At 46.2% G+C, this 72,089-nt stretch overlaps 1 protein-coding gene across 1 annotated transcript; it reads left to right on the top strand.

The window, feature by feature from the left end:
* The first annotated feature begins 24,762 nt into the window (after nt 1-24,762).
* On the top strand, nt 24,763-64,010 carry LOC122939246 (myosin light chain 3-like). The gene is made up of 7 exons (XM_044295286.1): nt 24,763-24,958; nt 43,178-43,205; nt 57,145-57,294; nt 59,864-60,037; nt 60,132-60,209; nt 63,636-63,668; nt 63,789-64,010. Exons 1-6 carry the CDS (start codon nt 24,839-24,841, stop codon nt 63,662-63,664), a joined length of 579 nt encoding a protein of 192 aa, XP_044151221.1. The 5' UTR covers nt 24,763-24,838; the 3' UTR covers nt 63,665-63,668; nt 63,789-64,010.
* The last annotated feature ends 8,079 nt before the right edge of the window (nt 64,011-72,089 follow it).

The raw sequence follows: 72,089 nt of genomic DNA, 5'->3' as shown, positions 1-72,089 counted from the left end.
AGACTGCAACACAATCCTAATACTACACACCGACTGCGACACAATCCTAATACTACACACCGACTGCGTCACAATCCTAATACTACACACCAACTGCAACACAATCCTCATACTACACACCGACTGCGACACAATCCTAATACTACACACCGACTGCGACACAATCCTCATACTACACACCGACTGCGACACAATCCTAATACTACACACCGACTGCAACACAATCTTAATACTACACACCGACTGCAACACAACCCTAATACTACACACCGACTGCAACACAGTCCTAATACTACACATCAACTGCAACACAATCCTAATACTACACACCGACTGCGACACAATCCTAATACTACACACTGACTGCAACACAATCCTAATACTACACACCGACTGCGACACAATCCTAATACTACACACTGACTGCGACACAATCCTAATACTACAAACCGACTGCGACACAATCCTAATATTACAAACCGACTGCGACACAATCCTAATATTACAAACCGACTGCGACACAATCCTAATACTACACACCGACTGCAACACAGTCCTAATACTACACACAGACTGCAACACAATCCTAATACTACACACCGACTGCGACACAATCCTAATACTACACACCGACTGCAACACAATCTTAATACTACACACCGACTGCAACACAACCCTAATACTACACACCGACTGCAACACAATCCTAATACTACACACCAACTGCAACACAATCCTAATACTACACACCGACTGCGACACAATCCTCATACTACACACCGACTGCGACACAATCCTAATACTACACACCGACTGCAACACAATCTTAATACTACACACCGACTGCAACACAACCCTAATACTACACACCGACTGCAACACAGTCCTAATACTACACACTAACTGCAACACAATCCTAATACTACACACCGACTGCGACACAATCCTAATACTACACACTGACTGCAACACAATCCTAATACTACACACCGACTGCGACACAATCCTAATACTACACACTGACTGCAACACAATCCTAATACTACACACCGACTGCGACACAATCCTAATACTACACACTGACTGCGACACAATCCTAATACTACAAACCGACTGCGACACAATCCTAATATTACAAACCGACTGCGACACAATCCTAATACTACACACCGACTGCAACACAGTCCTAATACTACACACTGACTGCAACACAATCCTAATACTACACACCGACTGCGACACAATCCTAATACTACACACCGACTGCAACACAATCTTAATACTACACACCAACTGCAACACAATCTTAATACTACACACCGACTGCAACACAACCCTAATACTACACACCGACTGCAACACAGTCCTAATACTACACACTAACTGCAACACAATCCTAATACTACACACCGACTGCGACACAATCCTAATACTACACACTGACTGCAACACAATCCTAATACTACACACCGACTGCGACACAATCCTAATACTACACACTGACTGCGACACAATCCTAATACTACAAACCGACTGCGACACAATCCTAATACTACACACCGACTGCAACACAATACTAATACTACACACTGACTGCGACACAATCTTAATACTACACACCGACTGCAACACAATCCTAATACTACACACCGACTGCAACACAATCCTAATACTACACACCAACTGCAACACAATCCTAATACTACACACCGACTGCAACACAATCTTAATACTACACACCGACTGCAACACAATCCTAATACTACACACTGACTGCAACACAATCCTAATACTACACACCGACTGCGACACAATCCTAATACTACACACTGACTGCGACACAATCCTAATACTACAAACCGACTGCAACACAATCCTAATACTACACACCGACTGCAACACAATCCTAATACTACACACCGACTGCAACACAATCTTAATACTACACACCGACTGCAACACAATCCTAATACTACACACCGACTGCAATACAATCCTAATACTACACACCGACTGCAACACAATCCTAATACTACACACCGACTGCAACACAATCCTAATACTAAACACCAACTGCAACACAATCCTAATACTACACACCGACTGCAACACAATCCTAATACTACACACCGACTGCAACACAATCCTAATACTACACACCGACTGCAACACAATCCTAATACTACACACCAACTGCGACACAATCCTAATACTACACACCGACTGCGACACAATCTTAATACTACACACCGACTGCAACACAATCCTAATACTACACACCGACTGCAACACAATCCTAATACTACACACCGACTGCAACACAATCCTAATACTATACACCGACTGCGACACAATCTTAATACTACACACTGACTGCGACACAATCCTAATACTACACACCGACTGCAACACAATCCTAATACTACACACCAACTGCAACACAATCCTAATACTACACACCGACTGCGACACAATCTTAATACTACACACCGACTGCAACACAATCCTAATACTACACACCAACTGCAACACAATCCTAATACTACACACCGACTGCGACACAATCCTAATACTACACACTGACTGCAACACAATCCTAATACTACACACCGACTGCGACACAATCCTAATACTACACACCGACTGCGACACAATCCTAATACTACACACCGACTGCAACACAATCCAAATACTACACACAGACTGCCACACAATCCTAATACTACACACTGACTGCGACACAATCCTAATACTACACACCGACTGCAACACAGTCCTAATACTACACACTGACTGCAACACAATCCTAATACTACACAACAACTGCGACACAATCCTAATACTACACACCGACTGCAACACAATCTTAATACTACACACCGACTGCAACACAACCCTAATACTACACACCGACTGCAACACAATCCTAATACTACACACAGACTGCAACACAATCCTAATACTACACACTGACTGCAACACAATCCTAATACTACACACCGACTGCGACACAATCCTAATACTACACACCGACTGCGTCACAATCCTAATACTACACACCAACTGCAACACAATCCTCATACTACACACCGACTGCGACACAATCCTAATACTAAACACCGACTGCGACACAATCCTCATACTACACACCGACTGCGACACAATCCTAATACTACACACCGACTGCAACACAATCTTAATACTACACACCGACTGCAACACAACCCTAATACTACACACCGACTGCGACACAATCCTAATACTACACACCAACTGCAACACAATCTTAATACTACACACTGACTGCAACACAACCCTAATACTACACACCGACTGCAACACAATCCTAATACTACACACAGACTGCAACACAATCCTAATACTACACACCGACTGCGACACAATCCTAATACTACACACCGACTGCGTCACAATCCTAATACTACACACCAACTGCAACACAATCCTCATACTACACACCGACTGCGACACAATCCTAATACTACACACCGACTGCGACACAATCCTCATACTACACACCGACTGCGACACAATCCTAATACTACACACTGACTGCAACACAATCTTAATACTACACACCGACTGCAACACAACCCTAATACTACACACCGACTGCAACACAGTCCTAATACTACACATCAACTGCAACACAATCCTAATACTACACACCGACTGCGACACAATCCTAATACTACACACTGACTGCAACACAATCCTAATACTACACACCGACTGCGACACAATCCTAATACTACACACTGACTGCGACACAATCCTAATACTACAAACCGACTGCGACACAATCCTAATATTACAAACCGACTGCGACACAATCCTAATATTACAAACCGACTGCGACACAATCCTAATACTACACACCGACTGCAACACAGTCCTAATACTACACACTGACTGCAACACAATCCTAATACTACACACCGACTGCGACACAATCCTAATACTACACACCGACTGCAACACAATCTTAATACTACACACCGACTGCAACACAACCCTAATACTACACACCGACTGCAACACAATCCTAATACTACACACCAACTGCAACACAATCCTAATACTACACACCGACTGCGACACAATCCTCATACTACACACCGACTGCGACACAATCCTAATACTACACACCGACTGCAACACAATCTTAATACTACACACCGACTGCAACACAACCCTAATACTACACACCGACTGCAACACAGTCCTAATACTACACACTAACTGCAACACAATCCTAATACTACACACCGACTGCGACACAATCCTAATACTACACACTGACTGCAACACAATCCTAATACTACACACCGACTGCGACACAATCCTAATACTACACACTGACTGCAACACAATCCTAATACTACACACCGACTGCGACACAATCCTAATACTACACACTGACTGCGACACAATCCTAATACTACAAACCGACTGCGACACAATCCTAATATTACAAACCGACTGCGACACAATCCTAATACTACACACCGACTGCAACACAGTCCTAATACTACACACTGACTGCAACACAATCCTAATACTACACACCGACTGCGACACAATCCTAATACTACACACCGACTGCAACACAATCTTAATACTACACACCAACTGCAACACAATCTTAATACTACACACCGACTGCAACACAACCCTAATACTACACACCGACTGCAACACAGTCCTAATACTACACACTAACTGCAACACAATCCTAATACTACACACCGACTGCGACACAATCCTAATACTACACACTGACTGCAACACAATCCTAATACTACACACCGACTGCGACACAATCCTAATACTACACACTGACTGCGACACAATCCTAATACTACAAACCGACTGCGACACAATCCTAATACTACACACCGACTGCAACACAATACTAATACTACACACTGACTGCGACACAATCTTAATACTACACACCGACTGCAACACAATCCTAATACTACACACCGACTGCAACACAATCCTAATACTACACACCAACTGCAACACAATCCTAATACTACACACCGACTGCAACACAATCTTAATACTACACACCGACTGCAACACAATCCTAATACTACACACTGACTGCAACACAATCCTAATACTACACACCGACTGCGACACAATCCTAATACTACACACTGACTGCGACACAATCCTAATACTACAAACCGACTGCAACACAATCCTAATACTACACACCGACTGCAACACAATCCTAATACTACACACCGACTGCAACACAATCTTAATACTACACACCGACTGCAACACAATCCTAATACTACACACCGACTGCAATACAATCCTAATACTACACACCGACTGCAACACAATCCTAATACTACACACCGACTGCAACACAATCCTAATACTAAACACCAACTGCAACACAATCCTAATACTACACACCGACTGCAACACAATCCTAATACTACACACCGACTGCAACACAATCCTAATACTACACACCGACTGCAACACAATCCTAATACTACACACCAACTGCGACACAATCCTAATACTACACACCGACTGCGACACAATCTTAATACTACACACCGACTGCAACACAATCCTAATACTACACACCGACTGCAACACAATCCTAATACTACACACCGACTGCAACACAATCCTAATACTATACACCGACTGCGACACAATCTTAATACTACACACTGACTGCGACACAATCCTAATACTACACACCGACTGCAACACAATCCTAATACTACACACCAACTGCAACACAATCCTAATACTACACACCGACTGCGACACAATCTTAATACTACACACCGACTGCAACACAATCCTAATACTACACACCAACTGCAACACAATCCTAATACTACACACCGACTGCGACACAATCCTAATACTACACACTGACTGCAACACAATCCTAATACTACACACCGACTGCGACACAATCCTAATACTACACACCGACTGCGACACAATCCTAATACTACACACCGACTGCAACACAATCCAAATACTACACACAGACTGCCACACAATCCTAATACTACACACTGACTGCGACACAATCCTAATACTACACACCGACTGCAACACAATCCTAATACTACACCCCGACTGCAACACAATCCTAATACTACACACCGACTGCAACACAATCCTAATACTACACACCTACCAATAGAGATGGCCTTGCTTTTTGCCCAGTATTTTTTTTTGCTGCAAACTTTGCGCGTATGCGATTCGCAGAACATGTGAACATATGGCAATATTCGCGCCGCCATATTCTTATACAGTGTGAAGAACTTTGACCCATGACACATCCATCAGGTGGGACAGGACAGCCAATCGAGACGTTTCGGCACATGGACTTCCCCTACCTTATATATAAACCTGATCTGGACACCATTTTACATTCAGTGTTTTGCCAGTGTAGGGAGAGGTTGCTGTGTGGAGCAGGGACAGGCTGTTAGGGACACAAATCGCTAGCTAATAGGGCCACAAAAGTCCTTCTAAGGACTTGTATAGGAGTGCTATCGATAGGTGTGACATACTGAGGGGTGCGATATACTTATAATATACTTTCTATGTTAGACAGTATATTATAGTGCATTTGTATTGTGCGGCAGTTGTGTGCGGTTCTGCTGCGATACTGCAGCTACACAGAGGGACAACCGCTATTGGAACAAATAATTTCAACTGGTGTGATATACCTGTTGTCCCTATCAAAAAACTGATTGAGGCAGGGGTGTGATATACCTATAATATACGTTCTGTATAGTGCATTTAGGAAGTGCAGCATTGGTTTGTGGTTTTGTTGCGTTACGGCATCTACAGAGTGAAAAACACTATTGGAACCAATCATTTCTACTGGTCCGAAAGGACGTTCAGCGCAGCAAGGGGGGTCGTGATAAGCGCACTTGGACTACCTCACAGTTCTAAAAATGAATGAGGCATGGATCTCGGAGGAATTTAACACCTGTGATGACCACGTGTAACTGAATTTCCTCATGCCAGCCCACACATATCCGCCACCACCCAGAACAAATCATGGTCCCTGTCTTAGGTAAATACAGCGCCATAGAAGGCCTTTTATGTCCGCTGAATGCCTAATTTTTGGGGCCTGCACTGGACGACAGTTACATATTCATCCTGTGACCGCCTAATGTCCCTCCAGCTCCAGAATCCCACAAAGTTCTTTGCTGTCAGGTGAACGCCTGTTGGCTCATTTTTGGGGCCTGTACTGGCAAGTTCTCACAACAATACTTAGTGCACCAATCACTAATATCTCATGAGACCTTATAAAATGTGAAGTTGTGCGTACCGCGAAAAAAAAAATCGCATCATTAAGGATTTCGCAAATTCGAATAATTCATCTGGTGTCACTGTCCATGTTTTGTGCACTTCTAGTAATTATTTGGTGGCTGCAAATATGAGCTGAATGTATTCCAGGTTCGCCTGCCATTCAAGTCTATTTGGCTCGCTGCGAACATTTGAGTGCTAACGCGCATTCGTGTTCGCAAACCGTCCCGGCCAATGTTCGTCCATCACTACCTACCAACAGAGAAGTGAATCTGCAACATTATATAATTTAGTCTCATTCATCAACTGGTTTTATCTTTATTTTTGGAGTAAACTGTGACTGTTCCGCAGTTTTTTCGGATGACACATTCCTCAGTAGTCTGTGTCAGGCCGGGGTCATTTTCTGCTCCGGATAAGGCAGTTTCAGACATCCAGCTGTGGGCGTTCCTGTGGAGCATGTTGGGTTTGGCTCTCCACTCCTGACCTGCCACAGCTGTGAAATTACCTCAGGATGTGATTGTTTGACTGCGCTAATTTTAACGAGTGCAGTGTGCAGGTTTCCACCTGACTGGTAAACCACCGACACAGCCCATGTTTGTGGTAGTATTTTTTTGTGTACCAGTACTGCTTAGTAGTCCCATGCTTTCAGTCTGGCTGACTCCATATATGAATCCAGTCTCTACTTTAAAATTGTCTCTGTCTGGTTGTAGATCCAGGACCTTCTGCACTGGAGGCAGACACTGTAGTTCAGGGGTGTCAAACTCAAATTCATCGGGGGCCGCATCAGCAGTTTGCTCACCCTCAAAGGGCCGGTTGTATCTGTAGGATGTATACGGTTGTATACTGTATGGGGGCAGGGGCCACAGGGTGACGTTATACTGTATGGGGGCAGCCACAAGGAGATGTTATACTGTATGGGGGCCACAAGGAGACGTTATACTGTATGGGGGCAACAGGGAGACATTATACTGTATGGGGGCAACAGGGAGACATTATAGTTTATCAAGTGCCACGTGCAGTGCAGATTGCAGGCAGGGCCAGAGCCTCAGAAGACAGACAGCACAACCTTTATTTCTGACACCCCTGCAGATGAGCGTTCCTCCCGGAGCCTGTCCACATCGCAGCTCCCGGCCTGACCTGCAAGCGCTGACTGGGGTCACATAGCATTATACTGATTTATGATGCTATGTAACCCTTACAGTTCTGGAATGTGTTGGATAACACTGACATAATGTGTCAGCCATAGTGCCCCCATATCAGTGCCAGCTTTAGTGCCCCCATATCAGTGCCAGCTTTAGTGCCCCCATATCAGTGTCAGCTATAGTGCCCCCATATCAGTGTCAGCTATAGTGCCCTATATCAGTGCCAGCCATAGTGCCCCATATCAGTGCCAGCCATAGTGCCCCATATCAGTGTCAGCCATAGTGCCCCATATCAGTGCCAGCCATAGTGCCCTATATCAGTGCCAGCCATAGTGCCCCATATCAGTGCCAGCCATAGTGCCCCATATCAGTGTCAGCCATAGTGCCCCATAACAGTGCCAGCCATAGTGCCCCATATCAGTGCCAGCCATAGTGCCCCATATCAGTGGCCGCCATAGTGCCCCATATCAGTGTCAGCCATAGTGCCCCATATCAGTGCCAGCCATAGTGCCCCATATCAGTGTCAGACATAGTGCCCCATATCAGTGCCAGCCATAGTGCCCCATATCAGTGCCAGCCATAGTGCCCCATATCAGTGTCAGCCATAGTGCCCCATATCAGTGTCAGCCATAGTGCCCCTATATCAGTGTCACCCATAGTGCCCCCATATCAGTGTCAGCTCTAGTGCCCCCATATCAGTGTCAGCTATAGTACCCTATATAGGTGCCACCCATAGTGCCCCATATCAGTGCCAGCCATAGTGCCCCATACGCCTAGAGTAGTTCAAATCTTATTGGTCCTGGGCGCAGGCGCAGTAGGAGCCGAAGGTAGCAGAAAATTCCGGCTTCGTGCATGCGCAGTAGACCGGAATCTTCTGGTACCTTCTGCTTGCTAAACAAGACGGTTCGGCGCAGGCGCAGTAGGAGCCGGAGGTAGCAGAAAACTCCGGCCCACTGCGCATGCGCGAAGCCGGAATTTTCTGCTACGTTCGGCCGTCTTTTTCGCGCATGCGCAGTGGCCCGGAATTTTCTGCTACCTTCGGCGCGTTCACGCTACGGCTGAATCCTCTGCGCCTGCGCCACCAAACCCCCGGCAGAGCCAATGAGGAGCCGAGGTGAGTGACACACCTCCCACGTCACTACCGGAAGTGACGTGGGTAGCAAAATATTCTGGGTAGCATAAAATTCCGGAACACCGGTGGCGGCTACGCGGGCCACATGATGAGGTCTGGCGGGCCGGATTCAGCCCGCGGGTCTTGTGTTTGACACCCGTGCTGTAGTTGGTGAGCCACAGAGCCTACTGTTATCAATAAGAGGATTCTTACCATGAAAAATGTATTCACATGCATAATCTCTCCCTCTATATATACAGTGTATATATATGTACAGGGTGGGCCAAAAGTCTCAGGACACCCTTTTATTTCCGAAACAAAAAGAAAAATTCAATATCTGAGCACCCCAGCAAGTTTTGTTTGAAGAGGCCTATCTTTTAGGCTATGTCTGGAACATGGCTGCCATCTTGAAAGCCGCCATATTGGATCAAGGGCAAATTTTTCCAGTTGGGAGGGGGTCATGTATCATATCAAAGAATATCTCTTGTGGTTCAAAAGTTATCAACACAAAAAGTTCAAAACTTTTGTTCGTTACAGGTGACTGAAGATGGAATCTGTGTTCCGCACCACGGACAACGCGTTGAACACGTCGAGTAGCCGTACATCACAGGGAACGTTGCAGGTTGTTATTGCAACTTTCTGTGTTGATAACCAGGAGATATTAGTGGCACCAAACACTCAGACATCAGTTCCGTCTCCATGTTACACCGTCCTCCTGTCCATCAGAACAGACATTTTCCCCGACTGTCACCAGAAACCATCGTCTTCTATTAAAAACCAATATGGCAAACTGGGCCCCTGCATAGGGCCTCATGGTCCACGCAGTTTAATATGTAGATGGGGTGGATTTTCCTGTCTTTGTGGTTATACTTCTCCAAAGAGCTCATTCATGATGTGTTCACACACAAGGCCGGGGCAGCATTCTTGGCTGGTTGGTATTTTTTGGTTTGGGAAGGTGGTGATCCCAGCTATGCGGCGCTTACATATATGTTACACAATTAGACAAATGTGAAGACAAACTTGTGCTTTGATCATAAATCGGGGCCTTAATGTTTCACTTAGAAGCCCAGCAGATCTCACGATTTCGGGCACGGCTGACTCCACGACTGGGGTGGGGACAGTTCTACACAATGTGGCCTGTGGGGCTCAGGAGTAATGCTGTGGAGCACAGCTACTTCTACAGTGACGCATAGTACACAGTGACACAGATAATACGTATTGAGGTTTTCACTACCCATGTAGATGCCCCCACATTTAGCCTCTAGTGCCCCCTGAGTGCCAGCCATAGCTGCCTCCATACACAGGTGTGTGCTGTATCTCCAGGGCACAACCTGCCCTCAGCTTGGGCCCCCCAGACACCCGAGTGTGATTGCTGCCAGTACGTCTGCCCCATGCATTGCTCCAGCCTAAAATGCACATCATAGTGCCCACCAAAGATGCCCAAATACACATCCTCAGTCGCAGGTGCCCCCCTGAGTGCAAGTCAGCGGCTACGGTCTCTTGCTGCAGCCACAGAGATTACACAGCCCTGCTGGGGGGCACATCTGGATCCCCTGCTGCAGGGAAGCATCTACCCCTATTCCTGCCATAAAAGTCTGTGCCATGGAAGTCAACCCAGGAAGACTGTGGGACTACACATGCCAGCATGCCCTCTGCTGCAGATCCATCGTCCGTAGTGTCCTGTGTAACGTGGCATGCTGTCATATTTAGCGCTGCCATGTGTCTCTGGAGCAGGTGCTGTTACCAGCAGGAGGACAATACGAGCGTCTGTCAGCACTGTCAGCAGATTGGTAGCCCAGCTGCCGGAGCCTCACGTGCAGACAGCGGCGCCTCGTAACAATGACGGCCACTGCCAGGAGCCGAGACAATGAGGTCGCGATGAAACCAGACATTTGTGTAGAGAAACTCCAGAAATAGCGCGTACAGTATAGTCTTTGATCAGTGATTCAAGTATCTTTTTATTGGATATGCGGCTGTTATTGTAACGTTTCAACCAATCTTAGCCTTTGTCAAACTATAACAGAACAAAAGAAATATCGTATATGGCGTCTTCCAAGTACAGCAATACGTGAGACACTAGACATATATTCCCTATCTTCAGGTATAACAGAATTATACACAAAATAACGAAATGAGGAACAAAACACATAATACAATAAAATAAAAACATGCAAAGAATATATATTAGCGTCGGAAATCAAAAACCCACAAGAGGAAAAGAAGTAAATTCTTGTAGTGACATCTCCTCGTGTCAATATAGTTACTCTCCAGGGTGAGTTATATATGTTCTGTCTTAGGCCCGTCAAGGAAACTCCCGTATTGTAGTGTAAATATATGTAGATATGTCGACTTATAGGCACATCAGCATATAAATGCATTGATATCTAGAAGTACAGTTGTGTTCAAAATAATAGCAGTGTTTTTAAAAAAGTGAATAAAGCTCAAAATCCTTCTTCTTTTATTTCCATCCACACAAATGCATCGGGACCACTACACAATCTATTCTAAATCAAAACATGAAAAAAAATGTAGCAAATTTGTGTTGTTCCTCTAAAAAATTTAAGAAAGGTGAATATTAGACTGTTCAAAAAAATAGCAGTGTTTGTATTCTTCTTTATAAATAGAGAAATGTCTGAAGATGTTCTTTCCTTTGGATCCCGTCACTAATATTTAGTTGTATAACCGCTGTTTCTGAGACCTGCTGGACGTCTGTGCTGCTCGGAGTCACCATCTTCTGGCCCCTGTGACCAGGTTTCCCAGCCCAGGATGATTGGACGACATTCCAGTTCTTCTCTATTTCTTGGTTTTGCCTCAGAAACTGCATTTTTGATGTTGCCCCACAAGTTTTCTCTTGGATTAAGATCCGGGGATCGGGCCGGCCGCTCCATAACGTCAATCTTGTTGGTCTGGAACCGAGATGTTGCTCGTTTACTGGTGTGTTTGGGGTCGTTGTCTTGTTGGAACACCCATCTCAAGGGCATTTCCTCTTCAGCATAAGGCAGCATGACCTCTTCAGGTATTCTGATGGATTCAAACTGATCCATGATCCCTGGTCTGCGATAAATAGGCCCCACACCGTAGTATGAGACACATCCCCATATCATGATGCTTGTCCACCATGCTTCACCGTCTTCACAGTGTACTGCGGCTGAATTCAGTGTTTGGGGGTCGTCTGACAAACTGTCTCCGGCCACTAGACCCAAAAAGAACAATCTTACTTCCATCAGTCCACAGAATGTCTCTTTAGGCCGGTCAATGGGCTCTTTGGCAGATTGTAACCTCTTCAGCACACGTCTTTTTTCAATAGTGGGACTTTGCGGGGGCTTCTTGCAGATCGCTCGGCTTCACATCGGCGTCTTCTCATTATATCAGTACTCACTTTACACCTTCTTTCATCTTCCTGGAGCTGATTGTTGGCCGAGTCCTTGCCATTTTGGCTATTCTTCTATCCATTCGAATGGTAGTTTTTCGCTTTCTTCCACGTCTTTCAGGTTTGGTTGCCATTTTAAAGCATTTGCGATCATTTTAGCTGAGCAGCCTATCATTTTCTGCACTTCTTTATATGTTGTCCCCTCTCCAATCAACTTTTTATTCAAGGTACGCTGTTCTTCTGAACAATGTCTGGAACGACCCACCTTCTTCAGAATTTCAGAGAGAAATGCACTGTGACCAGCAGGTACAACATTTGCTGCCTTGCTTTCTTAAATAAGGGCAATAATTGTCACCTGTTTTTCAAAGAATGAATGACCTCACTCATTGAACTCCACACTGCTATTATTTTGAACATGTCCCTTTCAATAAGTGATTGAATTACAGAGAATCAGCAGCATGCATGACATGACTGTTGGGTCTGTTGGGTTTCTATTACTCTACTACACCTGCTAGTAAATTATTTGCCATATAGAAATATCATCTCTACCAAAAACAGTGATTGATCAGGTTAGTGATGTCTGACTGCTATCATTTTGAACACAACTGTAGAACCCCTTCTATCTACATGGTGGATATAGGATGAATATAGGAGATAGCTAAAATCATGGGGTGATGTACAAGGAGTAGTTGTCCGGTAGCATGATGTATATTAGGGAAAATGTATAGGCATATGAAAAGGATAAGGCAGCCAGGTATATAAGAGATACATAGTATATAGTATATATGTGGATAAAGATTAATGTAGGTATAGAGGGACTAGAGAATAGAATCAATGATAAGATGAGGAAGTACCCGGTGCCGCCTGTGTGGAGGAAAAGGGGAAGATCAACTGCCGATACTCAAATAGAGGATCGTGCCACCGCACTGCTGTAGAGATGAGCCGCTTGTGAATGGAAGTGTTGTGTATTTGAAAAGGAGCGCGCCTTACTTAATGATGCACATGCGCGCTAGGGTGCGCGTCAAGCCTCCCGATGGTGTTGAGCACATAGATGCTGATGCAGTGTATGTTGCGCTTGCGCGCTAGGGTGCGTGTCTTGCCTGCACCTGAGTCCTACCAGATGTGCTGAAGGATGTATGTGGATATGTGTGAACAGACAAGCGCTGGAAAATGTTTGTGAATATTGAGAGTAGATGGGGAGGAATTATAGGCATACAGATGATGTAGGGAAATCATAGAAGAAAACAAAAGAGAAAAAACAAAACAAAAAAAAACCAAAAAAAACATGTAAATAAAAAGAAAAAACATAAGAAGCTTCTGTCATTTTCCTTGTTTTATATTCTTTACTTATCTCTATATTTTATCCTTTTGCTTCTTATGTTTTTACTTCTTAAGTTCAAGTTCAGTTTTTCCTTAAATTAACCCAGCCTATCTAATCTGTCTGTGTACCAGTCTAGTCCCCAGCCTGTCTACTCTGTGCTCCAGTCCAGTCCCCAGCCTGTCTACTCTGTCTGTGGTCCAGTCTAGTCCCCAGCCTGTCTACTCTGTGCTCCAGTCCAGTCCCCAGCCTGTCTACTCTGTGCTCCAGTGCAGTCCCCAGCCTGTCTACTCTGTGCTCCAGTCCAGTCCCCAGACTGTCTACTCTGTGCTCCAGTCTAGTATTTTTTCTGTCTACTATGCATGTGCTCCAGTCTAGCCCCCAGCCTGTCTGCTCTGTCTGTGTTCTTGTCTAGTCCCCACCCCGTCTACTCTGTCTGTGCTCCAGTCTAGTCCCCAGCCTGTCTATACTGTTTGTGCTCCAGTCTAGTCCCCAGCCTGTCGACTCTGTCTGTGCTCCAGTCTAGTCCCCAGCCTGTCTGCTCTGTCTGTGCTCAAGTCTAGTCCCCAGCCTGTCTACTCTGTGCTCCAGTCCAGTCCCCAGCCTGTCTACTCTGTGCTCCAGTCTAGTATTTTTTCTGTCTACTATGCATGTGCTCCAGTCTAGCCCCCAGCCTGTCTATTCTGTTTGTGCTCCAGTCTAGTCCCCAGCCTGTCTGCTCTGTCTGTGTTCTTGTCTAGTCCCCACCTTGTCTACTCTGTCTGTGCTCCAGTCTAGTCCCCAGCCTGTCTATACTGTTTGTGCTCCAGTCTAGTCCCCAGCCTGTCGACTCTGTCTGTGCTCCAGTCTAGTCCCCAGCCTGTCTACTCTGTCTGTGCTCCAGTCTAGTCCCCAGCCTGTCTATTCTGTCTGTGCTCAAGTCTAGTCCCCAGCCTGTCTACTCTGTCTTTGCTCCAGTCTAGTCCCCACCCTGTCTACTCTGTCTGTGCTCCAGTCTAGTCCCTAGCCTGTCTACGCTGTCTGTGCTCCAGTCTAGTCCCCAGCCTGTCTACGCTGTCTGTGCTCCAGTCTAGTCCCCACCCTGTCTATGCTGTCTGTGCTCCAGTCTAGTTCCCAGCCTGTCTACTCTGTCTGTGCTCCAGTCTAGTCCCCAGCCTGTCTGCTCTGTCTGTGCTCAAGTCTAGTCCCCAGCCTGTCTACTCTGTTTTTGCTCCAGTCTAGTCCCCAGCCTGTCTGCTCTGTCTGTGCTCCAGTCTAGTCCCTAGCCTGTCTACGCTGTCTGTGCTCCAGTCTAGTCCCCAGCCTGTCTACGCTGTCTGTGCTCTAGTCTAGTCCCCAACCTGTCTACTCTGTCTGTGCTCCAGTCTAGTCCCCAGCCTGTCTGCTCTGTCTGTGTTCAAGTCTAGTCCCCAGCCTGTCTACTCTGTCTGTGCTCCAGTCTAGTCCCCAGCACATCTACTCTGTCTGTGCTCCAGTCTAGTCCCCAGTCTGTCTGCTCTGTCTATGCTTCAGTCTAGTCCCCAGCCTGTCTACTCTGTCTGTGCTCCAGTCTAGTCCCCAATCTGTTTAGTCTGTCTGTGGTCCAGTCCAGTCCCCAGCCTGTCTACTCTGTGTTCCAGTCTAGTCCCCAGTCTGTCTACTCTGTCTGTGCTCCAGTCTAGTCCCCAGTCTGTTTACTCTGTCTGTGGTCCAGTCCAGTCCCCAGCCTGTCTACTCTCTGTTCCAGTCTAGTCCCCAGCCTGTCTGCTCTGTCTGTGCTCCAGTCTAGTCCCCAGCCTGTCTGCTCTGTCTGTGTTTCAGTCTAGTCCCCAGCCTGTCTGCTCTGTCTGTGTTCCAGTCTAGTCCCCAGCCTGTCTGCTCTGTCTGTGCTCCAATCTGGTCCCCACCTTGTCTACTCTGTCTGTGCTCCAGTCTAGTCCCCAGCCTGTCTACTCTGTCTGTATACCAGTCTAGTCCCCAGCCTGTCTACTCTGTCTGTGCTCCGGTCTAGTCCACATTCTGTTTATTCTGTCTGTGCTCCAGTCTAGTCCCCAGTCTGTCTACTCTGTCTGTGTTCCAGTCTAGTCCCCAGCCTGTCTACTCTGTCTGTGCTCCAGTCTAGTCCTCAGTATGTTTACTCTGTATGTGCTCCAGTCTAGTCCCCAGCCTGTCTACTCTGTCTGTGTTCCAGTCTAGTCCCCAGCACCTCTACTCTGTCTGTGCTCCAGTCTAGTCCCCAGTCTGTCTGCTCTGTCTGTGCTCCAGTCTAGTCCCCAGCCTGTCTACTCTGTCTGTGCTCCAGTCTAGTCCCCAGTCTGTTTAGTCTGTCTGTGGTCCAGTCCAGTCCCCAGCCTGTCTACTCTGTGTTCCAGTCTAGTCCTCAGCCTGTCTGCTCTGTCTGTGTTCCAGTCTAGTCCCCAGCCTGTCTGCTCTGTCTGTGCTCCAGTCTAGTCCCCACCTTGTCTACTCTGTCTGTGCTCCAGTCTAGTCCCCAGCCTGTCTACTCTGTCTGTGTACCAGTCTAGTCCCCAGCCTGTCTACTCTGTCTGTGCTCCAGTCTAGTCCACAGTCTGTTTACTCTGTCTGTGCTCCAGTCTAGTCCCCAGCCTGTTGACTCTGTCTGTGTTCCAGTCTAGTCCCCAGCCTGTCTACTCTGTATGTGCTCCAGCTTTGGTTCTTGCCTCACCTGTGGTTGCCGCTGGCAACAGTTTTTATGAGGCAGCATTGCAGCCTGAGTTGTGTCCTGGCTGCTTGCTGTGTTATGCGTGCGGTTCCACTTGGCAACTTGTGTGTTTGGTGTGCACTTCCCATGTTTGGTGTGCACGGGGTTGTTTGTCTGTTCACTTCCCCTTTAAGTTGCTGTTTTCCCTTCCCTGGTGGTGGAAGGGTTAACTCCCTTTCTGTGTGTGTGAGACACTGGGTGTGTCTGTGTGGGTGTGGCCACCTAGGCCTATAAAGCCTCTGTGTTTGGCATGGCTCAGTGGGTTGCTTCAGCCATGCTTAGCTGGAGCAGCCTCCTGTGAATACCATCTGCCAGTGGGGGCCACCCTTGTGGTCATAAAACAAACTAACTGTGACTCTTAAGTTTATGTTGATGTCCATTTGATGTTTTCCTTTGTGATGTTATGCACCTATGGATCTGGGTTCCTGTGTGTTTGTGTGTGTGCTGTGTTTGGGTGTGGACACTTGCTTTCTTGCACGGCATCCAGTCTGAGTATCTGTGGCAGGTAGGTGTGGAAGTGCTTTTCAGCCTCCTGCCATATCCATAGGCTGTTTATGTTCCTTTCCCTGCAGCTTGGCCAGTGAGACTCCTGTTCCTTCGCGTCCAGAAGGAACAGGTCGTCTTACCATGCTCCTTGTTCCAGGGCAATCCTGAGGGCTAGTAGGGACCCCAAGGCATACGGTGTATGAGTCCTCCCACCTTCAGGGTTGACGCATATGGATAGGAGTCAGGGACAGTTTAGGGACGCGATAGGAGGTGACCTGCTCCTTAATACTGTCGTCCTGGTCAAGCAGCGTGTAACATCTTCTGGCATTGCACGGCTGAGGGTTTTCCCCATCCTCAGCCGTGACAAGTCCCCAGCCTGTCTGCTCTGTCTGTGTACCAGTCTAGTCCCCAGCCTGTCTACTCTGTCTGTGCTCCAGTCTAGTCCCCAGCCTGTTTACTCTGTCTGTGGTCCAGTCCAGTCCCCAGCCTGTCTACTCTGTCTGTGCTTCAGTCTAGTCCCCAGCATCTCTATTCTGTCTGTGCTCCAGTCTAGTCCCCACCCTGTCTACTCTGTCTGTGCTCCAGTCTAGTCCCCAGCCTGTCTATGTTGTCTGTGCTCCAGTCTAGTCCCCAGCCTGTCTACTCTGTCTGTGCTCCAGTCTAGTCCCCATTCTGTTTACTCTGTCTGTGCTCCAGTCTAGTCCCCAGTCTGTTTAGTCTGTCTGTGGTCCAGTCCAGTCCCCAGCCTGTCTACTCTGTGTTCCAGTCTAGTCCTTAGCCTGTCTACTCTGTCTACGCTGTCTGTGCTCTAGTCTAGTCCCCAGCCTGTCTACTCTGTCTACGCTGTCTGTGCTCTAGTCTACTCCCCAACCTGTCTACTCTGTCTGTGCTCCAGTCTAGTCCCCAGCCTGTCTGCTCTGTCTGTGCTCCAGTCTAGTCCTCACCTTGTCTACTCTGTCTGTGCTCCAGTCTAGTCCCCAGCCTGTCGACTCTGTGTCTGTGTTCCAGTCTAGTCCCCAGCCTGTCTACTCTGTCTGTGCTCCAGTCTAGTCCTCCGTATGTTTACTCTGTATGTGCTCCAGTCTAGTCCCCAGCCTGTCTGCTCTGTCTGTGGTCCAGTCTAGTCCCCAGCCTGTCTACTCTGTCTGTGTTCCAGTCTAGTCCCCAGCCTGTCTACTCTGTCTGTGCTCCAGTCTAGTCCCCAGCCTGTCTACTCTGTCTGTGCTGTAGTCTAGACCCCAGCCTCTCTACTCTGTCTGTGCTCTAGTCTAGACCCCAGCCTCTCTACTCTATCTGTGCTCTAGTCTAGTGCCCAGCCTCTCTACTCTGTCTGTGCTCCAGTCTAGTCACCAGTCTATCTGCTCTGTCTGTGCTCCAGTCTAGTCCCCAGCACATCTACTCTGTCTGTGCGCCAGTCTAGTCCCCAGTCTGTTTACGCTGTCTGTGCTCCAGTCTAGTCCCTAGTCTTTTTACTCTGTCTGTGATCAAGTCTAGTCCCCAGCCTGTCTACTCTGTCTGTGTTCCAGTCTAGTCCCCAGCCTCTCTACTCTGTCTGTGTTCCAGTCTAGTCCCCAGCCTCTCTACTGTCTGTGCTCCAGTCTAGTCCCCAGCCTGTCTGTCTTGCGTTTACTTCATTACTACTCCACCCAAAAGTCGTTCCTGTGTCTGCATTAACTGTGCACTGCCTAGTCATTGTGACTGTTCAGACCATGCCTGTATTTTCATAGCTTGCACCGGAGTCTCTGACATCAGTGGGCAGTACTGGGCCCCCCTTCTCTTGCATTCTGCAGTCAGAGCTAAATAATTTGACTTTATGAGGTGAAGGAGAAGTCATAGTAATGAAAGCTATAATTTAGGACTCTGAAGCAAACCTGTAGTCCTGGGAGAGAAAAACACAAAACCGTGCATAGGGGAAAACCAAATACTGTATACTCCATGCCAGGGCAGGAACATAAGCAGAGCCCAGAAATCCAGTTCTTCATCCATCTCCTTTATAAGCCTGGCTGGAAGGCTGACACGTTTTAGACCATTTCCCTATAACTATGGTCTGGAATTGGAGCCCGAGTCGCGCCAGGATTAAAATTTCTTTTAATCTTTGCTTCCTGTTATAAATCGTCATATACAGATGAAACTCGAAAATTTTAATATCATGCAAAATTCATTTATTTCAGTAATGCAACTTAAAGGTGGAACTAACATATGAGACTCGTTACAGGCAGCGAGATATTTCAAGCCTTTATTTGTCATAATTTGGATGATTATGGCTACAGCTTATGAAACCCCAAAGTCACAATCTCAGGTCCCCTTTGCTCAGGGGGTACTGGATTAATTAGCTGACTAGAGGGTGACACTTTGAGCCGAGAATATTCAACCTTTTCACAAAACTCGAATTTTAATTTGCATTACTGAAATAAATGAACTTTTGCACGATATTCTAATTTTTCAAGTTTCACCTGTACAACGTTCATGTGGAATATATGGCAGACCTTCTATGTGAGTGACCGTGACTCTCATCATCCTCTTACCCACAAGTGTCTCTGAGCGCAGAGGTCAGGGAGCGACTGCTAGCTATCTCATGTCAACTAATGGAGCCTGTCATATGAGCCCTGCAAATAGAAAGTGTCTGAGCTGCCGATGATAGGATCTGTCCAAACTCCGCACGTGGGACTTGCTAATGGACAAACACTGGGCAGGCGACACATTCCGGGAACGCCGCCTCGCGTGTTTCCTGATAATAAGGTTAGCGTCCCCCAGCCACTGTAGGATGTAATCAATAGACTGAGTACCTGCCGCGCCGAACCTGAACCCATAATATTTTTCTCTTAAGAAGGAAAGCAGCAGTGTGAACAGAGGCTTGGTGCACTTCCCAGACAGTGATGGTGCACTTCCCAGACAGTGATGGTGCACTTCCCAGACAGTGATGGTGCACTTCCCAGACAGTGATGGTGCACCCAGCCTAGCGACCACTTGACTTCTTGTCTGGGTGACCATCATTTGGCCACATGCAGCTATGTAGAGGAGGTTCTGTCTGCTGCGCTAGTGACTGCCTGTGTGAGACATAGTATGGGGGAGGGGGGTGCTCCCTTAAAATCACCTCTACAAGGCACATAGCTTGACAGTTACACTACAGTACGCTGACATGCTTGTTAGTTAAAGGGATTTACTGGTACGGAGATATTAATGGCCAATCCTCAGGATAGGTCATCAATATCAGGTCGGTGGAGGGCCGAAACTTGGCTCCCCCATTGTTCAGTTGTTTCAGGCAGCCTCCAGAACCTTGTGGTTCCAGCTCCATCCACTGTATAGTTTCTGCTATCCAAAACAGCTGATCGGATGGGGGTGTCGGACCCCCACCAATCTGATAACCTATACTGAGGAGAGGCCATCAATATCTAAGTACCGGATAATCACTTTAAAGTCTCTTAAAGGCACATTACGCATAGTAGTTCTCCTCAGAGACACAGTACTTGGACTTCACACAGTCAGTAATGACAATATCACCACTAACATTGCGGGCCTCCCTGATCGAGGGGCAATGCTCAGCCTCTAGGCCTTAAGGCTTTAGCCTGGGGATTCTGCAACAGGGCCCTCTATAACGCGACCCAGGTGTAGGAATGCCGATTGGTATAGTGAGTGCTAAAATGTCTCTTATTGTGTGTCACGGTGCTCCTACCTGGATACGGCTGGACCCCAGGCTTTGGCTCCGAAGCAATAAATAGGGGGAATAATTGAGGGATAAAAGAATAACTGGAGTCCAGACCTTGAGATGAAGTTCAATGGCAGCTTTACTTTGCATAAATGTTTCTCCAATACGGTTTACAGGCTTTGTCTTGGTTCCAGCAGGCTTTAGCATGAAACTGGCAGGCAAACTCCACTCTGCTATATCTGTTTCTCTCTGACTCTGCTGTACTGACAGGCTGGCTGTATAACTCCGCTTCTTCTGTATGCAGCAGTTCACTTTGTAGTCTGACTCTAGGTTATGCCAGGGAACTTTCCTCCCGGCTCCTGAGGCTTTAAGCTTTGGCCTCCATGGCCAGCAGAGCTTAGGGTGCTCTGGCTGGTGTGGGCACGTCCAGCAGAGACGTGCCCCTGCACACCCTTCCCCTAGCTGGGGGTAAACTAGACTGACTAGAACTTCTGCCGCATCCTTACTGCAATAAGTAGGACTCGCCCACCTCTCTCTAGAGGAGGAGGGGGGGGGGTAGAATGGAATGGAAGGTTTTATTCTATATAAGTATAGTTCTGCTGGGTTTGCTGCCACCTGCTGGTGAACCAGGCACATTACATGAACAGTTACATAACATTAGAAATGCACAGTGTGGAGGACCTGGAATAAATGCATAAGATGACATGAGGTTAGACCAATAAAGACAGTAGCAAAGTGCAGAAGTGGTAACACCACTCTGGGGTTTTACATTTCCTCTCTGCAGCCTTGAGACATTGCCTTGGACATGTCTTCTGCTGCTCCATTGTTGCCAGGGGCTGACATACAGACCAGGGCATTGGCTTCTTTTCAGCCCGGCAGCACTAACCTTAATGCCTCATCTCTTCTAATGGACCCTGCTTGTCTCATCTGCAGTCCCATCCCACCTCGCTGCAGCTGTCTCATCATCCCACCTGGCTGTAGCTGTCTCATCATCCCACCTGGCTGTAGCTGTCTCATCATCCCACCTGGCTGTAGCTGTCTCATCATCCCACCTGGCTGTAGCTGTCTCATCATCCCACCTGGCTGTAGCTGTCTCATAATCCCACCTGGTTGTAGCTGTCTCATCATCCCACCTGGTTGTAGCTGTCTCATCATCCCACCTGGCTGTAGCTGTCTCATCATCCCACCTGGTTGTAGCTGTCTCATCATCCCACCTGGTTGTAGCTGTCTCATCATCCCACCTGGCTGTAGCTGTCTCATCTGCAGCTACTTTCAGGGTCTCCCCCCACACACATTCTTTTGGCTGCCATCTATACTTACGATGTCTTGGGGTCCTTACCGCCAGCTTTCTGTTCTTCTGCAGGCTCTGGTCTTCTTTCCCTGCTGCGGCAGACCTTCCCCGGTGCTCACCCCCAGCAAGGCGGAGGAGGTTGGATGATAATTGCACTACTTGTATCTCTCATCTCATAGTCCAACTATGACCAGAGTCTTTTCTAGGCCTTTCCTCTTCATCTTCTGAGCGGTAACGCGCTGGTTACCCTTTCTTCTCTCTGTAGCAGCGATGCGCTCCTCCTGAGCTGCCCATGGGGGTACTGCTCACCTTCCACAGGAAAGGCTTCATTTACCCCTTACAAGATGACCCTCTGAACAGCTCCCCCACCATGTCTCCTAATGATGTACTGACTTTGGAAAGAAGGTGCCTTAGATTCCCATTGCTTCTTGTGTACCAGGATGCAACTAATCTAAGATAGGGCCACTTTCCTCTAGGGGCCCCTATTGCCCCTACATCTGTCATAAGAAGGATGCGAAGAAATCACAAAGCTCAAGATGAGCTCAAGACAAGCGCGGACCCATAATACGAGAAGCAGCTGCCTGAGGTGGAGTGCTCCTTTAAAGGGAATGTGTCATCGGAAAATGACCTATTGTTGTAATCATGTTTTTATGTTAAACATATTTATAAAAAAAAAATTCATGTCACTATAATTTAAACCAGGGATGACCAACCTGCGGCCCTCCAGCTGTTGCAAAACTACGACTCCCAGCATGCTTGGACAGCCTACAGCTATCAGTCTACAACAGGGCATGGTGGGAGATGTAGTTCTGGAGGGCCGCAGGTTGGGCATCCCTGGTTTGAAACATGTTCTGTGCAGGTAACTTTTCAGTAGCCATTATTATGATCACCACAGGTAGGATTACAATAACAAGTAACACCTGCGTATAGATAACACAGAATCCACCATTCACCACAGGTAGGATTCCAATAACAAGTAACACCTCCATATAGGTAACACAGAATCCACCATTCACCAGAGGTAGGATTACAATAACAAGTAACACCTGCGTATAGATAACACAGAATCCACCATTCACCAGAGGTAGGATTACAATAACAAGTAACACCTCCGTATAGATAACACAGAATCCACCATTCACCACAGGTAGGATTACAATAACAAGTAACACCTGCGTATAGATAACACAGAATCCACCAGGTGATATCACAGTTTATGAGCCCCCTCCTGACCTCTGCACAGGTCATGCCATAGGAGTCAATGGAGTCAACTGCTGTCTATTGTGCCTATGGCCCGTGTGGCTGCTCTCAAAAGACAGGAAGTGCTATACAGATTTTAGACCTAGTGGTCAGTGTGAAAACTGCAGGATTGTATACAATTTTTTATATATATAGTGACATGGAAAAATCTAAGAAAAACGCAAAAAAATGTGAAAAAAAAAATGTCTAACATAAAAATGTAATTCAAACAGTAGCTCATTTTCTGATGACAAATTCCTTTTAGAAGTTAGAGGGAGTGAGACAAACCCTGAAGTGTCCATCACGTAATCTGATCTAATTCTATCCTTGCTACAGGACCGCGCTCTGTATGACAAGCAAAGACATAACTCATGTATCTTGAAGGGCGTCAGTGGTGTAGTTAGAGGTGCATTGCAGGAAAAAGTATCTCGATACAAAATAACGGGGGTTCATATTTGACAATTTTGTATTAGGAAGAAAATTACAAACTTTCGCCAAAAATGTGTAAACTGTAAAAGAAAAAAAATAAGCATAACAAAAATATTAAAACTTAAAAACTTTTACAAGTATAAAATCTAATAATGTAAGTTTTAATATTTTTCATACATTTATATATTATTTTCTACGTATTCTGTGTATCTTTCCTCCATTCATTTACTAATTGATTTATTTCATACTTTTTATTTTATGCCCGTTTTCTTTTCACGTTGCAAACTCGGAGACAGTTGAGCAGTTTTCTATTTTTATGTTGTCCATTTTTTTAACCGTTTCATTTGGGGGACACGGCTGTCAGGGAAAGCGTTAGCAAGACGCACATTGGAGCAGGTAATGTTTATCAGAAGAACCAGGCTTTTCCAGGACCTGTGGACGGTAATGTTAGTCCTGATCTTCCTGGTGCAGGATGAGTTGAGGCCATTCTTCCCGGGATCTGCAGTAGAAACTGATGCAGGAGGTGCCTTTGTCTACTCCAAGGTGGAACAGGCCTCCCAGCTCTTCTGTAACAAAGCCCACTCCACCTGCTCCAAATAGCAATGAGTGAATGTTTTCTCCATATATAGCTACCACTACTCTCATCAGGAGGAGAGGGAGGGGTGGACGAGGTGGCAGCCCCATAAAGACCTCTCTGGCCACATCAGTCCTCACAGTCCATTGTCCCCTCCATCCAGATCAAGGTCATCACAGAACCCACCAGAATCATGCCACCCAGGAAACCAGAGCCCAAGAAAGAGGAACCCAAGGCTGCTGCTGCACCACCACCACCACCACCACCACCAGAACCTCCAAAGGAACCGGAGCTGGACCTGTCATCAATCACAGTAAGTTCCTCTACCTTCTCTTCCAAGACCTCCATAGATGCATTTATTCTAGTTCCTTGTGTCCTCCCACAGTTCCATTCTCATCAGCGCTCACCTATCTAGTAGGCATCCATATCTCTGTGTGTCCTGTGAATAGAATGCCAGAGCTACAGCGAACACTGACACCTTCACAAAATTAAAAGCTGGGTTAGTAACTATGTAATTCTACGATGTCCTCCACTAGAGACTCTCTAGGTGTTAGGGCTCATGCCCGCGAACTTGAAGGTCATGCCCGTACTGTGGACTGCAAATAGCTGTCCGCAATGCACGAGCACCGGCCTTGTGGACTCCATGCTTAAGATGCAGACACATTGACTTGAACAGGTCCGCGATCCGCAAGATACGGCAAAACATAGGACATGTCTTATCTTTGCGGTGCAGAGGCACGGACCTGAAAGCGCTTCCTAGTGTTTTCGTAGGCTTCCGACCCATGCCTCCACAACGCAAAAGATACGACAGGTCCCATGTTTTGCCGTATCTTGCGGATTGCGGACCTATTCAAGTCAATTAGTCTGCAGCATGGAGTACACGGCCGGTGCCCGTATATTGCGGACCCGCCATTTGTAAGGGCATGAGTTCTTGAGGAACTACATCTTCCAGAATTCCCTTTTGCCTTCTGGGAGTTGTAGTTACAAAGCGTCCTGGATCAGCTATTTTTCAGGGCGGGGTAGGGACAACCTTTGGGTAAGGATTTAGGAACGTTGACCTCTATGGGGGGGGGGGGAGACATCTCTGCGTATCCGTGTGTGTCCTCCGAATGGCAGTTTCCTACACCAGTCTTGATCCCCGTACGCTGGAGTGAGATGCGCCTCATTTTTTAAGAGGCACATATCTCTTCATCAGTTAGGCACATCTCCTGCCAGCTGTGCACCATAAAGCCAAATTTATGCCAACTGAAATCTACACTGCCAACCTTTTGAAAAACTGGTTGGAACAAACAAAATTTGCTAATTTTTGCACAAATGACTGTGCCAAAAGTTGAGACTTTTTAGAGGTCAGTAAATCCGATGATAAATCCAACCTGGCAGTGCTGGCTGGTATTTATGCCTGGCCTGGAACATGGGGAGTAGTCACCCACCCAGCACTTTGACTACTCCCAGTAAGAGCCGTCCTGGATCAGCTATACTAAATCTCAAGGTGTCAATTAGCAATAGCTGCTGCTGACACATAAAATATCGGCTCTTACTTCACCGAGGACAGGAACCTTGGTGACACGTACCTTCTATCCACGATGATTCCAGGTACCTTCTTACAGTACGTAGCGATATCCACTGTCCCAAAATGTTTAGAGCATTTTTTAAAAAAATAGTAAAAGAAAAAAAATTAAATTTTTTCCCCATTTAGCACATAAAAAAGTAATTGGCGTCACCACGAAGCCGAACCTGAGAAAAAGATTTATTTATTTTGAACGCTATCGAAAAGAAAACATACAAAGCGCTAAAACTGTGTCATTTTGGTCACTTTGCCCTGCTAAATAAAACAGAATAAAAATGTAAAAAATGTGATAAAAAATCTTATCCACCCCAAAATGATGACAATACAACCACAGCTCATCTTGCAAAAAACAAGCCCCCGAACAGATTTATCGACGGAGAAATAAAAATGTTACGCCGTGAGAATAGGCCGACAAAACCAACAGTTTTCATTTTTATTTTATACAATATTTTTCATTTATTAAAATAAATGTTACTAAAAATGGCATAAATGTGGTGACTGTACCGTGTGATTGTACCGACCCGCGGAATAAAGTTATCGTGTCCGCTTTGCTGCTCAGTGAACGCTGTATAAACGGAAGCTCTTTTTTTTTTATGTATCCGATGAATTATATGCAGCATTAATCTGTGCCATTAAAAATTTAATTCTCTCGACAAATAAGTCCTTCTTTGGCTTTGTCTAGGGGAAAATAAAAAAGTTAGGACCCTTGGAAGAGGAAGGAGAAAATGAAAAATATAAGTGAAAGCACGCTGTGTCCAGAGGGGGTTAAATGTGAAAATGTATATTTCCTGGTGATTGGTCGAGAATCGCCCCATCCCTATGATCTATGCAGAGAGGACACATTTTTCATGTCACCGTTTCATTTTCTGTTCTTCTGATCTGTCAGAAAAACAAGAAAAAAAAATGACTGGATCCTGTAAAAAGAGATCCTTTAAAAAAAGGGATTCTGTAAAAAAAACGGATCCTGTGCATCACAATTGGCATCAGTTTGAGCCATTTGCTTCTGAGATCTCTTTTTATTTTTTTTAGACGGGAAAAAAGTACTGCAGGCAGGACTTATGTTTCCATCTAAAAAATGTGCGCTGGCCATGCCGATGCACAACGTTTCCTGGATGCGAATCCATTCACTTGAATGGATCCGCAATCTAGAAGATACGGTGCGGACTGCAGAGGCATGGAGTGGAAGGCCACGGAAGCACTACGCACTACTTCCGCAGCATTTCAGTCCGTGCCTCTTCACATGCTCTATTTTTTCTGGTGCGGACAGATCAGGTTGAATGGGTCGGCACCCGACAGCACCGGCCACATGGACGGTGCACGTGCATTGGAGACCGCAAATTGTGGTCCCCAATGCACGGCATGGGCAGCACACAATCGTGTGCATGAGCCCAATTTTTTTTTCTTCTTAAGGATCAGAAGAACTGAAAATGAAATGCAGACGAGAACTGTCCCTAAGGGTCCATTCACACGTCCGTTTTTTCTTTCCTGATCTGTTCCGTTTTTTGCGGAACAGATCAGGACCAGATCTGGACCCATTCATTTTCAATGGGTCCTGGAAAAAATCGGACAGCACAATGTGTGCTGTCCGTTTCCGTTGTTCTGTTCCGCATGTCCGATTAAATATAAAACTTGTCCTATTCTTTTCCGCAAAATTCGGATCCTGGTACAATACAAAGTCAATGGATCCGCAAAAAACGGAAGACATTCGGATGTCATTCCGTATGTCATCCGTTTTATGCGGATTCCGTTCCTGGAAACACATAATAAATTTTTTTATTTTTATTTTTTTCAATTTTTTTTCAAAGAAATCCAAACAACTTTATTTGATTATTGAACTTTATACATGTTTCCGTTTTTTGCGGATCCGCAAAAAACGGATGACATACGGAAACATTTTCAGGAACAACGGATCCGCAAAAAACGGACCGAAAATCGGGATATAGGAAAATACTGACGTGTGAATGTAGCCTAAGGCCTCGTTCACACTTCAGTGTTTGGTCAGTGATTTCCATCAGTGATTTGTGAGCCAAAACCAGAAGTGGAGCCTCCACAGACATGAGGTAGAAGGGAAAGATCTGCTCCTGTTCTGTGTTTAGAGTTGCACCTGGTTTTGGCTCACAAATCACTGATGGAAATCACTGACCAAACACTGAAGTGTGAACGAGGCCTTACTTGGAATTTTTGTTTAGAAAAAACTAACAAATAATAACATTGTATGATAATGACAGCAGTGAATCTCCCGCAGTCTGATGGCCAGTGTCTGGCGGCGCGTGTGGGGGTCCTGTATTTGCCGTCACTGTTTTGCACACAATAAGGCCTCATGCACACGACCATTTTTTTTTTTAAGGTCCGCAAAAACGGGGTCCGTAGGTCCGTGATCCGTGACCGTTTTTTCGTCTGTGGGTCTTCCTTGTCTTTTGGAGGATCCACGGACATGAAAAATGAAAAAAAAATCTAAGTCAAGTTTGCCATTGAAATGATAGGAAAAAACGGACACGGATCACGGACACGGATCACGGACACGGATGACAATCTTGTGTGCATCCGTGATTTTTCACGGACCCATTGACTTGAATGGGTCCGTGAACCGTTGGCCGTGAAAAAAATAGGACAGGTCATATTTTTTTCACGGCCAGGAAAAACGGATCACGGATGCGGCTGCCAACTGGTGCATTTTCCGATTTTTCCACGGACCCATTGAAAGTCAATGGGTCCGTGAAAAAAAACGAAAAACGGCACAACGGCCACGGATGCACACAACGGTCGTGTGCATGAGGCCTAAAAGCAAATTACATTGTAAATTGTGATCACAAATGAGGAAAAACCGCAACACTGAAAAACGGAGTCTTCTGTGACAATTCCTGAATATGTCAGTAGTGAGAAGCTGTATGTAATATTCCCTGATATCAGCCATTACACTAAAGGATCTGCTGTTCTCTGGTATCAGCCACATCAAGCTGGGAAAAGGGCAAATACAGACCATTGTTCATTATTATCAGCCGCTCCTCTTATAACGCTCCAGCGCTGATATAATCTCCAGAGACATTACATCATATGTGACTGATATCAGCCGCTCCTCTTATAACCAGGGCCGTCTTTAATATTGATTGGACCCTGGGCAAAAATTTACTTGGGCCCCCTGGATCCTGCCTTCCCACACCCTAGCAGGCAATCACGCCCTCCACCACAACACACACAAAAAAAATCCACACATCTGGTAGCGTCCAGTGATATAAATACTTCCAGTTCTGAAGACTCCAGCGGCTCAGGATCAGTGCTCTGGGCAGCTGGGCTCAGGCTGGAAGTGGGCACCGCTCTGCAGGAAGGAGACCAGGGCTCGGCTCACCCTAGTGTTACAGTGCACCCCAGAGTATGCAGTATAGCACCCTATAGTATACGGCACCCCACAGTATGCAGTATAGCACCCTATAGTATACGGCACCCCACAGTATGCAGTATAGCACCCTATAGTATACAGCACCACAAAGTATGCAGTATAGCACCCCACACTATACAGTACCCCACAGTATATAGTAGAGCAGTATAGCAGCCCACAGTATACAACACCTCACAGTATACAGTAGAGCAGTATAGCACCTCACCGTATACAGCACCCCAAACTATACATGATACAGCACCCCACACCATACAGCCCCCAAACTATACAATACAGCAGTATAGTACTCCACAATATACAGCACCCACAGTATACAGCCCCCCCCCCCCCACAGTATACAGTACAGCAGTATAGCACTCCACAATATGCAACACCCACAATAAATGTACACAAGGGAAAGCACCCCAATACCTCTGCGAAAAAATAAAGCACTACACACCAGGTCACCCCCTCCGGTCAGCTAACCAGAACCTCCTCCATATCCCCGCTACAAATCAAAAGGCGAACGAAGGTTCGTAGTCCAAGGACCCCGGCTATGGAACACTCTACCTGCGGAGATCCGCTCAGAAGAAAACCATCTAGCCTTCAGGAAGAAGCTCAAGACCCACCTCTTCTGAAAGCACAGGCGGTCAAGGGCTGCAAAAGCGCCTTGAGCCGATTTAGTTTGCAATTGTAGCGCTATATAAGTTATTCATTCATTCACAGTATACAGTATACAGACCCCCACAGTATACAACCCCCACAGTATACAGTACAGCACTCCACAATATACAGCACCCACAGTATACAGACCCCCACAGTATACAGTACAGCAGTATAGCACTCCACAATATACAGCACCCACAGTATACAGCCCCCTGCAGTATACAGTACAGCAGTATAGCACTCCACAATATACAGCACCCACTGTATACAGTATACAGCCCCCCACACTATACAGCCCCCCACACTATACAGTACAGCTGTATAGCACTCCACAATATACAGCACCCACAGTATACAGCCCCACACTATACAGTACAGCTGTATAGCACTCCACAATATACAGCACCCACAGTATACAGTATACAGACCCCCACAGTATACAGTACAGCAGTATAGCACTCCACAATATACAGCACCCACAGTATACAGCCCCTGTTTATTAGCATAACAGCCCCTGTCACCTTTTTCTGATGTAATCTTCATAAAAAAAGCTCCACAGTTAAGGCAAACTTCTACAGCAACACTCCTGGTAGAAAGGACCTTGATGACCTCATAGCCATGTGACCAGTAATATTGCTAGGTTACTGGTCACATGGTGATGATGTCATCTAAGGTCCTAGAGAGAATCGCAGCTCTCACAGTACGCTGCCTGGAGTGTCGGCAGGCATGGCATGGTAGCACCCCCTGTGTAGCTGACAGCCTGACACCCGGGGCAGTGGCTAGCAGGGCTCAAGAGGTAGCTGCCTTGGGCCCCCCAGGAGCAACTGGGCCTGGGGCAGCTGCCCCTTTTGCCCCTTGTTAAAGACAGCTCTGCTTATAACGCTCCAGTGCTGATATAACCTCCAGAGACATTACATCATATGTGACTGGTATCAGCCGCTCCCCTTATAACGCTCCAGGTCTATTATAAGCTGTGAGGGTTGTTTGGCCTTTCGCTCTGCAGTCCATGTGATTGATGAAGTGATGATAACGTGGACACTCAGAGCATGAAGTACAATGAGCAGATAATCTGTATATATTTCACGGATGGGTGATAGTCGCCTCCAGGATCGGGGCCAGCACCACATACAGGACTGGGATTGATGTCACCACTGCTGGGTGATCGGGGTCTGAGCTCTTCTATGGGAGTTACAGTATATCTCTGTATATTCGCTCCTCGGACCTCCTGTTATATCCCATTATATCTCCCTCCGCATCTCACTGTTGGCCGTTACCAAGAACCATCACAGCTCTGGCCATAAAAATATACGATTATAATGGACGCCTATAGATGTACCAGTTTCTGTATAAGATTGCAGCAGACGCCCCCTACCCCCCAGTATCAGACATGAACTTTGTGCCAGAAATGGTCCCTTTAAGCCTAAAAATATTTTTATTTGGACCCCACCATTCTCATCAGTCACAGGGTCCAGGCTAAGGAGAGCCGGTCATGGACATGAGGACAGGACTGAGCGTGAGATTTCCATCAGTAAAGTATCATGAACACGACCGTATGTATTTTGCGGTCCGCAAAAATGGATTCGTAAACAATACGGATGACATCCCTGGGCATTCCGTATTTTGCGGAAAGGAACAGCTGGCCCTTTATAGAGCCGTCCTATCCTTGTCCGTAATGTGGACTATAATAGGAATTTTTTTTTTTTTTAGAACGGAAATACGGACATATAGAAATGTAATGCGCATGGAGCAACTTCCGTTTTTTTTGCGGACCCATTGAAATGACCCAGAACGGACACGGAATGAAAACACATTTGTGTGCATGAGGCCTAAAGCTTTAAATTTTTCTGCATCTTTCTACTAGTATCAGTGCTTCACTATTGTCAAGATCTCTGATTGCTGTGAAAGATCTGCATTTGGATTCAATAATCCCCATAGATGAGGTTTTGTCACAGTGTATCCGGTCTAGACATCGCTGTGTGCAGAAATCCCTCCCTTAGGGTTCGCGCACACGGACGTAGTATGTTTTGTGGAACGCAAATTGTCTATGCGCAAAACGCAGATACTGGCCGTGTGTGTTCCGCATTTTGCAGAATGGAATGTCCTGCCGTCTATAAAATGGCCAAGTATAGGACATACGGATGCGGGCAGCACAGGGCGTGCCGTCCACATCTGGTGCAGCCCCATTGAGGTGAATGGGTCACCAAGAGACCTGTAAAAATGGGGATCGGATGTGGACAAAAACAGGGTCGTATCCTGATAGTTTGTATCACTGCGGATACAATGTATCGGTCTGGAGTCTGAAGTGTTTAGGGGATCATCCAGATTGGATGCAATTGTCACAAACCCTCAGCTGTGCGAGACCCCAGGTCAGGGCAGGCAGAGAGCAGAAATCTTGACAATGTTGGGGAAGGACTAAAGGCGCTCGACTGAACACAGTAACTCGACATGAAAAAATCCTCAATGAAATTTTTTTTCATCAAGGATTCATTTGTGTCATGTGACCACAGAGCGGGAGTGAAGGCCTCGCTATTACTCACCGCTCCATGGTATCCCGCAGGCTTGCACCGCACTGCACTGGATCCTGACATGCACAGATTGTCAGTGCACGTGAGCGCGTACTATGACCTGACGCTGTGTGACGTCAGGAGGACAGTGCAGCGCGTGAAGAGGAGGATGGAAGAGCTGCGGAGTGTCGGTGGCACCCCTAGCAGGAAAGGTACGTTTTTATTTCACTGGTGCTAGGGACTGATGGCTAGGAGAGGGAGATGATAGCACTTGGGGCGGGGGGCTTATGGCACTGGGGGGAACCTGATGGCACTGGGGGGGAACCTGATGGCACTTGGGGGAAGCCTGATGGCATGGGGGGGATGATGGCACTGGGGGCAGGGAATGATGGCACTGGGGGGGAACCTGATGGCACTGGGGGGGAACCTGATGGCACTGGGGGGGAAGCTGATGGTGCTGGGGGGGAACCTGATGGCACTTGGGGGGGGGCAGCCTGATGCCACTGGGGGGGGGGACCTGATAGCATGAGGGGGGGAGCCTGTTGGCACGGGGGAGAGCCTGATGGTGCGGGGAGGGGGGACCTGATGGTACTGGGAGGGAGCCTGATGGCACTGGGAGGGGGGGGGGGGCCTGATGGCACTGGGAGGGGGGGGGAGCCTGATGGCATGAGGGGGGGAGCCTGATGGCAGGGGGGGCCTGATGGCACGGTGGGGGGAGCCTGATGGCATGGTGGGGGGAGCCTGATGGCACTGGGAGGAGGGGGGAGCCTGATGGCACGGTGGGGGGAGTCTGATGGCACTGGGAGGAGGGGGGAGCCTGGTGGCACGAGGGGGGGAGGGGCCTGGTGGAATGGTAGGGGGAGCCTGATTGCACTGGGAGGGGGGGAGCCTGATTGCACTGGGAGGGGGGGAGCCTGATGGCACTGGGAGGGGGGGAGCATGATGGCACTGGGAGGGGGGGAGCCTGATGGCACGAGGGGGGGAACATGATGGCACTGGGAGGAGGGGGGAGCCTGATGGCACAAGGGGGGGAGACTGATGGCACTGGGAGGGGGGAGCATGATGGCACTGGGAGGGGGGTGAGCCTGATGGTGAGAGGGGGGGAGCATGATGGCAGGGGGGGGGAGCCTGATGGCATGGTGGGGGGATCCTGATGGCACTGGGAGGGGAGGGAGCCAGATGGCATGAGGGGGGAGCCTGATGGCATGGAGGGAAGGGGGGAACGAGGGGGGAGCCTGATGGCACTGGGAGGGAGCCTAAGGCACGAGGGGGGGGCATGATGGCACTGGGAGGGAGCCTGATAGCAGGGGGGGGCCTGTTGGCATGGTGGGAGGAGCCTGAGGGCCCTGGGAGGGGGGTAGCCTAATGGCACAAGTGGGGGTAGCATGATGGCACTGGGAGGAAGCCTGATGGCAGGGGGGGCCTTATGGCATGGTGGGAGGAGCCTGATGGCACTGGGAGGGGGGGAGCATGATGGCACTGGTAGTGAGCCTGATGGCACAGTGGGGGGAGCCTAATGGCACTGGGAGGAGGGAGGAGCCTGATGGCACGAGGGGGGCCTGATGGCACTGGGAGGGGGGGGAGCCTGATGGCATGAGGGGGGGAGCATGATGGCAGGGGGGAGCCTGATGGCACTGGGAGAGGGGGTGGAGCCTAATGGCACTGGGGGGTGAGCTGATGGCACTGGGTGGGAGCTGATGGCACTGGGGGGAGCTGATGGCACTGGGGGGAGCTGATGGCACTGGGGGGAGCTGATGGCAATGGGGGGAGCTGATGGAAATGGGGGGAGTCTGGTGGCACTAGGGGGTGGAGGGGGAGTTTTTATAAAGGAAACCATTCTTTGAATTTGTTTTTTAATTTCTTTCTTATTAGAGTACTCGATTAATCGTTAGAATACTTGATTACAAAAATAATGGATGCTGCAGCCCCTGACCCCGGGCGGCTCTGCATCATTAGGGGTCAGTGAACATGTAAATGGCATGCAATCAATGCATCAAATTTAACATTAACACAAAAACTCAGGCGCCAGTTACAGTATTTCAGTATAAATATGTAGTACGGTGGGTTTGTCATATGGCAGTATAAGTTATTTGCCGTTATCTCCGAGGCTGTACTTAGTGAACAATCTCAGCTCTGCTACATCTGCATATGACTATTATAAAACGGGTCATTACTTTTCTGCTTGTTAAGTCTTGTTAACTCCTTGTTCCTGACCCCGGGTGTAAGTCACACTTTATACTATGAGTCCCCGGGCCCTTGTTCCTGTCCTCAGGGGCCACAGCTCGGGGCAGCTGGCCTCCTCTTCCTGGACCCATCACATTGAGTGACACTCGTCATTGTGAAGGGATCGGCACGGGGTTAGAAGCTACTTTCTGCTTTCATCAGTATTTCCGGCTGACGCTGAGGATTGACTTGTCGCCTGTGATGTGACGGGGACCTGACGAGGCGCCCCCGGATCTCCATCAATAATTCACGGTGCACCCAACAGACGATGAAGCCACGGCCGGCCTCTTATCACGCAGCCGCCCCTGCCATGTAATATTTAATACCCGCCTGAGGGTTCGCTTAGGTTTTTGGGTTCAATCACTTAAAGAATTTCACAAGAGAAACTGTAAAATGAGGCTCAAGACGACCAATTACAGGCAAAATCCAGAGTGACAGGACCCGGCCCCAAAGCTGCGAGACCCCAGGGGACGCGAAGTTATCACGGTGACAAAACTTCTCCAACTGAAGCGCAAGAACTGTTCTATTCCGCAAAACGCGAAACGCACACGGCCCTTATTCCTGTTTTGCGGAATGCAAAAACGGCTCTGGTCGTGTGCACGAGTCCTTGAAGAGGTCCTAACATATCAGTAGTAACGACGTGCATTCCCCGTGTAATAACAATTCGGGAGCATCTGTTCTTATGACCCCACGATGTGCCATTCCTCTATTATGCCTGCTAGAAGAGATGAATTGCTAGCAGTTTGCATTGAAGGTCCAGATGGGCGTTACCAGTTAAGGGTGTGTCCCTGGCAGCACTGACTGGATAGTGTCAGACTGTGCAGGGACAGACCCTCCAGCTGGACCTTCATTGCAAGCTGCTAGCAATTCAGTAATAACTTCTAGCAGGAATAATAGAGGAATGGCGCAACACAGAGAGATGAGAATCGATGGTCCAGAATTATATGTGGATCCAGAGATGTCAGGAGAGGCAACAGCTCCTTCTTAAAGGGGTTGTCTCATCTCCGTCAATGGGGGCATATTGCTAGGATATGCCCCCATTGTCTTATAGGTCTGGGTCCCACCGCTAGGACCCGCACCTATATCGTGAATGTAGCCCTGCCCATGCGCAGCCGTCCTCCATTCATTTCTATAGGGCTGCGAAAAATAGGCAAGCGCTGGCTCAGCTATTTCCGTCGGGCCCGTAGAAGTGAATGGGATCGGTGGCCGGTCATGTGCGCTCCCATTCACTTCTATGGGGACCGCGCTTGGTGGTGGCCGGACCGGAATCCTCCAGCCACCACCTTGCGGGGCTCCGTTCCCGATATAGGTGAGGGTCCCCATTAACCCCAATGTCTGTGATAAGAAAAACCCCTTTAAGTTCTGGAAACTAAACAAAATATAAAAAAAAAGCAACAAAGTAACAAATGTCAAAGATTCCAGTTACTGTAAATAGATAAATGCCTAGACGCAGAGTCGCGGCCCCCCGCGCCGCTCGCGGCCCCCTCTTCTGTGCAGCTGCTGACTGTATGAATATTCATTCTGCACCTGGAGCTCCGGCTCCGAACACAAATCCTCTGGTTTCATGAAGCGGAGAATGAAATAATGCAGCAAAGAAAAGGCAGAACGTGTTCCGGGCCCCTAAGTCCTAGGGACCCGGTCACCGGACTCAGGACACCTGATAGAAGAGTAGGGTCACTGGATGCTGCCAGTGCGGGTCTGACATGAGCAGTCTGACAGCTGAGGGTTTGTTACAATTCAGGCCTATGTATATTCCCAATAATTCCCGCTGCTCAAAATGAATTCCATAAATCTAAATGAAGTCTCTGCAGAAGGCGCCGGATCCTTATTCCGACTCCTGATATAATCTGTTATCTTCTGACACGAGGCAGACTGATTGACTCGCACATCCACACGCTCTGCACTGCGCCATCAGTTCTACGAGTAATTTAATAACTGTGCATAAAGGTGATTTGTATACTTGTTGATCAAAATGCATGAGCACGAACCGCGTCAAGGATCCTACTCTAAACTGGCGCAACGCCACATGGTGACCACCGCTGCCGCAACGCCAGACCCTAGAGATCTGTTCACATGGGGCAGTGATGGCGACTACTGTTGCTGTGTGTCAGTCGGTGTGACCCCGTGCCATGGGATGCATAAGGCTACTTTCACACTGGCGTTTTGACTTTCCGTTTGTGAGATCCGTTCAGGGCTCAGCGCTCCAAAACGGATCAGTTTGCATTCTGAATGGATAAGGATCCGCTCAGAACGCATCACTTTAATCTAAAACTTCTTACAGTAAAGACTGTATGACACCTGCAGAGAAGCGTTCCTTCCCGCAATCGCCTATTCGTCAGTGGAGGAGACCTCTGCTATCACATTATATACATGGGAGGAGTGATCACTTACGCCATTGCTTGTCCCCGTATTGAATCATTGTTTGCCGGCAGAAGATTATACTGCATGATCTGCGCAGGTGACAAGCAACAAGCAGGACGCTCATTCGTCAGATCGTCAGAGGCAGTATTACACAGGCAGATCATTACTCCTACACCCGGCTGGTGTAACGCAGCCTTAACAGTATCACCAATATATTAAGTCGATGAGCCTACAAGAGGAGAAAACGGAATATAGAAGATGAGAAAAGTGACTGAAATATCTAACTTGCATAATGTCTATTATATCCACACACAAGAGAAAAGAATAACAGCCTACAATATATGGAGAAAAGAACAGGATGAGTATTATAGCAACTTCTTACCTTATCACCTGCATCAAGATAGTCAGAGCTCAATGCCACAAGATGATAGACCTGGAAAAATGAATAAGTTTCTCATAAAGCCTGAGAGAGTAAAGCATTTATTTTTTCAAAAGCAGTTTATATTGCACAAGTTCTCTCACGATATCTAGAAATAGACAAAAAGGTAAAGAGGAAAACGCCTGTGTTGCTCCCTATGTACAAGAATATAACTACTATAATACTGCCTCCTATGTACAAGAATATAACTACTATAATACTGCTCCTATGTACAAGAATATAACTACTATAATACTGCTCCTATGTACAAGAATATAACTACTATAATACTGCTCCTATGTACAAGAATATAACTTCTATAATACTGCTCCTATGTACAAGAATATAACTACTATAATACTGCTCCTATGTACAAGAATATAACTACTATAATACTGCTCCTATGTACAAGAATATAACTACTATAATACTGCTCCTATGTACAAGAATATAACTACTATAATACTGCTCCTATGTACAAGAATATAACTTCTATAATACTGCTCCTATGTACAAGAATATAACTACTATAATACTGCTCCTATGTACAGGAATATAACTACTATAATACTGCTCCCTATGTACAAGAATATAACTTCTATAATACTGCTCCTATGTACAAGAATATAACTACTATAATACTGCTCCTATGTACAAGAATATAACTACTATAATACTGCTCCTATCTACAAGAATATAACTACTATAATACTACCTCCTATGTACAAGAATATAACTACTATAATACTGCTCCTATGTACAAGAATATAACTACTATAATACTGCTCCTATCTACAAGAATATAACTACTATAATACTACCTCCTATCTACAAGAATATAACTACTATAATACTGCCTCATATGTACAAGAATATAACTACTATAATACTGTTCCTATGTACAAGAATATAACTACTATAATACTGCTCCTATGTACAAGAATATAACTACTATAATACTGCCTCCTATGTACAAGAATATAACTACTATAATACTGCCTCCTATGTACAAGAATATAACTACTATAATACTGCTCCTATGTACAAGAATATAACTACTATAATACTGCTCTTATGTACAAGAATATAACTACTATAATACTGCTCCTATGTACAAGAATATAACTACTATAATACTGCCTCCTATGTACAAGAATATAACTACTATAATACTGCCTCCTATGTACAAGAATATAACTACTATAATACTGCTCCTATGTACAAGAATATAACTACTATAATACTGCCTCCTATATACAAGAATATAACTACTATAATACTGCCTCCTATGTGCAAGAATATAACTACTATAATACTGCCTCCTATGTACAAGAATATTACTACCATAATACTGCTCCTATGTACAAGACTATAACTACTATAATACTGCCTCCTATGTACACAAATATAACTGATATTTTTTTCCTGACAGTGATCAGGATTTTCTGTAGAATGTTCTGGACTCTCCTCTAGACATTGTCCTGCAGTTCCTCCTGTGGTTTGGCTGGTATCCTGGGGGTTGTAGTGCAGCGTGTAATCTGTGGTCCCTCAGATAATGGCCGCTCTCCTTGTCCTGGGTAACATTATGTAGATTATCCCATGGAAACATTCTTTGTTTTATGTGTTATTTGCAGCACTTTCTGCCCTCCGTGCTCGGTTCGGGAGGATGTGGTCTCCCCCATTATGTGAGTCATTGTGGGGTCTCTGCCGTCATGGCTGTTGTCGGTCGCTTTTTGTTATTACATTTCTGAAGTTCCTCATAATAAGGAGGTCTCATTAGTGAGAGTCTTATGGGTGTCAGGGGAGTCACATACAGAACACTGCGCTCTCGCTGCGACGTCTGGAGCCCGGCCCAGCCTCTGAGGCTGAGGCTGATTGTTCCTTGGGCACCAAAAACTGAAATAACAATTTTGCTCTTGCGGGAAGAGAGCTTGTAAAACTGGAGCGGCCAGAAAGTGGGCGATGGTCCCTTATGTAAATAAAGCTTAATGATACAATGATAGGAGTCCTGATGGCAGTAGAACGGCACGTGAACACTGGTAAACAAGGACCCGGTGGACAGCTGGATCACTGGAGACTGTAGAGGGGAGGAGGTTTTTCTTTTTCTTCTTATAAAGGTCGGCCCTCACCTTTTGTGCTGCCCGGAGGAGGAGGAGGTTCAGGAGGAGAATGTGGACCCCATGCACAGCTGTGTTGGTGGTGGTAATAGCGGCACCTGTGGTGGTCGGACAGTGGCAGTTGAGGCAAATGCACAGCAGAGGAGGTGGCCAAGGAGCCCACCATGATATCTCAGACTATGATACAGGCAGCAGGTGAGGACTCCAATGATGATTGCCTGCTGGACAGGACCTGGGAGCCGGATCGGGGTAACAGCCAGGGCCACGTCTGCTTCAGGACCTGGTGATGGCGCCGACACTGTGGATGGTTGAAGCCTACAATGTGGCAGAGCTAAGCCAAGCTCGGCTGCCTGTAGCCATGTATGAGCAACTGCCATATGGCGCTTTTTCTCCACAAGGCGGACACAGAAAACCACAGCCATGTCCAAGATGTGCAGGATTAAAATGAGCTGTGGCGGTTCAAACACAATCATAGCTGCCTGAGCTCTATGCAGAACATGAGGTAGCATCACCATTAGGGAAATACTACTGGCCAGCATTCCCAATCAGAAGAAGTCTGTCCTCCTTCTTCTGGTCCTCTTTGTGGCAGCCAACCCGCATCCTCAAGCAATGCGCAATCTTTGTCATCATCACCTTCTTCTTCTCCTTCTAAGACTTCTCCTTGTCCTCGACTCTATAATGGAATGTTTGGCCGTGAAAAAAAACGCTTCTCTACCAGCAATTAGCCTGTCTACAAGCTGAGCCCCCACCTGGCGAGTATTGTAAAAGTTCCTTGTACTCTCACCTGGCAGAGAACGCTCACCACTCCCTGCCGTTCTCACTGGAGCAGCTGTTACGAGGAGGGACAATACATGAAACGTCTCTCATGACCCACTGGATCAATGTTTTTTATGGGACCCGAGAGGCAGCACCCTAGCAATATTGTAAGGACAGGACCTTTTGACCCCCAAATCCCCTTTACCCAGACATTCTTCGGTATGGCTCCTACTGCAGGCAGCTCCATGCACGGACACTTTGCCCATCTCCAACAGCAGCATGGGACCCAGGGCTGTAACACCCGGCAAGGCAGCACCGGCAACATCCTCCAGTGTCATAGAGGGTTTCACCACTAGTACTACTAATATTACTACTATTAATACCATCACCACTACTAGTACTACTATCACCACTAGTACTACTACCATTACTACTATCACTACTATTAATACTATCACCACTACTACTACTGTTACTACCATCACCACTACTACTACTATTAGTACTATTACAACTACTATTACTACGACTACTATCACCGCTGCTACTACTACTATTACTTCCATCACCACTACTACCACTGCTACTACTACTAGTACTACTATTACCACTAGTACTACTACCACTACTACTACTAACACCACTACTAGTACTACCACTACTATTAATACTATCACCACCTCTACTACTATTACTACCATCATCACTACTACTACTATTAGTACTATTACAACTACTATTACTACCACTACTATCGCCACTACTACTACTTTTACTACCACCACCACTACTACTACTACTATTACCAGTAGTACTACTACCACTACTACGAGTACCACTGCTATTACTACTATCACCACTAGTATTACTATCACTACTACCATCACCACTACTACTACTACTATTAGTACTATTATAACTACTATTAATACCACTACTATCACCACTACTACTACTATTACTACCATCACTACCACTAATATTAGTACTAAAACTACCACTACCCATTGACAGCTGACCTACTGCCTTGTATTTTCCGTGCTATACTCTTCTGCTGCTGCTACTATTGCCCCAACATGCTTCTTAATACCCTCCCCTCTCCACAGTGCACTGATGCTACTACCACTACTACCACTACTATTATTACTACTACTCCCATCTTCCCTCTCCACATCCACACTGCACTGCTGCTGCTATTACTACTATTATTACTACTACCATTATCACTACTACTACTCCCATCTTCCCTCTCCACATCCACCCTGCACTGCTGCTGCTCCCAATTAAAAGGTAGAGTTTTTCGTCTCGTTCACAATGAGTCACTTTTCCTTCTGACAGTCCGCACTTGTGCGCGTCGTACGGGCAGCGTTCTGACACTGGCATCATTTTTGGACACTTGGTCCCCGGAGCCTCTTTATTTTTATCCCATAACACTGTGTGTGGTTAAACATCATCTGCTCCCGATTAGGGACAATTTTGGGAATCTTTGGAACATGAAGAAGCAGAAGACTTGTGCCGGCGCGGTGCGATATTAAACACGCTGTATGTTACCGCCATCATACGTGCTTTTCCCCATAGCTATGTATGTCAGCTTCACTCAGACATCATTCACTATTGAAATCTTTGCTTTCCAGAGTTTGGGGGGGGGGGGGGAGAAACTTAACATAAAATTAATGAAAATAGATACGTTTTCCAATGAATTCCTCTGAGACTAGAGGGGGGGGGGGGGGGTACATAGCAACTTTCAGGGAATTGGAGCCAATTTGTGATTCGGCCCCAACCTGAACTGAACCGAAGTTCCAATGGTTCGCTCTTCTTTACTGCAGACGTCACCTTCTTAGTAGTTGCCTACATAATATCAGGATATGTTGCTCCCCCATATTTTTGGGGTCAGGTGCAGACATCCTGACATATTAGGTGATAATCACAGAATAGCGGCTGGATGACCGCCATACATCACTCTTCCGTTGTCTTCCTCTAATCAGATGTATATATATCGCTATATGCGCCATAAAACTGCTCTAGAGCCCCAGAAGAGAAGCCCCCGGCTCCAGGTCCTGCACCATTACCAGAAATCTGCAGCTTCAAAGCGCGTCAGCAGCCTCTGTACCAGGGCGTTTGGACTGGTGGAAGGTTCCTGGCTGACACAGAAGTGTTAATGGGAATAAGGGTTACACCAGGATGATGGGGGTTGGAGTTAACCATGTTAGCGGGTCTTCACAGTACGACCTCAGGCAGAGCAGGATTCCTAGGTTGTAGATAGGTTTGGTATTGGTTCAGGTGAGTACTTTGTGGAGATAGTGGGAAGGTGGCTCCAACTGCTGGTCTCCAGACTGGGACCGCTCTGCCCTGCTGGGAGTTGTAGTATAATCAGATGTAGAGTCGATGCCTTAGGTAGAAATATTTATCCCACCTCAACCTATTGCTATTTTACCTCCTGAAAAATCAGGAGAGTGTGTAAGAGAAACCCCAACCCCGGACATGACTCCCGCCGTCAGGTTCACCGGACCATTTGCTAATCTTTATTTTTCTGTTTTTCCACAGATTGAATTCTCGTCGGATCAGATAGAAGGTAAGAAACGAACACAATCAGAAGATGTATACATACTTATACAGTATACATATGGGGCAGTATTACAGTAACTACACTACTCACAAAAAGTTAGGGATATTTGGCTTTCGGGTGAAAAATGTAAGAAGTTGCGGCTCCAGTGATATTATATCATGAGATTCCGGCATTTAGGTAGAAGCAGCGATGGCGATTTCCTCATCTCAAACCATTTATTGAAACAAAAGCCGACCCCAGTGCTAGGTATACCGCCACAAAATGTCAGTGTCTCAGGAACTTGTCATGTGGCCTTCACTAGTGTTGATCGCGAATATTCTAAGCGCAAATTTTTATGGCAAATATCGTCACGTCGAGAATTCGCAAAGATTTAGAATATAGTGCTATATCTTCGTATTCTAGTTTTTTTTTCATCAGTAACCTCCCTTCTTGCTTGTGAGCGAATGAGGAGGCTGCAAAGTCTTTGTCTGAGCTTAGCAACATCCCTAGCAGCCAATAGGAAAGCTGCCCCTCCCCCTTACTATATAAGAACCTTCCCAGCAGCCCTTGTAGGCAGTATATTGCAGATCTGAGAGAGAGAGAGCAGAGACATTGCTGAGCTCTGTGCTTTCCTGTGTCATTACATTAGACAGTTAGTTAGCTCATATATATATATACAGATAGTCAGTGCAGGTTATATCCTGATATGGTGGAGCTGAGAGGTTCCAGTGCAGGGTGTTAGGTAGTGTGATAGGGATTACTGTTTCTCTGCTGTCCATACATACATGCTACAGACACAGCGCTGTGATGTCACAACAATACTTAGTGCACCAATCAGTAATAAGTAGTCAGACCTCATATGCGCATCATTAGTGCTGATTAGCGCAATCGTGAATATATTGGAGCGCTCTATCTGCATATAAAGCCATTTTTAATGTTCTGCCGTGCCAACCATTTTCTCCAGTCTCAGGAAACTTCTAGCAGCTTGAAAAATGTAGCAAAAGTGACCCACGCCGGTATTGCACGCGCATTACGTGAATATTACATTGCCGATTTTCTCTATCAAGAAAATAATGACTGGAGATCACGAATTCTAGTAGTTATATTCTTGTACATAGGAGCAGCATTATAGTAGTTATATTCTTGTACATAGGAGGCAGTATTATAGTAGTTATATTCTTGTACATAGAAGCAGTATTATAGTAGTTATATTCTTGTACATAGGAGGCAGTATTATAGTAGTTATATTCTTGTACATAGGAGCAGTATTATAGTAGTTATATTCTTGTACATAGGAGCAGTATTATAGTAGTTATATTCCTGTACATAGGAGGCAGTATTATAGTAGTTATATTCTTGTACATAGGAGGCAGTATTATATTAGTTATATTCTTGTACATAGGAGGCAGTATTATATTAGTTATATTCTTGTACATAAGAGCAGTATTATAGTAGTTATATTCTTGTACATAGTAGCAGTATTATAGTAGTTATATTCTTGTACATAGGAGCAGTATTATAGTAGTATAGTAGTTATATTCTTGTACATAGGAGCAGTATTATAGTAGTTATATTCTTGTACATAGGAGGCAGTATTATAGTAGTTATAGTCTTGTACATAGGAGCAGTATTATAGTAGTTATATTCTTGTACATAGGAGCAGTATTATAGTAGTTATATTCTTGTACATAGGAGCAGTATTATAGTAGTTATATTCTTGTACATAGGAGCAGTATTATAGTAGTTATATTCTTGTACATAGGGAGCAGTATTATAGCAGTTATATTCTTGTACATAGGAGCAGTATTATAGTAGTTATATTCTTGTACATAGGAGGCAGTATTATAGCAGTTATATTCTTGTACATAGGAGCAGTATTATAGTAGTTATATTCTTGTACATAGGAGCAGTATTATAGTAGTTATATTCTTGTACATAGGAGCAGTATTATAGCAGTTATATTCTTGTACATAGGAGCAGTATTATAGTAGTTATATTCTTGTACATAGGAGCAGTATTATAGTAGTTATATTCTTGTACATAGGAGCAGTATTATAGTAGTTATATTCTTGTACATAGGAGCAGTATTATAGTTGTGGTCGTGGCAACCAAGTACGTGTCTGTCCTACCTGAGCTACCCTACCCCTAAGCGGTCAGAGTTGTGCCGTGACCGTGTCATGGAGGGACGCCTGAAAGAGGGCATCCCCTTTGAGAGTAACAGGAGAAAGGGGTGGGTGGGAGGGAGGACTCTGCACTACGTACGTTTGTGGGAGGGCGCCGGCCGTTTAAGTAGGTGGCCAAGCCCCTCCCACAAATACAGGCCAATGAATCGGCCTTACACTTGTGGTCGTGGCAACCAAGTACGTGTCTGTCCTACCTGAGCTACCCTACCCCTAAGCGGTCAGAGTTGTGCCGTGACCGTGTCGTGGAGGGACGCCTGAAAGAGGGCAAAAGACATACTGGTAGGCAGAAGTATTTTATTGCAAAGACGTTACAAAGCTAAAGTTTGAAAGGCTGCCGACATTTCGGCTTCAGGGTGTGGTATGTAACGGTTGAAACAAGACGAGTGCCAACGCCCCAGTTTCTGAATGACATGCGCAGGCACTCGGTTCTTGGAGGCCGCGGATGCCGCGCCTATGCGGAATGAATGGCCCGAAATGGTGGCAGGGTCGCCGCCCGTGCTGGCCACTAGTGACCTAACGTGGGATATAAACTGCTGGGTGGTGAGCGGCACCACCCCGAAGGGTAACAGAGGACTGTTCGGTCCGGCCCCGGACAAGGCGGACCGTAACCGACGAAGCACCGTGACGGGACACCATTGATGTGCTGTGGGAAAGTAGGATATCTGGACAGGGGGTCCCAACTGGGAGGTTTTAGACGTTTTGAGCAGCAATGTGAACCCGTCGGAGTTCTGGACCAGTTGGCTGACCTTGAGGAAATTGTCGCTGCCCGGTGAACAGGTAAACTCCCCAGGTCTCAGGAAGCCGTAGAAGGCCAAGTAGATGGCGGATTTAAGTACCAGGCTGGCCAAAACCCCGAAAGGATTACCGTCCAAGGCATCAGACAGTTTGCGGAAAAGAGGGCCGGTGACCGGCTGCCTGCGTACTTGGCTTTGAGGCCCGCACTTGCTTAAACCCTTGAGGGCGGCTTTGACAGTGTGTAAGGTGAACACTGATGCTAGCTCGGGGTGGCTAAGAGAGAGAAAGTGTTGTACTCCCGCCAGGTATGACCTCACTGTAGCGTGGGAGAGCTTGCGTACAGAGTGGCAATACCCGATGAACGCCAGGATGTACTCTGGAAAACTGGAGTCCTCCTGAGGACATTCTCCTCGAAACCTGCAGAACGTCTTCCACCCGGTGTTGTACGCCCTGGTCGTGTTAGGCGAGAGGGAATGGCGTATTAGAGCGTGGGCCGTCCCAAGGTGGTCGGCTACACTAGCCTTAAGGACTCGAGAGGAGGGATGGTGGCGCCTGTCGCATCTGCCTCTGGCATTATCTGGAAGAAACGGGAGAAGTTAGCCCTCGACAAGGCGTCAGCAGCCCCGTTCTGCGCACCTGGCACATGCGCACTAAAAACATGAAAGTGGTGTTGCAGGGAGAGCTGCACTGACCGTCTGAGAAAACACATGACTTGGCTAGATTTCGACAGTCCACTGTTGAGAATGTCCACTACGGCTGTGTTGTCAGTCACAAACAGAACAGACTGACGTGCCCAAAACTTGCCCCAAATGTGGGCGGCTACCACAATGGGGTACAGCTCGAACAGCGCCGAGGTCTGGAGGAAGCCTGGGATCTGTCCCACCTCGGCAGGCCATGCGTCTGCCACCCAGTGGGTGCCGAAAATGGCGGCAAACCCTGAGCCCGCAGCTGCATCTGAAAAGACTGTAGGCGACTGACACGACAGCTCGGGTACAAATAAGGAGACCCCGTTCCACTGGCTCAGGAAATGATCCCACATGTGGAGGTCCGCTAGGGCTTGACTGTCCAAGCACACTGGGCTGTCCTGTTCTGGGGCGGAACTCAAGAGCGCGAGTAGGCGGGATATGAAAGCTCTGCCCTGTGGGATGATGCGCATGGCGAAGTTCAACATGCCCAGAAGAGACTGAAGGTCTGCCTTAGTGACCACGGTCGTGACTGCGAACCTGTGAATGACTCCTCTAATCCTTGTTAACTTGTCCGCCGGCAATCTAGCTAGCATGCGCTGGGAGTCTAATTCGATGCCAAGAAAGGTGATGACTGTGGCCGGGCCTTCTACTTTCTTGGGGGACACCGGGACATCTAATTGGGAAAAGCACCTGAGTAACTTGCCCAGCCCTAGGGGGAGTGCCCCTGGCCTCTCAATCAGCAGGAAGTCATCCAGGTAGTGGATGACAAATTCACAGAGGACTACGTGTTCCAGGATCCAGTGGAGTGCCTGAGCCAACTGATCGAAGAGCCAGGGGCTACTCTTGGAACCGAAGGTGAGCTTAGTGGAGAAATAGTACAGGCCTTTCCACTTGATGCCGTGCCACTGCCAGAGGGCTGGCATGATGGGAAGCAACTTGAAGGCATCCGATATGTCGGCTTTGGACAGCCAGGACCCTGGCCCGTTTTCATGATGATAGCGATAGCCTGGTCTATCGAGGCATATCTCATGCCCACTTCCTCCGAAGGAATGAGGGAGTTGAGGCTGGGGACCTGGGAGCCGTGTGGGGCCGACAAGTCGATGATGAGTCTCTCCTTCCCGCTGAACTTGCCTGTGACTACCCCCACGGGACTGACTCTCCAGCGTTGAAAAGGGGGCACACCAAAGGGACCGATTAAGAACCCCTTGCTCAACTCGGCTTCTATCAGTGCGTCTACCGAGGCGGGATTTCTTTCGGCTGACTGAAGGTTTTTGCACTCGTGTGTGGACTCTGGAGTCGTGATCAGTCCCGTGTGGAAGCCCTCGTGAAATCCTGTCACCAGGAACTGAACAAACCCAGGGTTGTGGTGGCCTCGCAAGAATTCTTGTAGACGGCTGATATTGACCACACTCATGTAGCTTTTTACGGATTTTAATGAGCATGCTACTCGGGGGTGGGCCCTGAAACAATTGGTACAGATATGCAACAACCGGCACTGCCCAAAATTACAGGAGGCGTAATTAAAGTTGTTGCATATCTGTGCCCTTCCTAGCTGAATGATGGGCCGGCCCAGCTTGTCTACTGAGCTGGGGGGCCTGAAGACCTCAAGAGGAACAGCTGCCGAGCTGGAGGGGTAGGACGCCGTGCTGACGGCGGACTTATCGCACCACTCAACCGAGTGGAAGATAGATTGACAGGCGGAACAGGAGGGAGCCTTCAGACCTGCAAAGTGTCTGCAGAAAAGCTCAGTGTCCAGGTTGGACCAGTCAGTGACGTGCTGAAACTGGGAGAGAGCCGCTGCCGCCTTAGCTGCAAATGAGCAGTGGTAGTCGTAGAACGCGGTTCCTCCATACCTATGACCCAACTCTGTGACCCTGAAGAGATAATGGTCTAGTTCCTCCCTCCTGTCCGGCCTGGCAGTGCAAATTACATCCCTGAAAAGACTAAATGCCATGACGAATTCCGGGATGGACAATTTGCGGTTGAGCCGGTGGTCGCGGCTCCTTAGTACCACCGACACTTCTCCACAAGCTATAACCCTGTTATCAGAGAGGTCCCTGGATGCTATGAGTAGAGACGCAAGATTGACATCCCTACCCTCCAGGATGTCCTTCCTGATGTTGAGCGGGATATAGTGGGAGGGAGTCACGTTAGGGACGGACTGGGCAGAACGAATGTCTGCTGTGGCAGAGGTGGAGGCGACCGGAACCTCGAGGGAGGAAACTGGTGCGACTGTGCTGCGAGCCTCGATGGACTCCAACCTCGCCTGCATGGATGTGACGGCCGACGTCAGACTGTTTAGCATGACGTGTATCTGAGTCAGCGATGTCTGCATCGTAGTTGCAGGGGGATCATTGGCGCTGGGTGCCAGGGAGTCTCTCCACAGCCGATATAGTTCTGCTTTCCTAGCGGTTGCTTTGTCAACTCCGCCATCAGCCTAGGAATTGTCCAAGCACGTAGGGACGGTGTGCTGCCCCTCTCGGATGTCTGTGCTACGACCTCGTCCACCGACGCGTCGACAATGTCCGAAGCACGTGACATAGCGGCTGTGGAAAGAGTAACGTAACATGACCGACTAGCCTGATGGTCGCTGGCACCCGTGCAGCTGTCTAACCACGTACAGAAAAGTGAACAATTGCCGTGAGGTATGCACACTGAACCAGAAGAGCCGTGAAGGAATGGCCAGGAACCGCCACCCGGGAGTCCATGCAAGGAGACCCGACGTACTTACCAACTGAGAATCCCTATGCACTGACCTCACGGAAGTGTAATGAAATGAAAATGACCTGTGCGTTAACAAAAAAAACATGAGACCCCAGCCTGAGGCTAACCACTTCCCATCCCCCGACGTGTACCTCACTACCTTGGTAGCCAAGGAAAAATCAATTGAGATCCCACCAACTTCTCTCAGACTAACCACTGTATAGAACCTGGAAAACAACAACGGAACAAATGCAAAAGAACCAGTCAATGCGTGAGGCTCAATACCAGGACGTGTTCGTGAGGAGGGGGGGTATGGTGACTGGTGGGAGAGGGTGTTTCCTCTTTTTTTTTTTTTTTTCTTTTTTTTCTGTGCATTGCGTTGATGATGGAAAAAAACCCTACCTATCTAGGCGGCACGGCGGCCCGTGCCAGACTTTAATGTGGGCGGGGAGCGAGCCGTTGCCTGCACCGCCGTGCTCCATGGTAACCGCGTGGGGAACGCGGAGTTCCCTGGTACCATGAACCACGTGGGGATAGATATTGGCAACGGCTGACAATCCCTGCAAACATGAGACGAGTGCCACGTGGAGAGCTGACGCATGTCCCTGACAGGGTGCTCAGTGCGGGGCCCTCTCTGTCCCTGGGTGGCGCCGTCCGCCGGCTGAGCACTTCTGCCGCGTGGGGAGCAGCGCAGCCCTCAGGCATGAGGTCGGCCCAGGGGGGCCCCTGGCGACGAGGGCCCCATCTTGCCGAGGCTAAGCGTGCCGCGTGGGGGGCTTCACCGGTCCCTGATGGGGTGCCCGGTGCGGGGGTGCCCCCCTTATTCCACGGGGGGCCGCCTCCCGCCGGCTGGGCACCTCCACCGCGTGGGGAAACGGAGCTGCCCCCTGGCATGGGGGGAGGCCTAATCAGACATGCCTCCCCCCTTGTGTAGGACGTGCCACGTGGGGGGCCACCACTCCCTGATGGGGTGCCCAGTGCGGGGGTGCCCCCCTGCTGGACGAGGGGCCGCCCCCCGCCGGCTGGGCACCTCCACCGCGTGGGGAGAAAATGTGCCCCCTGGCGATTTAGGGGAGTGGGGGTTGCCGGCCCACAGCTGGTGGTGCTGCCGACCCGGCGAAGGAGCGAGGCAGGCACGGCTGTGTGCCGGCCGAGAAGAGGGGGGCGGGAGCGGGTGGGGAGGCGGGCGGGGGGTTTGGTCGTCATGTGACCACTGGCTCCGCCCCCCGCCGGAGAGCGGTGCCGTGCGCGAGCCTGGGCAGTGGAGGAGGGGGGTGCCGTGTTGGCTACATCCCCACCCCTCCCAGAGGATGACAAGGTGCCGCTTGTGAAGCGGCCAGGAGAGATGAAACCGGCGCAGCGTAAGGCGGCCCCTACGCACCAAAGGGCCGACCACTGCACGCACGCCTGCACTTACCCGATCCACGAAGGAACAGCCAGGTACGAGCGCGCTTCCAAAGGACTCTGCACTACGTACGTTTGTGGGAGGGCGCCGGCCGTTTAAGTAGGTGGCCAAGCCCCTCCCACAAATACAGGCCAATGAATCGGCCTTACACTAGTTATATTCTTGTACATAGGAGGCAGTATTATAGCAGTTATATTCTTGTACATAGGAACAGTATTATAGCAGTTATATTCTTGTCCATAGGAGCAGTATTATAGTAGTTATATTCTTGTACATAGGAGCAGTATTATAGTAGTTATATTCTTGTACATAGGAGCAGTATTATAGTAGTTATATTCTTGTACATAGGAGCAGTATTATAGTAGTTATATTCTTGTACATAGGAGCAGTATTATAGTAGTTATATTCTTGTACATAGGAGCAGTATTATAGTAGTTATATTCTTGTACATAGGAGCAGTATTATAGTAGTTATATTCTTGTACATAGGAGCAGTATTATAGTAGTTATATTCCTGTACATAGGAGGCAGTATTATAGTAGTTATATTCCTCAGTGGGCAGCAGTATTATAGTAGTTATATTCCTCAGTGGGCAGCAGTATTATAGTAGTTATATTCCTCAGAGGGCAGCAGTATGGTAGGGTATTGTGGATAGCTCATCTTAATTATGATTGTGTCCCACATATTCTCACACTCTGGACAATGGTTTCCTTGTTTAGTACATTGTTTCCACCCTGTCAGGGATGGTTCTTCCCTTTTAATAATTCTTCCCTGATGTTGCTCGTTGCACTTATTGAAGTGAATTATTTTTAATTAATTTTATCCCTTATTCTTATATTAGTGAACATTAGATATTTTGAGAATTTGACTTTGTTTCATTCGATTCCCCGCAGCCCTGATTCCAGCCACATGTTATTTTCACCCACTGGCTCATATAATTTAGAAAAGTCTTGAAACATCAAATTGAGGCATAATGACTTGCAGCTCCGGAGGCTTCTCTCCAAGAGAGTCCTGCGTCCAAACCTCCCACAAAATAGTGGAAATGAAAGGGAAGCAAAAACAAAGAATGGTGTTAAATGAAGACAGATGGCACGGGATGCCACACATCGGCGCTGGCATCAGATCGGCATTCCTGGGCCTGTTTGCAGTGGAGAGAGGAGCCGCTCGGCGGTGCAGTGATAACAGACCATTGGAACCCGAATTCATCAAAGCATGCTTATAGTAAAGGTCACCCAATCCCTGCCCGCCATATTGTTTTATTCCTAATGCACGCAACACCTTGTCCTATGCACTAACATTATCCAAACTGGAGTAAAGGAAGACGAGCTTAGCTGCCCACAGCAACCAATCAGATTCCACCTTTAAGCAGCTTTTTAAAATGTATGGTGGAAGCTGATTGGTTGCCAGTTTTCCTTTACGCCAGTTTTGATAAATCCACCCCTGAATGTTCACGCGTTCAGGGCTTGGTCAGGATAATGCACCCCGTATCCTGACAGCAGGGGCCCAAGCCCCAATGAATATTGCCCAATTCTCTAAGTCAACCAATCGCCCCCCTCCCCCCAACCCCCTGCAAACACTAGCACTGAAGACATTTTCCTGTACTCACTTTACAGCAGCACCTACCTCTCACATCCAGGACCTCCAGGTGACACCTCCTCTGATGTAGATCTTCTCTGTCATCATCTTCCCCACTCGGTCCGGACACCTTCTCTCAGCCGCCTCGTCTCTGCAGAGTGTGACACACAGACCTCTGAGCTTCCTTACTTTTCTCTACCCCCAAATACTATCCTGAAGTCAAATGAGTGCCCCCATAGTAATAGCGCTCCTCATAGTCCCACCAATAGTAATTCCCTTCTAGAATGCCCTCATTAGTGCCCCCAACTGTGATAGTGCTCCCTAGGAGTGCCTCTATTAGTTGAAGAGCCCTGCAGTATTAATAATGTCCTTAAAGAGCCCCTAGTAGAAATAAGGCCCCCCTATTGTTATCCCACTGGTAATAATGCTCTCTATAGACCCCTCAGTAGTAATAAGGCCCCCCATAGTGCTCTTAATAGAAAAAATGTGGATCTATAAGTCCCTCTTATAGAGCCCCTGGTAGTAGTAAAAACGCTTAATGTCCCCTGGATTTATAATGTCCCCACAGTGCCCCCAGTATTTATATTGCCCCCTACTGTTATAATGCTCACCTTGAAGCGCCCCCTGTAGTTATATTCCTCCGTTTACTGTCATCAGAAATTATAATTCCTCAGCACCTCCACCATACAGTCCCATGTAAATAACATTATTTTCCTCCTCCGCCATAAAGTCCCATGTAAATACCATCTCTCCAGCCCCCTCCAGTATACAGTCCCATGTAAATAACATCCCTCTCTATCTACAGCCCCCTCTAAAATGCAGTCCCATCTTAATAACATCACCCCCTCCCCAGCCACCTTCAACATACAGTCCCATGTGAATAACATCACCCCTCAATATTCAGTCCCATGTAAATAACATCACTCCACCCCACTGTCCCACGTAAATAACTTCAGCCCTAACATACAGTCCCAGTTAAATAACTACAACTCTTAACATTGTTCTGCCTCTCACACTAAGTAATCTACTGCCTCACTTACCTCTTCTTATGTAGCAGACCTCACCACAGCTTCTTCCCAGGACTTCTCTTCACTGCTGAGCCATCCTCTCCTGCACTGGTCACATGATGGTGACATCATCGCAGGTCCTTTTCAGCTACTGCATTTTGAACTAATCACATGGACTGTGATGTCATCACAGGTCCTTCAGCTCTTGCCAGGCATTAGATTCAATTGTATTGCCGTCCTGAAGATGGCAATACAGTTGGATCTATCTGGCAGGCAGTACATTCGCGGCCTGGGACAAAACATCAGGGGCACAGGCCCCAAATGTTTTAACCTAGCAACGCCCCTGCCTGACAGAATCCTCCGACATTTCACAGCTCATGTAAGTTGAGTGTTTTAGTACTTATCCACATGCAACAGAAAAATCCATGCATTTCCTTACTGAATGATGAAGGACGTACAACACGTGCAAATCTGCTGCCACATCTGAAGCAGAAAGGCTTCTCTCAGTCATGTACTTCTGCCATGAATTCTTTGGAAAACACATGTTGAACATATGAGCAGTGTGGAGGGAAGCAAAGCATTCGAAGCGGAATTTGGTTTGAAGTTTAGGAAAACTTCGATTCTCAAGAATTTCCAAAGTGTGAATTTCCTAACAAATCAGTTTTTCCAAAAAATGGTGGCTGCACGCTTTAAGTAAAAGTAAGACGCCCCAGAACGCGATATTGACCCATAATGCTGTGCAGCGAGCCAATCAGCAGGTAGTGGTCCCCTGTGATGTCACAGCCCTAGAGAACCCTCATCCTGCGCGGTCGCCACCATCGTCCTGTGAGCTCAGCATAGGGAAGAGATGTGACAAGCACTCATGCACTAGGGCAGTGTTTCCCAACCAGTGTGCCTCCAGCTGTTGCAAAACTACAACTCCCAGCATGCCTGGACAGCCTTTGGCTGTGCGGGCATGCTGGGTGTTGTAGTTTTGCAACAGCTGGAGGCACACTGGTTGGGAAACACTGCACTAGGGGACAGTGTTGCTGCAATCATTTTTGATCCATCCACCATATTCGATCATCTGGTCTTAACCTTAGAAATTTTAAAAGCGAAATACCATCCGGTTCATAGTAGGGCAGGATTTCGGACCTTGTGTAGGGGTTCCAGACCTTGTGGAGAGATCCCGAATCTTGTGGAGTGATCCCGAACCTTGTGGAGGGATCCGGACCTTATGGAGGGATCCACATGGGATTATGGTCATCCTTGTTGTGGATCCCTCAATGTTATTGCTTTAAAGAAGGTTTTCCCGCCTCAATGCTGTGTCCCATCTCTGGTACTATCACACTGGAGGACAGGGGCTGTTGCATACACGCTCCAGATCCTACGATCCCCGGAGCACACCCGGATGACCACGGCATCTGAAGGGTTAAAAATCTGTGACTGGCATTGGCGCCAGTTGCGGACATTAGTACCAGATGTCTGCTGTCCGGAAAGGGTTAACTTCCAAGCCTTCACACTGAGACTGGGAATGAATTTGATTAGGGATGAGCGAACCGAACCCGAGTTCGGGAAATATTTTTTTACAGTACAAATTAATTTATGCGCAAAGTCTTGCGAGACTTGAGAAGCAATAACTTTGGGTCATCGGAGCCAATACATTCTAATACTTAGACTAATGTTTTTTGCGAATCGACTTCGGATGTTTCATCCGAAGTCGGTTCGCTCATCCCCAAATATGATTAGGCAGAGTGGCCTGGGTATACCTGATTCGTGACAAAAAAAATCGGAACCAATCAAATTTCTTGGCAAAATTTGGCGAAACTGCCAAATCAAATTTTTCAAAACTGGGCTTTACTCTAGATATGAACATAAACCCAGGAACATGCTGCAAGATAAGTTACATGTCATCTACTTAGTTTAACGGGAGCCGGTCACGTCATTTTCACCTATATAACTAACGGCATTGCCCCACAGAAGATTGCACGTTCCAAACATACCGTGTGCACTTTGTGTCTTTATTCTATGTTCAGAAAAAAAAGTGCTTTTATTCTGCTGGAAAACGGCTCCCAAGTGCCCGACAGCGTGGGGTTTACTGTCCTCTGTGCCCAAGGCAAACCATATGAGATGAGGGGAGGGCTGCTTTGGCTGCTCATATCTTGGGCCTGGTCGTGTTTGAAAGCTGGCATTCCAAGCTTTCAGACCATACCATGATCACAGCATTATATCCATTACATCTGAAGATGTAGCAGTGAGAAATCCCAGCAGGAGTGAAATCAGTGAAACCTGTTTTTACTTTCACTTTCAACTGCATTCTCTGAAATCCCCATTTCTAAGAGATATATCATCTGATAGAATGGATATAATGCTGTGATACTGGTATGGTCTGAAAGCACGGAATGGCAGCTTTCAAACATGACCATATCTCTAGCTGCTACCGATCCCAAGATATCATCAGCTAAGGCAGCTAAAGCCCTGCCGTCCTCTTAAGTCTGGTTTGCTTTGGGCACAGGGAATAGTAAATCCTGCCCAGCCGGGAGCCATTTTCCATCAGAATAAAAGCACTTTTTTGGGACATGGAATAAAGACACAAAGTGCACACGGTATGTTTGGAACGTGTTTGTAATCTTCTGCGGGGCAATGATGTTAGTTTTATAGGTGAAAATGATGTCTCTGGTTTCCTTTAAGAGCTGCACTCATTATTCTGCTGGTGCAGTTTTATTCTTGTACATAGGAGGCAGTATTATAGCATACATGGTTAGTGTATGTACATACATTACACTAACCATGCTCCATTCATGGTGCTCTTTTATATGGCAGAGGTGTCACCATAGCCCTGGTTTGAATGCTCACTTTGCACCCTGTTTACCTATGTCCATGTCAGCGTTAGGGTGGTCTATACATTAGACTCATGTTGGCCAAACCTTCTGGGTTCTGCCTGACCGACCATCTATTATGTACGGGGCTTCCAGACTCTCCCCAAAGGGAAGATGCTGAGGGAGATAAATTCCAAAATTCTCAATCTGTTTCATTTAAGGGAATGAGTTGCATCCTACCCTCTCCCCATTCAGAACACATGCAAGGTCAGCATATGTATGTGCATAGTGGAGGAGATTGTGGCTTGGGCCCCCAGGCCATAGTGGTCATGTGTCAAGATAAAACTTCTTAGTCAGGTATCCTTCCCGCTTTAGCCCTTAGGCATTGGCATTATGCTTAGATGATACGTCCACCTCAGGCTGGAGGGCCTGGTGTAATGGTAGCTTCTCTGAAGTTGGAGAGGTCCTCATTGGAAGACCTTCAGGACAGCTGATGTTGAGCCCCTCATAGAATTTATGTTGAGTCCCTCATGTTTAATGATTTTCTGAATAGTTCTACTCTCAGCAGGTGACTTCTAAAGTCTCTCTTATTGTAACCGTCATGTCAGAATTGTTTTTCTGCACTGTCTCCAAAACCAACCATGATGCCGTGGCTTGGAAGAGAAGACAAGCCTGCTGTCATATAACCCTGCAGATGGCTAACCACACAAGCAATGGGTACGCGATTCCAGGAAACCCAGCTAATAATATAAACTCATGCGGCCGGGCGGCCGTGTCAAGTTCCACCAAACCAAATATTTGTCAAGATTTAACATAATAACCAAAAAATTCACCATTGAATGTGCACAGGCTGAGCTCTCTCTTTTCTTTGGCAGAATTTAAGGAAGCCTTCTCACTCTTTGATCGAACCCCTGACTGCGGGATGAAAATTACCTACGGACAATGTGGTGATGTGATGAGGGCGCTGGGACAGAACCCGACCAACGCTGAAGTATTAAAAGTTCTTGGCAGACCCAAGCCCGAAGGTTCGTATTTGTAATGTCGCTGATCCAGCACTGGGATGTTCTGCAAACAGTCTGCTAGTCCAGAGTCAATGTAGTCCTCTGCGAGCAGAGAAGTGAAAGGAGAATTATCTGCAGGTAGTAATTACCACTAGTTATGGCTGCCAGAATCTAACCATGAAAACGTCAAGAAAAAACACAACGTTTTATTTAAAAATTGCAGCGTTTCTGGAAGAACAAAGTTGATTATACGTCTGTAACCCAACGATAATCTGTATTTTTTGGTGGCCTCCATGCTTCCTCAGTTGTCTGAAGCTATCTGTCTATGAGACATCCTGGCATAGAGAAGACAGTAAGTGACTGACCCCAGGGCAAAAACGTTTGTAAACGAGGTCTTGGTTATGTCCTCTCAGCCAGCCAATTTAACCCAGAGGTCTACAAGATGTAGTTTGGGCAACTGCAACATGCCGGAACACAAGGGATAGTGAGTGTAGTGGTGAACTGGTGGGTGTAGTAGTTCATTTACTCACAGTTAAGTTGTCCCCTGGGCCGGCGTGCTGTGGATGGGAAGACAGAACTAAATCCTCCGGGGCACTCTCGGTTCCAGGGAACACCAGACAGATGGAAGTTGAGGTGCCCTTGATGGTGGTGTTTACGGTGCTTTGGTGGCTGGGCCCCTGTGTTCGTGACACCAGCACCGTAAGGTGCAATTAAGAGATGGAGCAGAAGAATGAGGAATGAGGCAGTAGTTAAACCAAGCAGGAACTTTATTGTCAGATGTAGTAAGACATCCAATATCATCACTTTGTCTTGCATACAGATGGCAAAAAATGATAAAGCTGCAAATCCAAATTTGCAGTCTCCTTGAGGTGAAGTGTAGAGGTTAGCTCCAGCTCACTTTAGTAGAGGTGATATTCTTACTTTACTTGGTTCCTGATGTTGCTTCTGTTACTCAGCCTTTCAATAGTAGTTTAGATCCTCTGTAAGTAAGTATTCTGACAGATGGCCTTTCTGTCCTTGGTTATGGTGGGCAGCCTGTAGCTTAGAAACTCTACACCTAATGCAAAAGTGACTAAAACCTGATAAACTGCAGTTTAATTACTTTGCCAATAGTCTATAGTTCAGTAATCCAGCAACCCAAAGGCAGGCAAACTCTCTGCTTCATTATTTTAAAAGGTTGCGCTCCTCAAAGTGATAATTCACTTTATACCCCTGAAGGGTAATCTACAGTGTAGGATCAGATAGTCCTAATCTTGGACTCAAAGGTTTAGGTAAATTGGTTCCCTGGGCTAGGCCCAGGAGAACAGAGACAAGCCTATCTCCTCTCCTTCCTCCCAACTCCTAATCTCCCCCTAACTTCCTGTGGCTGCACTATATAAATGGTGAGATGTTGCCTCTAGTGGTGGAAGTATGTAATGCATGTTACCAGCCTCTAATATGGATTCAGCAGCATAGACAAAGGAATAGTGAAAAATGACTTCATACTATACATAACAATTTGGAGTGGACCATACACACATATGTGGGACACCACACAACCATCACCACAGCCAAGAACAATACTGCCCTCTGCTTTCTCCAACAGTTCCATACTGAATGAGCAGATATTTTTTCCTTATCATGTGGATAGGGGAGTCTTTTCTAAAGTGGTACAAGCCCTTCAGACACTTAAGCTCCTTTCACACGAGCGAGTTTTTTTTCCGCATGGGTGCGATGCGTGACGTGAACACATAGCACCCACACTGATGACTAGGTCTGTGTACATGAGCGTTCTTTTTATGGGCATGTTCTATATTCTGCGTTTTTCACACAGCCCTGGCCCCATAGAGGTGATTGGGGCTTCAGTGAAAAACACTTTGCAGCCGGAAGCAAGTGCGGATGTGATGCGTTTTTCACTGATGGTTGCTAAGAGATGTTGTTTGTAAACCTTCCGTTTTTTTTATCATGTGAAAAAACACATCAAAACGCAAAAGTAAACAACTGAATGCAATTGCAGACAAAACTGACTGAACTTGCTTGCAAAATGGTGCGAGTTTCACTGAACGCACCATGAACGCATCCGGACCTAATCCATCACGCTCGTGTGAAAGAGGCCTTAGGATATATTCACAGTCGTCAGATTTTACTTGTAGATGCGTATCAGAAATATAATACTTACTGTCAGATTTCTGCTGTGGATCTGTTGCACATGTTCAGCAGATGCACATGAGAAGAAGACCTCTTTGGCTTTTCTGCATGAAATAAGTAGCATGTGTTTTGAAATTTTCCATGGTATGTAAACAGGGCTGTGGAAGCCCTATTTGCATGCATGTAATGAAGACTCTCATCAAATTTTATGTGGATGTTGGAGCATCAAGAAATGTCTTGAGTGACCTGAAGACCATCCATGTACATTCTCAACAGGAAGTAGTTAATCCCAACTAGACCTTGAGATTCTCATTCTCTTTGGTTGAGCTAAAAATCATCTCAAGAGGACATAGAACAGAGGAGAGAGAACGTAGCCATGGATAACTCTATAAATTCTAAGACAAGAAATTCTTGTAGCTGTGCGATATTTGACATACATACTGACCCTTCTCAATGTTATTCACAGAACTTAACACAAAACTGATGGATTTCGACACCTTCCTGCCAATGCTACAACATATATCCAAGTCTAAGGAGAAGGGCACCTATGAGGACTTTGTGGAGGGTCTCCGAGTCTTTGACAAGGAAGGAAATGGCACTGTCATGGGGGCAGAAATACGCCACGTTTTGGCTACTCTTGGTATTTTTAAATATTTACTCTTTTTTTATTAATATATAATAATCTTATAGCATCTAATGATGTCTCACAATAATAATGTCTCCCTGATGCCTAGGGGAACGGATGACAGAAGATGAAGTGGACAAATTGATGTCTGGGCAGGAAGATTCCAATGGGTGCATCAACTATGAAGGTAATTAATGAGCAATCCAAGGAGGTTACAAGTATCAAGACCATAAAATTGGTGTCAGTCAAGCAAAAGTGCCACCCTCAAGATCTCAGCAGGTCCATACATACTTGTGGTCTACTGGCGAATGTACTGTACATTGACAATTATGGTACATACTATGTTTATAAGAATGACAAACATACTTCACCATGGCTTCAGAGTTGCACCAATCGTGACCCAATTCTAAGAAGATTTTTAGGTAAGTTACAGAAAACAATGCCAGGTCTGATCTAATGTTAAATTCAACCCAAGGTTCATCAAGAAGCTGAGCTGAGGAATCAGGGGCACACTGAATGGGGAGAGATAGTGTTGCTCACATGGTACACCAGTATTAATTCCATTGAGCTTAGATGCTCATCTCATGTAACTAGTAAAATCCTGTATCATGTGTTGTCACAGACCAATGGTTACACAGGCCTCCTGTATGTACCCATGGCGGTACCCTGAACATTTCACAATGATATCTGGTAAAATGTTACTCAGGTCCCAGGCTTTTGCAGTGAATCCTGCGACTATAGATGTTTTGTAGATTTCCTATGATCAGCCATCACGGCATTAAATTCACCATACGGTATATCAGCACAGATATATGCTGGAATTTGGCATCAATGGATGTACCCATTGCAGTTCCTAAAGCAGGGGCTGGCAACCTGCGGCATACATGCCAGAGGTGGCACACAGACTGCGTTCTGCTGGCATGATAGCTGTTGCCAAATTTGTTGATGACCTGCCGCCACGCTGTACCTCATGCTTCCCACCCGAGCCTCCACAGAGGAGCAATAGCAGAAAGTAGTACTCTGCAACGCTACTGGCTGCCTTATACTATACCTCGCTGCTGCTACCTGGCTGCTGCTGTGCGTATCCAACTACTCGGGACTGTCAGAAATAAAGAAAGGTATTTGAATGTACTGGGGGTTGGGAAGAGGATAGTGAGCTTGACAGGAAGGGGAAACGTGCACTGTGACCAGATTGAGTGTGGAGTGAAGAGGGTGAGCTTGGGGAGATGAGGTAATGAGCATGTGACCAGATTGAGTGTGGGGGGAGGAAGGTAGGCTTGGGAGATGGGGAACGGGCACGTGACCAGATTGGGGTGTAGGCAGAATATTGAGCTTGGGGAGATGGGGGAATGACCATATGACCAGATTTTGGGTGGGGGAGGAAGGTAAGCTTGGGGAGATGGGGGAACGAGCATGTGACCAGATTGTGACCAGATTGGGGCAGGATGGTGAGCTTGGGAGGATGGGGAATGAGCATGTGACCAGATTGCGGGTGGGGGAGTATAGTGAGCTTGGCACATGGGGGAACGAGCACTGTGACCAGATTGGGGGTTGGGCAGGATGGTGAGCTTGGGGAGATGGGGGAACGAGCATGTGACCAGATTGTGACCAGATTGGGGCAGGATGGTGAGCTTGGGAGGATGGGCGAATGAGCATGTGACCAGATTGCGGGTGGGGGAGTATAGTGAGCTTGGCACATGAGGGAACGAGCACTGTGACCAGTATTTGGGGTGATGTGAGCTTGGGAGAATGGGGTAACCAGCATGTGACCAGATTGGGGGTTGGGCAGGATGGTGAGCTCGGGGAGATAGGGGAACGAGCATGTGACCAGATTGGGGTAGGGGAGGATGGTGAGCATAAATGTGATTGCTGGGGGATAGGGCAGACTGGTTATGAAGGGAAACCATCTTCCTGACTACTTTTGGAGATCTGGGAAAGGAATGGTAAGCCTGAAAATGATTGCTGGGGGGATGCGGAACAAACTTTCTGACTACATTGGGGGTGCGGTGGGGATGGTGACTTGGAATGTGATAAGTCTGTGGGGGGGGGGGTTGTAGGTGTGACTGGTGCAGCTCTGATTGTTATTATTGTATGGTTAACCAGTATATGGGGCACCAATGTATTTTAGACAGTCTGGGGGGGGGGGGGGGGGGGCGGGCAGCACTCGGTCACGTAAAATAAGTAAGGCTGCTCTCCCTCACTGTCAGTAAGTGTATGGTTGGTCTGGGGGTCCCCCATATACTGGTCCCCCATATATCAGTCCCATAGCCAGATTCCGAGGAGCAGTGACAAGCTTTACTCTTCGTATATTTGCCAGAAGGCAATTTTTCTGAAAAGTTGGAAACCTCTCTAAGCTGTGCAAGTCAGGCAGTGGGACGTGGCAGGTAAGTACCTGGTTATGTCCCATATTTGTTATATGACTGTCCTGTAAGGCTCAGCACACTGAGTGCTTCAGCTCAGCCGACCCCTGTCCTAGAGAATCCTCAAACAAAGTGAATATAATGATAATACCGCATGTTCCTCCACGTTGGAGGTGTGGATGATACACATGGAGGTAGCTGAGCGGGGGCCCCACCTGTCCACAAAACATCTAGTAGAGCATGCAGCCGCTTTAACCTTCTCAGAACGTAGCTTTCCTCACCCCTGTCATGATTTTCGTCTTCGAGGTCACTTATTTTCTGCAGCTTCAGTGAAAGTAAAGTTGTTGAAAACACATTGGGGTAGACATAGCGGAGGTTCCCCTCCTTAACCCCCCCGGGGGCGCAGGCGTGTTTGCATTGGCCGCACGGCTACGTTTGTTTCTCTGAAGTAAAAAGTTCAGGGCTGGAATGTGATCGGTCATCGGACAAAATGCTGGTCCAAAAATATAAAATCAACATTGTTAACAGAAGAGAAAAACTCTCATTACTTAAAAAAAGAAAATCTGGCGTCCAAAGGCTGCAACGTCTGATGTTTGTAAAACTTGGACATTTTCTGAAATTCTCATTAAGGAAATTTGCAAAAACATCAACAGTGAAATTCCTGTCATCGGCCGCAGAGGCCGCGTCATAACGTAAGAGCCGGGCGGGAATGGTTCCTAGACGAGAACAGTACTAGTTACTGACTGGAAGTGGGCGGGACTTCTAAATAGTGATGTCATTGATACATTATTTGTACTCAGAGAGTTATCACTGTGTTACCTGTGCTGTTACATAGGACTGCAGGTGACATCTCATACGTTATCTGTACTCAGAATTATCACTGTGTTATCTGTGCTGTTACATAGGACTGCAGGTGACAACTACTACATTATATGTACTCAGATAGTTATCACTGTGATATCTGTGGTGTTACATAGGACTGCAGGTGACATCTACTACATTATCTGTACTCAGAGTTATCACTGTGTTACCTGTGCTGTTACATAGGACTGCAGGTGACATATCATACGTTATCTGTACTCAGAATTATCACTGTGTTATCTGTGGTGTTACATAGGACTGCAGATGTTTGATGAGAGTGAATCCGGCTCTGATGAATCCAGCGATTCTCTATATATTATTGTACTTGTACTTGTTTCAGGCTTCATATTTTTCATGACTCTTACATGTTTCTTCTTGTTTCCTTCCTGCAGCTTTTGTAAAGCACATCATGGCCAGCTGAGCAGGTACTACCACCCCCATTAGAATTGTGACCTGTCCTGGTGACTATAATAGGCCTCCTCCTAATGCAGCATCTTGTTAGAAAACCTGCATTTGGTGATTGTTGATTTGTTACTTTGTTGCAGAAATGTCCGAGTGTCTCCTTGGAACCCTGAGAAGTGACTCCTCTGTCTCCAGGCTGGAATCTCCCTCCATCTCATTGGTCTTGGTAGAGAAGACCCCAATAGTCACATCCCCAAGGAAGGAAAGTGATGAAATCCTATGAAAAATAACATCATTAGGTCGTGTCTTATTTAATCCTGCAGATCGGGGTCTTGTCCCCCAAATAAAAGAATTCCCAGAATGAATGAGCGACTGTGCCGTTTCTTGCCAAGTTAATTAAAATTGATTTGTTGTATTATCTATTCCTCGGAAAGCTGAATAGTGATCAAGATGGCTGCCACCAGGGTTGTCACACAACTTTCCCAGGATTCCACTTCCAGCTATGGCTCTTGCTGCCTGTAGATGGTGCTGCACAGGGCTGAGGTTGTGGTGGTTGAGGTTTGCATGGTTAGACATTGCTCTTTCATAGGATTTAACTCAGAAAAAAGCAAAACCTTAAGAATAACAAGGGAGGAAGGGATGGGTCTTGTCTGCCCTTTAATTTCCACTTTCCTTTCGAGTTCTGCCAGGTGGATGTAGTCACCCTGGAATTAGATTACGGTCCTGGGATTCGTCCTCAGTAACCTCAGAATGGTGAGGAGCATTTTACTTCCACTTTTCCATATAAAATATAATGAGGAATCAGAGGTGGGATCAGGAATTTCAGAGAACACTGTGGGGATCCAATTCCACCCTGAGATCATACAGGGCTGTGGTCCGCAAATTACGGACCAGCAAAACACAAATACCGACCCAAATAGGACAGTCCGTAATGTGGACAATAGGATATGTTCTATGTAGGTGAGGAGAAACACAAAAGTCCATGCATGCCTGCAGACTGGCCGGCGTGGTCTTCACTATAACTGACATGAAGTTCTCAGCGATATAGAATTATTTGTGCCGTCATAAAGTGCTTAAATATTACCCCAATAAACAGCCCAAATATTACAGTACAGTACCTCGGCATTGATAGTACCGCTATACAATACCCACATAGCACCCCAGTACAATGCCACTATTTAATGATGAAATAATACCGCCAAAATAATTTCTACAATGTCATCTTATAAAGTGCTGAAATATTACTGTCATAGAGTGAAATTATTACTGCCATTCTGTCCAAATAATACAGAAGGAAGGAAACAATGGAAGAAAGGGTTTATTCAAACACATTACCTTTTTTTGATAATTTTGGTAAAATAATAGCAAAAAGTACCATCATTTATCTACCCTGTGAATAAACCACCATGCCCTGACAGATCCGACAATTCAAGGAGATTCTCCCACTGGAATTCATGTGAAATGAACGTCACCAGAAGCCGTGAGTAATGTAGCAGAGGGGAAGATGCTGCAGCTGGGTAATGAAACGTCACTGAGACGTATGTGAGGAATGATGGCGCCCACAGACACCAGCCCCGAAACACTCATATCTGAAGTGCAGATCTATCATACAGCGCAGGCGGGAATGAGCCCCAGAGGAGATGTGACTGTCAGGACGAATGGAAACAAGTCTGACTAATACCAACCGACGGCAGCGAACCAACCGCTAAACTGCCGAGAAACAGGGATCATAAAAGTTCTAGAAACTCCATGTACATTATCTATGAATATAATTACCTATCTATGTTATATCTATTAGTGTTGGGCCAAATACCACATGTGCTCGAGCGCAATGCAGTGTATTTAAACATAATTTAGCCTCTATTTCTGCCGGGATTTGAACTCCCAACCTCTTGTACATTAGAGGCAAGGACCTTATCCACTCAGCTATAAAGCTGAACACTAAACGGTGCTGGAAAAACCTCATAGTAGTTTCTGATGTAGTGAGTATTCCTACTTAACATGTAGCTCTATAGTGTAATGGTTAACATCCTTGCCTCTAATGTACAACAATGGAAGTTTGAATTCTGGCAGAAACATTTCAGTAGAGATAAAATGTATATATTTTATATTTGTTTTAGTAATTGTAAAAAGATGTACGGCACAAAATAAATGTGTAATTACATATATATATTTTGTAATTACACGTTTATTTTGTGCCATACATTTTTTACAATTACAAAAAAATATATAAAATATATAAATGTAATCTCTGTATTTCTGAAATGTTTCTGCCAGGATTCGGTCCTTGCCTCTAATGTACAAGGTTGGGAGTTCGAATCCTGGCAGAAACATTTCAAAAATAGAGATTAAATTTATATATTTAATATTTTTTTTGTAGCAATTGTAAAATATGTATGGCACAAAATAAATGTGTAATTACAATGAAAAATAAATAAATATATATGTATAGATAAAATCATACTTCTGATATATATGAACGCATAATATGTGGGAAACTACTACTGATGTTTTACATATATTATAATATATTAGATATTCGAAATAGTAATTAATAATATATGTAAATATATTATGGCTAAAAACTTATATATATATAAATGTTTCTGCAAGGGATTCAAAATCCCAACCTTGTACATTAGAGGCAAGGACATTAACCACTACACTATAGAGTGACATGTTTACCTGTACATAAATATAAAATAAGTCTTCTGCTGAACAGGAATACTCACTACTTTAGAAACTACTATCAGGTTTTTTCGACACAGTTTGGCGTTCTGCTTTATATAGCTTTATAGCTGAGTGGATAAGGTCTTTGCCTGTAATGTACAAGAGGTTGGGAGTTCTAATCCTGGTGCAAACTTTTCAGAAATTAGATTTAAACACACTGTGGTGTCCCCAAGCACTGACTCTATATATGAATATAGCTGTATATGGAGTCAGAGCAGGGACTCCTAAGCAGAACTAGAGTCATGACACCCTCGGTGCCTGGGGTTCTCCCATTGCTTTGGTCTTCTTGGTGCAGCAAAGCTATGTGATGGTAGGAGCTGGGACTGCTGCTATGCAGATGGACTCTGAATGATAGCGCCCTCTTCTGGACAGCAAAGTAGAGTGGGAATCTGCCCAGTTCTGCTCGACAGGCGCTGTTTGAGGTGCTCCCGTGGACCTGGAGAAGGTGTTTGCGGAAAAGTTCTGTTGGTCTACTTTGCCCAGTCTGGGTATGTGTCTGGGCCCCAGACTTCGCTGCCATACAGGAGGATTGAGCGATGATGGTGACAAGGATTTTAAGCCAGACGGTCACTGGTGCTTAGACCCATGTCGGTGTAGCTGTCGGTTTCTGAAGGGAGGACGCCCGGCTGGTTTACGGTTTCTCTTCTGGAACACCATGATGTTGGTTTTCTTTGGATTGATGGGCAGTGCCCACGTGTTACTTAACTTCCCCAGAATTTTCAGGTTATCTCAGAGACCTTTCTCAGTTGCTGATCGTAGCAGAAGATCATCTGCATAAAGGAGAAATTTCCCCTCAGTGTTATCTATCTATCTATCTATGATCTCTCTCTCTCTCTCTCTCTCTATATATATATATATAAAATATCTATCAATCTATCTTCTATCTCTCTCTATTATCTATCTATCTATCTCATATCTATCTATCTATCTCATATCTATCTATCTATCTCCTATCTATCTATCTAATATCTATCTATCTCCTATCTCTCTCTATTATCTATAGATCCTATATGTTGTGGTAATTATTAAAGGGATCTATTGATTTTATGTATAGAAGGTTTAATCTCCATATAAATAAAAGGTTCCAGAATCAGAATCCAGATCTTTCTAAAAGATTTTATATTTCGATTCCTCACCATTTAAAAAATGTCTGCTTATTGTCAGTGAATGAGACAGAGACATTGACCCTGCTGCCTCTATACCGCCATGACCAGCTCTACCCGCACCTACTGTGTCCTTCTCCAATACCTTGTAGATTGTAAGCCTCGGTAGCAGGGCCCGCTCTCCTTCTGTACCAGTCTGTAACTCGTCTTGTTCCTGCTTAGTGCACTTGTCTGTAGTGTGTATGTGCACCGCTTATCATATGTACAGCGCTATGGAAGGAATGGCGCTATAATAATAGATAATAATTCTTATTTACATTCTGTACACAGTTAGGGTCCATTCACACGTCCGCAAAATGGGTCCGCATCGGTTCCACAATTTTGCAGAACGGGTGCGGACCCATTCATTTTCAACAGGGCTGCAAAAGATGTCCGCAGATACAGACAAGAAAAGGCATTTCTATTATAGTGCCGGCCGTGTGTGGTCCGCAAAATGCTTTCAGCTGAGGGTTTGTTACAGTTGTATCCAGCCTAGACAATGCTCTGGGAGTTGTACACATCAGCAGCATCTGCACAGAGCTCTCTGCACTTTGTTACAATGTATCAGTCTGGAGTCCAGATGTTTAGATCACAGAGCAGAGCATTGTCCAGACTGATACATTGTATCCACTTCTCAGCTAAGAGCAGCACTAGCTGTGTACAGCAGGGATGTCAAACTCGTGGCCCTCCAGCTGTTGCAAAACCACAACTCCCATCATGCCTGGGCATACTACAGCTATCAGGGAATGATGGGAGTTGTAGTTTTGCAACATCTGGAGGGCCATGAGTTTGACATCCATGGTGTACAGGGTTACTGCCTCTGAATGGAAACTAGAGTGTCCTCCTTCACTGACAGTAAACAATCATGACTACCTAAAGCATAAAATCTGTTAGAATAATTTAGAACTTTTTGTTTATATGGTGACTATTATTATCCTAAAATGAAAAATCCCCTTTAAGTTTAGAGGGGCAGTTAGTGTCCCACTTTGGTGAAATAGGTGTTGGAGAAACAATGAGATGAATGGAGGCAGAGAACATGTGAGCTCTTCATTGAGGGCTGAAGACCCGAGAAGACCCTACTGATATGGTCACCAAGAGGTAGCATCAAACTGTGAGGCCCGATATATAACAGCACCCATCATCCATCCCTGTGTGTGTAGTAATTGAACTCAGGAGGAAGAATGGGCCTGGTGGCTTCCCTTTCCTATGTATAACTCCCCCCAACATTCCTGTGGATGAGGCAGAACTACAAAGAATGGACCTTCATCTTGAATCAATTAATGTCCCATTTATGCTGCTGGCTGCCATGAGACTATTTTCACTCTCGGTTTGTGGGCGCAGGGCTGGGACACTGTCATTACATACAATAACAAAGGTTAGTGTACTTCTTGTGGGGGCTATTTTTGAGACCTCCACCCCCCCATCCTCCACCCGACCACCACCCCCCCATCCTCCACCCGACCACCACCACCACCCTTGTCAATTCAAAGCAATACATAGTATGCACATTCCAGCCAAACCACAGGGAGAAATAGACGGCTTCAATGGAGACATTGTGCAGCTCTTGGTGTCCCCAATGTGCGCCAGCTTGCGACTTTGACCACAAAATCGAGGGCTGCAGCTCACACACAGAGACATCATTTCTGGTCCAAGGAAGGAGCAGTCTCACCGCGTCCTGTGAGCAGAGGATCTGTGACATTAATGGTGCTGTAATTAGCCCAGATCCAGTTTATAGTACACACTGTGCCCATCCTCCCTCACAAAGAACCCCCAATATTTTATTTTTATAAGATGTTTTTGGAGTTACTTCATAAGGGGAAGATGCCAGGGATTAATCAATTAAGCAGGGGGGAGATGAATGCTCGTATTGAGGAGACTTTTTTAAGACTTGGGTTGTTTACTCTACATGATGGTGTTAGTCAACAGATCTCCACACCTCAAGGTTCAGTTCTTCTTGAGGAGGACGTCTTACATGGTAGAGCGACACCATGAGGATTTGTAAGGACAATGTTTTTGCAAGAAAGTGATCTGATCGGAGCGGTGCACATCACAATGTATAGAAATTTCCAAATCCAAAGTATATGGCGGGTGCAGAGTTAAAAGCTGCAACCAAACCTACAGTAATATTTGAGGTGGCAGGTGTTCCATGGGCTCAAGAGCTTCACGTTTCTCTGCCAGTCTTCAGTAAACATCTCACCCCATTTCTGTAGCTTTTATAATAATTAGCAATCAAGGAAGGATGTACATACTATGGAGGTAGACTATACGCATCCTTCAGGAGAGGGAGCCCAACCCTGATTGGTCTTGTCCTCATTATTACTGGGTGGCAAATATCTCCAGGAGAAACTGCATTATTACGAAGAAAACTGCGGAAAACTGGTCATGGGTCATGGAAAAGGGAATGGACTAACCAACACCAGTCCATACAATAACGGGGGGCAATTTAAATCTTTTTTTTAGGGCCCCCTTAATTCAATATATGCCACTTTTATATATATAATTTGACCATAATCTGTGTCCATAAATCGGATTTGAAGAAAGGTCTAATAGTTCATGGGAACTGAAAATCGCAATCCCAAAAAGCATCAAACTTGAAATCAGCCAAATATGCTCAAGAGAGATCCAATGAGCAATATTTTCCCAACTCATTAGAGTGTTAGACTAATCCCTCCAGAGAATGTATCTGACAAGGTAATCCAACTGAAGAAGGTCACTTTCTCCCTATTGACTGAACATCTTTCAACCCAGCTCCTACAACTCTCCTATTGTAAGAACTGGACCATTCCAACCCTAGATCTTACATATAGGAAACAAATCCTTCTCAGCGTTCCCATGCCCTGGATCCCTATATCATCTGCCTTCCTTAGTCCTGGATCTCTTCTTCTCTAGATCTCCTACGTCCTTCAAACGATCTTCATCATCTCTCTTAGATGCATGCCTTTTCATTCTCCAGCTTTACATATGGTGGATTCTTCTATGCCCTGCGTCCAGTCTTACCAAGTGTATCACATAAGCCTTTCTCAACTCTCCTTTGTCTTAGATTTATTCTTCCCCAGCTTTCCTAGGTCCTGGATTCCTCTTTTCCATGCTATCCGGGTCCTAGATTTCTCTTTACTCAGCTATCATAGGTCTTGGATGCCTTCTTCATCAGATCTTTTAGGTCATGCTTTCCTATTCCCCAGCACTCCTAGGTCCTATACCCCTGTTTCATTAGTTCTCATATACTTCATCCATAATCACTCATTCTTCTACAGTCTTATACAATGGGTCGTTCCTTCTTCAACTCTCCTAGATCATGGATCTCTCCTTCCCTGGCCCTTCTAGGCACTGTATCCCTAGTTTCCAACCCCCCCCCCCCCCCCAGGTCCATATTCTTCGTTTTCCAGCTCTGGGTCTCTCCTTCTTCAGCTCTCCTAAGTCCAGGGCCCCTCCTTTCCAAGCACTCTTTAGTCCCAGTTCCTTCTATCCCCAACTCACATAAGTTCAAGAACCTTCCTTTCACAGCTCTAGATCCCTGTTCCCTCCTTCTACAGCTCTCGTAGATTCCAGATCCCACCATCCCCAACTTTCTAATATGCTAGATCTTTTCTTCTCCTCATCAATTCATTGTCTTGGATCCCTTCTACCTAGCTCTTTTAGATCCTAGTTTCCTCATTCCCTAGTACTCCTAGGTCCTGTAGCCCTTCCTCAGCTGCTGTCATAGGTCACTGTTCACTACTAGTGTTGATCACGAAAATTCGAATTTCAAATTTTTATCGCGAATATAGGTACTTTGAAAATTTGCGAATATTTCGAATATAGTGATATATATTCGTAATTTTGAATATTCTATTTTTTTTAAAATCAGTACACGTGATCCCTCCCTGCTTCTAGCTTGTGGGCCAATGAGAAGGCTGCGGTATATTTGACTTTAGGAGTAGTGTTTGCGAATTTTCATAATGCAAATTTTCGTAATACGAAATTTTTATTGCAAATTTTTGAACTTACAACACAAAGAAGATTATTGCACTATATTAGCTAAATTGCTCTATATTCGATTTTTTTTTGAATATTCGCTATATTGCTGTAACTTAGTTTTTTCGAATATTCGTAATATTCTAAAACAAGAATATATAGCAATATAGCGAATATTCGAAACAAAAACTAATATAGAGCAATTTAGCTAATATAGTGCTATAATCGTCTTTGTCTGATAGTTGTAATTTTTTTCTTATCTGAAGTTCAGATTGGAAAAAAATTTCAACTATAAAAAAAATTTGATTATAGCACTATATTAGCTAAATTGCTCTATATTAGTTTTTCTTTCGAATATTCGCTATATTGCTATATATTCTTGTTTTAGAATATGACAAATATACAAAAAAACAAAGCTATAGCAAAATAGCGAATATTCGAAAAAAAACGAATATAGAGCAATTTAGCTAATATAGTGCTATAATCTTCTTTGTCTAATAGTTGTAAGTTGAAAAATTCGCAATAAAAAATTTGTATTATGAAAATTTGCATATTATACAATCATTACCTTGCCGATTTTTCGAGTAAAGAAAATCGTAGAATATAACAAATATTCAA

Source organism: Bufo gargarizans, chromosome 5, assembly GCF_014858855.1.
Source record: "Bufo gargarizans isolate SCDJY-AF-19 chromosome 5, ASM1485885v1, whole genome shotgun sequence".
Classification (NCBI taxonomy): domain Eukaryota; kingdom Metazoa; phylum Chordata; class Amphibia; order Anura; family Bufonidae; genus Bufo; species Bufo gargarizans.
This window is presented reverse-complemented; position numbering and strand designations above follow the sequence as displayed.

Bases quoted from the DNA above. Each gene is read 5' to 3' on its own strand.
- LOC122939246 (XM_044295286.1), top strand. From the start codon at position 24,839: ATGCCACCCAGGAAACCAGAGCCCAAGAAAGAGGAACCCAAGGCTGCT. The intron at 24,959-43,177 runs GTAAGTTCCTCT...GTTTTTCCACAG, and splicing joins TGGACCTGTCATCAATCACA to ATTGAATTCTCGTCGGATCA. The intron at 60,210-63,635 runs GTAATTAATGAG...TCCTTCCTGCAG, and splicing joins TGGGTGCATCAACTATGAAG to CTTTTGTAAAGCACATCATG.